General features: G+C 35.0%; 1 protein-coding gene and 1 pseudogene across 1 annotated transcript; both read right to left on the minus strand.

The window, feature by feature from the left end:
* Window positions 1-7,866: 7,866 nt before the first annotated feature.
* LOC101698127 (centromere protein H) lies at window positions 7,867-8,910 on the minus strand. The gene has a single exon (XM_013075781.3). It carries the CDS (start codon window positions 8,578-8,580, stop codon window positions 7,957-7,959), a length of 624 nt encoding a protein of 207 aa, XP_012931235.3. The 5' UTR covers window positions 8,581-8,910; the 3' UTR covers window positions 7,867-7,956.
* A 7,688-nt stretch (window positions 8,911-16,598) lies between these two features.
* LOC101697753 (swi5-dependent recombination DNA repair protein 1 homolog pseudogene) lies at window positions 16,599-17,311 on the minus strand (annotated as a pseudogene).
* Between the last annotated feature and the right edge of the window lie 54,778 nt (window positions 17,312-72,089).

The raw sequence follows: 72,089 nt of genomic DNA on the forward strand, positions 1-72,089 counted from the left end.
TTCTGTTCTTGATCTTTTTATTCATGTTATTTATTTTATTGAGTACATGGATATATTGTCTGAAATGTGAGATATTATATTTTAAAACTGTATTTACTCATAACTTAGAAATGATATTGATTTTTATCTTACCAAAGAGAGTAAATATATTTGCTGCTGTCAGGAAGCTAGTAACTAAAGCAATCTAGGTAAATCCAGCTGTAGTTTAGAAATGACTCCTGTATATTAAAATTTTAATTCAACTTGTAATCAATGATTCAAATATTCTTCAACACTTGTGAGATAGTAAGTGGTTGAGGTTATCCAATAATTCAATGCCATCCCTAAACAGAAGTAGAATTAATGACTTTACTTCTTGGTTCTGCACACTGGTCTCGGTTTCTATTGCTTTTAAAAATATGGTTCTTAAAAAACAAAAATTCAAAAACATTTGCTGTAGGAGTCAAATAGGATGCTTTTACAAGGTTTCATTCTCCCTGCTGGAAAGATATTTGCAGTACCATTGGTTCTCTGTGAGGTTCATTTAACACAGTGCAGCAAATCTCTTAATGTCCAGAAAAAAAGATATGCCAGCCCTAGGCATTTTCCTTCAACAGAAAGATTTATCACATTTTAGGATTTGCAATTTAATGGAGTAAAACTTCTACAATACCATTAACTGAGAACCAAGTCTACAACAAAATGGTTTTCTTAAAGAGTTCTTCACATGTTGACAAGCTTCATTACTTCAGAAATTTGAAATAAGATACTCAAAGAAGCAAACAAAAGACCACAGTGACACTAGGCATGCTACTACTCAATAAAATGAAAAGCAATGTTTAACTGAGGAATGACCTTGTTACCGAAGACCCATTCCTTTATTAAATGAGGAGTTCAGAGAATTATAAACATGCTAGGAGTCACATCCGTTTTGTCCATTTGGTGTCTCCTTCAGATGGCACAAAACAGAACAGATTCTCCACAAATTTCAATGACTGGCAGGGATGCCTTGTTACCTCCTATTTCTCAGCTCTTAGCCTTCTCAATTCAGACAGAATGGTGCCCATCTGATTTTTAGAGGCTTCCAGGAGAGTACACCATTGCTACCACTCAGAAACCTTTTCTATGTCTCCCCCCGGAGTCCAGCTGGGCTCCTTTATGCAATCTGTTCACCAGATGCCACTGCTTCCTGTTGCTCTGGCCAGAATTTCACTGGCTACTTTCCATTGCATCTTAGCCACCCCTTAATCAGTTCTAGAAGGGCAAAGGGTATTATAAATACCTTATGTAATCTCTACTGCAATATTTAAATGTATCAAATTGAAAAGCATGGAAAACAAAAAAATTTTTAAAAACACAAATCATCCATAAAATTGTTAAATTTCATCGAATGTATTTGGGCAAATCTTTTCCCAATGAATTTATAAGCAGATAAGAGAGAATTTTTAGACAGAAGATAGAATTTTTTGTAGAATGTCTGGGTTCTACTAAGATGAGCTTATTCTGCCTTTAAATTTGCTTACCAGGATTATTTTAAACATTTTCTTTCTTCTTTTAAGGTAAAAGGAATTAACGGTTTGCATACTAGATCTGAAATATAAATATAGGATCACTTTTAAGTTGATGTAACTTCTCATAACTATTGTTATGCTTTGAAAAATATAAGAATCTTTGTCTATGAAATTCTGTAAGGCGATTCTAAGGATTTCTAGGAATAAATAATGTATATGAAATCTCAAAAGAAAAAGGAATATTAATATCTGAGTTAAAGATTTTATATCTGAAGAATTTTATTTTTTACTTAGTAATGCAAACTCTTATATCCATAAAATGCTGAGATGTCAGAAAATTTTATTAGCATAAAATTACTAACTTTTATATATTTTAGTTACTATTTTAGAATAGAAGGTCTGTGAGTAGAGGGTCTCTTGTTCATTGATGTATGTCAAACTGCTAGGGAAATTCTGGACACATAGAACTGAAAAACAACATAATTCTCACCATGTTTTTTAATTTATTTCTCAAAAATGATGAATTGTTATTAAACCTCGATCAGATGGTTATCAGGCTCACAAAGGTGTTTTAAAGAGAAGACTCTGAGACATATATCTTAGTTGAGTTTTACATTTATAACAAAATGTAAAGCATTCTTCAAAGTTATTCTGCCAGTAGCATAGCATAAGGATATCTCAGATATAGGAATGCTGCTAAGCATGATTTATTAGTCAGCCTTTCTTCACTGTAACAAAATGCCTGAGAAAAACAACTTAGAGGAGGGAAGGTTTGTTTTGGTTTATAGTTTCAGAGGTCTCAGTCTTGATCAACTGCTTCCATTGTGGGCTTGAGAAGTAGAATGTCATGGTGGAAGGATGTGGTAGGGCAAACCTGCTTATCTCATAGCAACCTAGAAGCAGTGATATAGTCCACAAAGTCATACTTGCATAAACTGCCGCCTTCAGTCAGGCCCACTTACTGGACATCCTTGTCTTGTTCCTGATTTTAGTGTGAAGGATTTCAGTTTTTGACCATTTGGTATGATATTGGATGCTGGTTTTTCATAGATAGCTTCTATCAGATTGAGGTAGAGACCATCTATTCCAATTTTTTGAAGGGTTTTTATCATAAATGCATACTGGAGTTTGTCAAATACTTTTTGTGCACCTATTGAGATGATTATATGGTTTTTGTCCTTGGCTCTATTGATATAGGGCATTACATGGATTGATTTGCATATGTTGAACCATCCCTGTATCCCTGGGCTGAATCCCACTTGGCCAGGGTGTATGATCTCCTTGATGATCTTCTGCATTCTATTTGTCAGTACCTTATTAAGGATTTTTGCATCTATGTTCATTAGTGAGATTGGCCTACAGTTCTTTTTTTCAGTTAGGTCTTTCTCTACTTTGGGGATCAAGGTGATGCTTGCTTCCAGGAATGAATTTGGGAGTATTGCTTCCCTTTTAATTTCATTGAAGAGTTTAAACAATGGTGGCAGTAGTTCCTTTCTAAATGTTTTATAGAATTCAGCAGTGAAGCCATCAGGACCTGGGCTTTTCTTAGTTGGTAAGTTTTTAATTATGTTTTCAATTTCATTGGTTGATATTGGGTTGTTAAGAATTTTTAGGTCTTCTTCATTCAGCTTTGGTAATTCATATGTATCTAGGAATCTGTCCATTTCTTCAGTGTTTTCCATCTTATTGGCGTATAGGTTCTTGAAGTAGGTATTGATGATCCTCTGGATTTCTGCTGGGTCTGTTGTAATTTCACCCTTTTCATTCCTAATTGCATGGATTTGGACCTTTTCTTTCCTTTCTCTGATAAGGTTTGCTAAGGGTTTGTTAATTTTGTTTATTCTTTCAAAGAACCAACTCTTGGCTTCATTAATTTTTTTGTACTGTTCTCTTAGTCCCCATTGAATTCATTTCTGCTCTGATGTTTATAATTTCCTATTTTGCATGAGCTTTGGGTTTGTCGTGCTCTTTTTTTTCTAGAAGTTTGAGTTTCAGCATCAGGTTGTTTAATTGGGCTTTCTCTGTTTTCCTAATATGGGAATTCACTTCTATGAATTTACCTCATTAGACTGCTTTCATTATTTCCCATAGATTCTGATATGTTGTATTGTCATTGTCATTTAACTGAAGGAACTGTCTGATTTCTTCTTTTATTTCCTCTATGACCCATTGGTTATTCAGAAGTGCGTTGTTCAATTTGCATGTGTTTATGAAATTTTTGTGGTTTGTTTTGCTATGGATCTCCAATTTCATCACACTATGGCCTGATTATATGCAGGGGATAACTTCAATTTTTTTGCACTTACTTAATCATGTTCTATGAGTGAGTATGTGGTCTATTTTGGATTATGACCTATGTGCAACTGAAAAAAATGTGTATTCTCATTTTGCAGGGTGGAATACTCTGTAAACATCTGTTAAATTCATTTGTTGAAGAGTTCAATTGAGTTCTACTATTTCATTACTTATTTTTAGTCTAGTTGATCTATCTATTTGTGACAGTGGGGTATTGTGGTCCCCCACTACAATTGTATTACTGCATATATGACATTACATGTCCATTGGTATGTATTTGTTTTATATAGCTGGGTGCATTAGTGTTTGGTGCATATATATTTTATGTTTGTCATCTCTTCATCTTGGATTGTTCCCTTTATAAGGATGTAGTGTCCTTCTATGTTTCTCTTAATCCATGTTGGTTTGAAATCTAATTGGTCTGCAAAGAGGATAGGTACTCCTGCTTTTTTTCAGGTTCCCATTGCATGGAGTATTGTTTTCCACCCTTTTACTTTCAGTCTATGAGTTTCATTTTGAATTAAGTGTGTTTCTCATATGCAACGTATTGTTGGATTTTGCTTCTTGACCCATTCTGCCAGTCTCTTTCTTTTGATTGGTGAATTGAGTCCATTAACATTGATGCTTATAAGTGATGCACATTAACTTATCATTGTCATGATTTTTTCTTTTTGTTGGATTCTCCCCCTTTACATTTAATTTCTTGTTGCACCCGATGCATTCATTCTGCTGTGCTTCCTGGAGTTGTGATTCTCATTGTCTGTTCCTAGGATACTGTCTAAAAATTTTTGGAGTGCTGGTTTGTTATTCATGAAGTTCCTAAGGTGCTCTTTTTCATCAAAGTATCTTATTTTTCCATCAATTTTGAAAGACGGTTTTGCAGGGTACATCAATTGGGTTGGGGGCTCTTTTCCTTTAGGACTTGGAATACATCACTCCAAGCTCTCCTTGCCTTGAGGGTTTGCATTGAGAAGTCTGCTATGATTCTGATGGGCTTTCCTTTGTATGTGATTTGTTTCTTTTCTCTAACTGCTTGTAGAACTTTATTCTTCTGTTGGGTTTCTGGAATCTTGGCAATTATATGCCTATTTGTAGATTTTTTTTTTGATCAAGGCTATTTGGAGTCCTAAAGGCCTCACTTATCTGTATGTCAAGCTCTTTTCCCCTGCTTGGGAAGTTTTCTACCATTACTTCTGTGAACAGTTTTTTTATGTCTTCTGCACTCCTGTTTCTTCATCAACTCCAATCAGTCTTATATTATTCTTCTTTGCATTGTCTAGCAGCTGAGGGATCGATTTCTTGTGATCCCTTACAAGTTTGAAGCAGTTTTTCTTTTCCTGATCACTAATTGAAATCTTGTCTTCTATATTTGAAATTCTGTCCTCACATTGGCTCATTCTGCTGTATAGGCTTTAATGGAGTTTTTAATCTCCTGGAAATCGGTTTGGATCTGTTTTATGCATTCCATTTGTTTGCCTTGTTGGGATTCCATCATGTTCCTGAGCTCCTCTCTAGATTTATTAATCATGTCTTGCACTAGGAGCACAATCTCTGCTGTTATCTGAGAAATTGTTTCTGATTTCATTTTGTCCAGATCCTCTTTTTTTGCCAGTTCAGGGAGTCCAGATGGTTGAGTATCAGAGTGTTCCATCTCATTTCCCATTGAGGTTGCTGTAAGTGATCTGGAATTTTGGTTCTGAGACTTGTTTAAGTGTCTTCTCTTTTCGATGAAGTGGGCGCCTGGTGCCCAAGTGGCTCACCTCTCCTTAGATGGGAGCTGTGGAACAGCGGCCTGGCAGCCCCTACCTCTGGGCTGGGAGTGATAGAATGGCAGCCCAGAAGCCCCTTCCTCTGGGCTGGCAACAGTGGAATGGCCTATTCTATTTCTATTGTGCTGTTGGCATTTGGAGTTTTCTGTGCTTTATACAAGGGCCATCTGCATCCCAGATCTCTATCTGCAGGATCTCTACTAGCATCTTTTTTTTTTAGAAGAGACAATCAATATGCTTGCAGACACTGTGAAATGCTCCTAGGGAGTAGGGGAGGAAATGGGATTAAAATTGCTGACTGTTGAAAACCTTTCCTTTTGAATATTATAAATTAGGCTGTAGAAATTACTAAGAAAGTATGGTTTGATTTGTACAGAGAAAGGAAAAGAACCAATAAATTTATAAAAGATAATTCCAACTGCTATGTGAAAAATTAATCATGAAATGTCTGGTTTGAATCTTCAATGTCCATCAAAACCCACATGCTAAAGGCATAGTCTCATACTTGGAGCTATTCGCAGGTGGGGATTAGTGGGAGATCCTCTGGTCTTTTTGAGTGTGCCCTTCAAGGTGTTATTGGGATGCTGTGCCTTTCTTTTTCTTTTGTATCTGTAGTGGTTAATTTATGGGTTGTCAGCTTGAGTGGCATTGACCCTTCCACCTCACAGTGCAGATCCCTCAGTCTTGCAAAGCAGATCCTTCAGCCTCCTAATGAGGACTCATACAGGACATTGCTGTGGGTGGGTTATAGTCCTTCGTCTGGATCCTTTGGATCTCTGGGGTGTGGAGAGATCTTTTGCACTCTTCTATATTTGACTCTGTGAGCGGTCATTTTAGGCCAATTTGTAAATTTCTGTGTCCTGCATTAAATTGGATTCAGAGCATTGCAATCTTTTGTTAAGTACTGACTCCATTGCTTGGAGAGTAACTTTGCTCTACAAAACACTTCTGCTATGACATGCTGCCTTTTCACAGGCCCAAAGCAACAGAGCCAAGAAATTATGGAATAAAACCTCCAAAACTATGAGTCAAAGTAAACTTTTCCTCTTCTGAGTTGATTTTCTCAATATTTTGGTACAGTTACAGAAAGCAGATTAACACAAGGGAAAAAGAGTGGATACATATTTCATTTGTTTGGTTTTATAGTCGTCCAGGAGAAAGAACTGGCACATGGACTTGAATGGTGGTGACTTGCAGTGGTAGAGGTGATAACAGTGGAACTCCTGAGAGAAATAGCTGAGATGAGAATAGATTTTAGTTTCCATCAGCTGAAATGGTGACACTTTGTATTTGATCACCTAGAGAAAGTGTGGTGACAAGGCTTTACCTTGGCAAGAAAGAAACATTGACTAAGATATAAAGATATCACTTACTAAGAAGTGTAAGGTCCAAATGGGACTGGAAGAATTAAGAGATTGATATAAAATGCTAACTAGAAGTCCAAGCAAATAACTGAATATACAAGATTGGAATTCAGGTATCCATGGAAATGGAGATAAATTTGAGGATGTCATTTCAGATCATACCTGAATACAAATTTCAGTTTTCTGTGGCTGCTATAACAAAGTGCCTCAGAGATGTTTAACCAACAGAAGTTCATTGTTCAAAGATTATGGAGGCTAGACCTATGAAATCAAGATGTTGCAGGACTGACTATTTTTGAGGAGAAGAGGAAAAGGGGTGTCTTGTCTTTCAACTTCAGCTTCTCATGGTTTTCTGGCAATGTTAATGTTCCATGGCTGGTATAATCATAAAACCAGACTGCTTTCAACTTTATGTTGCATTCCCCTTTTTTGTCTATGCCTACATTCCTGTTTCTATGAGGACACCACACCAGTCATTTTGGACTAGTGGTTCATATTATTCCAATATGAACTCAACACAATATAATTCAACATATCTGCAATGACCATACAAATATTAACAAACATTTTTAAACAACTTTTTTATGATCATCACAATTTAACAGTTTGGATGCTTCTCTGTATTTTGATTGACAAATGCATAAATACACATAAGTATTACAAATAAAAGCCGGGACTGCCAGGAATATCCAAAAACAGTCCATATTCATCACAGTTTGGACCAGATAGCTTTTTTCTATGACTAAGATTTTCTCCCTTTTTTTTAGTCACTTTACTGTTATTAAAATGAGCAATTCTATGCTATAGTGTTAACTCAAGCTAAAAAAAGAATTATAGCATTAGGATAGTTCCAAAAACAGTGGAAATTCATTTCACCTGAAACTTGCTACTTAAATGACATATCAAAGACAAAAACCCAAAAATGCAAAATACAGTTCTCTGCTGGCCTTGAACTTGCAGTGATCCTCCTGCCTCAGCCTCCCAAGTGCTAGGATCACAGGTGTGTTCCACCACACCTGGCCCAAAACAGAATTCTTATTAGATCATGGTGAGATCCTTTTCAAGCTCCAGAAGAGTTTCTCTGAGGGCTGGATCCACTGCCCAGTTGACTTTACTCCCCAAAATGAGGTTCTGGAACACATGTTGAATAACTGTAGCAATCTGTATCTCCCTCTGTAGGCTTTGTTTCATGGTCTTTATCTTGTCTGAATTTTCCATACTGGCCAACTCCTCTTTCTGTTTGTTCTTCTCAGTTTGTATTTCTAAAAGCTTACTTTCTGAAGCTTGTTTTAATTGAAATCCCTTCTTTCTAATATCAAGTAGGTTTTCTTCTAATTTCCAAGATTCCTGCTGTAATTTCATTACTGATTTATTTAGCATTAATACTTCTTTCATGGTATCCATGAGCACACTGTTCCCAGTATTAATTTTTTCCAGGTCGTTTTTAAGTTCAGCTGAAAGTTGTATCTTGCTCAATGCAAGACTTTTAATTTCCAAGGCAATTTTTACCTCTTCAATTTTATTTTGCAGGTCTTCAACTTTAGCTTCAATTTGTTTTTCTTGTATGATTTGTTCTGGAGTTTTTTCTTCATTTGCATCAATTATTGACTTATATTCTAAGAGTTGTTTTGTTTGTGGTCTCAGCCTGAACAGCAACGCCATGCGGTCCTCCTTGCGTGCTTCCTGGGTGCCTGTGACCTGCAGCGGCCCGCCTGCCCCTCCGGGGTCTGAGAAAGCCACCCCTGGCGGGTCCTCTGTCTGCTGCTCAATCACCGTCTGGGCGGCTCCAAGAGATAACCAGGGACAGTCAGAGGTGGCTGGGAAGACGCCGCTTTTCCCTTCACAGAATCAAAGCCAGCCACTTTAAAACAATTTGTGTTTTTCACCCTTGCCCAGCCCTCCCTTCAACCCCTCCAGTCCTCCCTATTTACAAAGATTTTGTTCCTATTTTTCCACTTTCTCATATTAATTCCATTCCCTTCTATCCTTTCCCCTAGCCCTCCCACTTCCTTCCCCTTTGCCCCTTTTCTTCCTATTTCACATTACCTATTATACATTTTAGTCCTTATGTACACTTTCAGTTTCTCACACCAGAGAAACTATTCGGTATTTATACATGTGTGTCCTATTTATTTCACTTAAGAGTATCACCTTAATGTGCATCCACTTAGCTATAAATGTCTCTAATTTCTCATTTTTATGGCTGAGTAGTACTCCATTTTATTTTTTAAAAACCACATTTTCGTGATCCAGTCTCCAGTTGATGGGCATTTGGGCTGTTTCCAAGTTTTAGCTATCACAAACTGTGCTACTATGAACATGGGTGCACATATATCACTGTGGTATGATTCTTTTAATTCTTTGGGGAAGATACCCAGCAGTGGAATAGCAGGGTCAAGTGGGACTTCCAGTCCTAGTTCTTTGAGATATCTCCATACTGATTTCCACAGTAGTTGCACCAGTCTACACTCCTACCAGCAGTGGAGCAGGGTTCCTCTTTCCCCCAGCCCTGCCAGCATTTGTTATTGGTTGATTTCTTGATAGCAGCCATTCTTTCTGGAGAGAGGTGGAATCTCAGCATTGTTTTCATTTGTATCTCTTGAATGATGAGTGATGTTGAACATTTTTTCATGTATTTATTTGCTATTTCTACTTCTTTGTCTGAGAAATGTCTGTTCATTTCAGATGCCCATTTTCAGATTGGGTCTGTAAATTTGGGAGGTCTGATCTTTTTAAGTTCTTTATAGATTTGAGATAGCAGGCCTTTGTCTGAGGAAGAACAGGTGAAGATTTTTTCCCGCATTGTGGATTGTCTTTTCACACTGTTGCTGGTTTCTCTTGCTGTGCAGAAGCTTTTTAATAAGAAGAGATCCCACTTGTTGATTGTTTGTGCTAGTTCACAGGCAACTGAGGTTATGTTCATAAAATCTTTTCCTACACCTATGTCTTCAAGAGTTCTACCTAACCTCTGTTCCAACTGGTTCAGAGTTTCTATTTTAATATTTAGATCTTTAATCCATTTTGATTTTATTTTAGTGCATGGTGAGAGATACAGGTTTAGTTTTAATCTTTGGCAAGTTGAAGCCCAATTTTTCCAGCACCATTTATTTAAGAGGCTATCTTTTTTCCAATGAGGGTGTTTGACTCCTTTATCGAAGATGAGATGGCTGAGTGTGTCTGGCTTTGTTTCTGCATCTTCTACTCTGTTTCACTAGTCCTCAGGTATGTTTCTTTGCCAGTACCATGCTGTTTTTATCACAGTAGCTTTGTAGTATAGCTGCCATGTCTCTGTTGCCTAAAATTGCTTTTGCTATTCTGGGTCTATTCTTGTTCCAAATGAAATTTTGGATTGTTTTCTCAAGGTCCATGAAGTATGCTGCTGGGATCTCAATTGGAATTGCATTAAATCTATATAGGAGTTTTGGAAGTATGGCCATTTTCGCTATGTGAATCCTTCCTACCCAGGAGCAGGGGATGTCTGTCCAAGAGAGATTATGCAAAGGTGCACATTTACAATGATGAATGTCATTATATTGTATACCGAAAATGTACCAACGAGTAGAATGAATAATCGACAATGCAAAATAGAAAGAAAAGGTCCAAAGGGGTAGGGGTAGTGGGAGGGGCAGGGGAAAGGAAAGAAGGGAAAGGAAAAATGATGAGAAATGGAAAAAATGGAAATAAAGTCTCTGTAAATAGGGAAGGGTGGAGAGGGTGAAGGGAGGACTAGGAGTGAGGAAAAAATAAGAACCAAGATGCATTATGTAAAGGTACAATTCCCAATGAGAAATGTAATTGTGTTGTATACCTAAAATGTACCAATAAAAGAATTTAACAAACAAAAAAAAGAATTAAAAAAAATCAGATCCCCCCAAATTCAAAGACCCAATACAAAAATGGGCATCTGAAATGAACAGACATTTCCAGACAAGGAAGTGAAAGCAGCAAACAAATATATGAAAAAATGTTCAACATCACTCATCATTCAAGAGATGCATATGAAAACAACACTGAGATTCCACCTCACCTGAGAAAGTATGGCTGCTATCAAGAAATCAACAAATAACAAATGCTGGCATGGTTGTAGGGAGAAAGGAACCCTTCTCCATTGCTGCTGGGAGTGCAGACTGGTGCTACCACTGTGGAAGTCAATATCGAGATACTTCAAAGAACTAGGACTGGAAGTCCCATTTGATCCCAGTATTCCACTGCTGGAGATCTTCCCCAAAGAATTAAAGGAATCATACCACAGTGATATATGTGCACCCATGTTCATAGCAGCACAGTTTGTAATAGCTAAAGCTTGGAAGCAGCCCAAGTGCCCATCAACTGGAAACTGGATAAAGAAAATGTGATTTTTTTATAAAATGGAGTACTACTCAGCCATAAAGAATGAAAAACTAGTCATTTACAGCTAAATGAATGCATATCGAGGCCATACTCTTAAGTGAAATAAATAGGACACACATGTAAATATTGAATAGTTTCACTAGTGTGAGAAACTGATAGTGTAAACAAGGGTTAAAATGATTAAAATGAACAATTGATAATTTGAAATAGGAAAAAAGGTCCAAAGATGAAGGAGTGAAGGGAGGGGAAGGGGATAGGAAAAGAGGGAAAGGAAAAACTATGAGAAAAGAAAAAAAAATGGAAATGAAATCTATGTAAATAGGGAAGGGCAGAGGTGGTGAAGGGTGCACAGGTAATGGGGAAAAAAAAAAGAACCAAGATATATCATGTACAGGTACAAACACCCAATGATAAATGTAAACAAATTGTATACCTAAAATGTACCAGTAAAAGAACTAAAAAAACCCCCCAAAAAACAAAAAACAATTTCTGTCTCCATACAATTAACCATTGCTTTGGGGCTAGGGAAATTATTTGCAAATAAGGTTATATTCCGGGGTATTTTAAGATCTTTAACATATTAATTTGTAGGGGATAAAATTTAACCCATAGCAACATGCAATAATAATATAGATTGCTTTTCAGGTAATGGGATTGATAATAATAGAAAATATAACAAAGAATGGAGTGTTTGAGCACACTAAAATTTACAAACCAGTAATGTGAAGATCAGAAATAGACAAACCAGTAAAGGATGCTGTTGAAAAAATAAGCACAGCGTTGAATGAAAAACCACAGGGAGTTTTGGTCCAAAAATAAACCCTAGAAAGTGTTTCAGGTACAAAGAAATGATCAATTCTAAAACACACACTGAGAAGAAAGATATTGAGAATTGCCTATTGGCTTCACCAGGATTGAGGAATTTGGTGCATTAGATAAAAGTGTTTGAGATAAAAGTCTGATTGAAAAGAGTGTAGGAGAGAAAATGAGACATTCAACAAAGTAAATACAGAAAACCTTTCTTGAAGAGCTTTCTAAAACAGAAAAGCAGAGCTATCAGAATCTGTAGATAAAAAGATTTTCCTGAATAATATCTTTGAATATATATTAATTATATTCTAAACTTTGATAATTGTGTTTTTATTTTTGCTTCTTGCTTATTAAATATTTCATATTTCTCTATAATCACACAAATTTCTGTGTTGTCTGAAAGATAAATTTTAATTATATATTATCTGTTGTGATAATTGCACATACATTATAACATGAGTAGTTATTCATTAAATAATTAGCAAATAACTACAAATTATAGGTCCAAATTTTGTTATATATGAATTTTTATTTATTTAGCTAATATATATATAAGAACTATAGGTGAGGCAGCCAAGCTAAAAATGTAATAAGTTTTCTTCCCACATGTACAATTTTAAAAGTATATACAATGTGCAATTATAGCATTTAAAATTTATTCCAGAGCCCACATATTTACATTATTGTTTGAGATAGAATATGAAACCTCACTTTGTAAATGAGTTGATGCACCATACAAAGATAATAATGAATATTTGTGGCATAATTATAAAGCTTATTGAATAAAGCTACTATATAAATTTTAAAATGCACATTTAAAACCAATACGTATTTCTATAAAATTAGTAATAGGATTAGGGGGTACAGAAACTTAATAAACATGTCTTATAATGAAATGCACAAGTGAAAGCTGGTTTATATCTGCTGATTCCTAACATAACCTATCTAAAGTTATTTCCAAAATCATTAGAATTAAACATCTTTTTCTACAGCTCACACCCGTCTTCCTGAACATTAATGCAACTGAAAAAGTTACACTGTGATATTTTCTTCTTTAATTGAAACAAGATACATTTGGGACATCTTGATGCCAAGTTAATAAATCCTGAGAAAAGGATTTAACATAGGAAACATGGGTATAAAGTTGGAATGGACTGAACTGGCTCTACTCTAATGAACTGTGACATTTAATTCATAGTGGCAGAAATTACAGCTTAAATCCTGATTAATCAGAATGGAACTAAATTACAAATCACTAATCATGACTTTCTCATTCCCCAAAAGACTTAAAAATAATGCAAAGAAACTCACAGTAGGACATACTAGTTTTACATATATCACATGTTTTTGTTTAGCAGGGACAGGAAGGAAAGAGAAGAAAAATTAATCCTGGGTTAAATTTAAATCCCTATTCTTTCATAAGTGGCACTTGACTTTTCTAGATATGTATACATGTATGGAAGTATAAGTAATCAATGCTTTTAAAAAGACTCTATCTAAAAAAAGCTCTCCCTAGTTAAAGTTCATGCTGAGAAAACTATACAGCCTCCAGGAAACTATTGTTTCCCACCTATTTCTCCTTGTTCCCATTTATTGACTCAGCATGATGAGATTGCCAAAGCTACTAAGAGAAAAAGAGAAGGACAGCATCTCCAACACACAGGCACTGGTTTGGGAATGCCACACACCAGCAGCATTTGCTGAACAGCAGTTGACTATCTCCAGCAATAAGTGGCTGTCCTCATAGGTAGAAAAAACAGGCTATAAAGTTAAGTTTACTGCTCTTCTCCAAGTATGAAGGTGGCTCGGAGGCACCTCTGTTCTTAATTCAAGTCTCTTTCCCCAAATCACTGTCTCTCTCCTATAGTCCCATAAGAATTGTTAGTGATTTCCAATTTTCTGGGTTAACTAAGGACAAATCAATAAAACAAGAAAGTAGAGTTCCAAAATAGTCCCCCAAATCAGTGATGTTATTGTTTGCATCTAATGTGTCCCACAAAAGGCTCATGTGTTCAGAGGTAAGGCATTTTGAAGGTTGTTGTCTATATAATCACCAATGGATTAACCCAGCTATAAATTCATATTTGAATTTTTGTTATGGGATCTGGTTAGAGAAAGTGGGTCACTTGGGGCATGACCTGGAAAGGTGTGTTCTTGTTCTCAGTGCCTCCCGTTTCTCTCTGCTTCTTGGCTGTAATGGGATGAGCAGCCTTCCACCTCAATAACTTTCCACCATGCTACTTCTGCCTTGTAACCATCTCACCTTGGATAGAATCCTCTTAAACTGTAAGCCAATTAAACCTGTCCTTTATGTAGTAAGGGTAAGCAATTAAAAGGCAGCTAATATACGCGGTTAACTAATCTGAAGAAATGGAAGTAGAACAGACTGCCAACAGGGTCAAGAGAAATACCTGGGGCAATGCAAGATTTCTAAAACTGGGTTGCGAGAATTGTTCACAAGTCTATAAATTTACTAAAAGCATTGTATTATACCCCAACAATGGTTAGGTTTTATGGTATGTAAGTTAGGCTTTAAGAAAGCTATAAAAATATGTACTCCCAGGGTTGTCGAATTCTTTTGTTTGTTAAAATTACGTTTATCTTTACACATTAATTTGCTTAAAAACATTTACTGTATATTTAACAAGAAATAAAATATTCTGTTTGTTGGAACAAGTGGTACTAATATATAAACCTGGAATCAATTTTTTAAAAAAATACTGTAAACATTCTTCTTCATTTACAATTTATATGTATAAGTATTTGTTCAATGACCATTATTATGTTTCATTGGGAAACAATATTAACATATAGTCAGCTAAAGATTAAAATGTAGGCCCTTTTTATCATCCTGAATACCCTAATTATAAGCTTTCCTGATGTAATACCACTTTATAATAACTTTAGGCAAAATAGTTTTTCATTTTCACATTCATTCAAAATGAGTTTTCTCATTTACTACAATACTTATTACTTTGTCTTATAGCTGATCAGGTATCTATTTCTTCACTAGTCTACATGCTTTCTAGAGCAGGACTTATGTCTTGTCACAAAGAAATATAAAATTAGGTAATTAATCTTTTACATATAGTTATTTTTGATAAAAATATTAAAATATGGCTCATATATAATATGAATAAAATATAATAGATGCCAGATGCATTGGTAAAGAATAAATTTGTTTTCCTCCTGGGTAAATATTATGAAAACAAGAAAGAGAAAACTCTGGCAAAGAAATAATTTGTTTATTATATGCCCCATTACATTTTAAATCTAGTCATGCGAAAACTATATAAAAAGGTGATCATGTTGCAGCCTTACAGTGATAAAGTTATTGCTTACAGCGAAAGGCAAGAATGATCTTGTTTTCTTTGATGTCTCTTTTATCTGGCTCATATTCATATTTTTCTATACCCAAATAGCTACAAATATGTAACAGCTAGGAATAAATTTAACTAAATAGTTAAAAGATTTCTATAATGCAAGCTATAAATCATTTATGAGAGAAGATAAAGAGGGTTTAAAATTGGAAAGACAGTCATATTTGTGGATTAGAAAAATCAGCATTGTTTAAATGGCCATACCACTCGAAGCAATCGACACATTCAGTGCAATATTTAGCCAAATACTAATGACATTTTTAAAAAATATTTTGGACATAAGTTTAATTATCTGAGATCAGCAGATGACAAGATGTAATAAATGAATGGAAACAAGGTTCACCTCTCTCTTAGGAGAGAGGTGAGAACTTTTGGACCAGTTTAGGTTTAGACATTCACCAGATTGGACTAACACTGAAAATAAGACTTTTTGTCTTAAAAAGCAAAACAATATATTAAAACTGGTTCCCAGGACTGTCCAAATTAGTTTTTAAACATAGTTTAAATTTGTGTGTGCACGCTCAGGCACATTGGCACTTTCACTGCATCCCTCACCCATTGATTCATTCATTCATGTATTTGGGGATTGAACTCAGGGCCTTTGCATTGAGCTCCATCCATGGCTCGAAGGGCAGGGTCTTGCTAGGTTGCCAGGCTGAGCCCAAACTTTTCATCCTTCTTCATCAGTCTCCCAGGATGCCCAGATTACAGATAGGCAAGTGCCACCAAATCCAGCTTTTAACATGTCTGTTAATGTCAAATTCTCTTTGTTAAATCTATTCAAAATACTGTATGTCATTTTAGGACTTAATTTATATGTCTTTAGAGTACCCTAAATTGACAGTCAAGATACCTTACATCTAATGCAGTGATGGTGAACCTTTTAGAGCTTTCAAGGACACAAACAGCCCTCTGTGGCACACGTGCCATAGGCTCACCACCACTGCCCTAATGGCTAACATCTTTCCCTTAAAATGTCTAAGTGTCTTTTCATTAAGTTGTCATTCTCAAAGATTTACTGGAGAGGAGCCAAGGGTATGGCTCAGTGGTAAAAGCGCAGGGACTAGGTTTGATCTCCCAGTCAGTACTGAAAAAAAAGAAAAAGAGAAAGAAAAAATATTCTGAGAAAAAAGTTATTAATTAAGCATCTATAAATTCCTCTTCACTTCTGTGATAGTGTAACAATTTATCATCTAACCCATAGTGGTCTATCAAGTGAGTAAGGCTTAGTTTTTTGTTCTCTTCAGACATAGCTGACTGCAACTCATAAAACAACAGCTGGCTATAGCTTCTCCACTTCTTTATCAACAACTCTAACCGTGAGAGGTCATTCTTTGATCTATACATTTTGACTAGTTTTAGCCTCTGAAGGTCTTCCTTGTCCTGCACCTGCTTCACCAATATTATTCTTTCTTCCTTTAATCCTTGTTCAAGATTCTCATTCACAGAGTCTTTCTGAAGAGCATTGTATGACCTAGTATCAAGTGAATTAGATTCACATGCACTGATATTTTTTAGAGTATTTTTCAAGTATGAATTTTCTTCAGATTCACTATCTATGTGTTTAAAACTTTCTTGAAATTCCAAACAGTTTTCTTCTGTTGAAGATGCTGGTTTCTCAGAAAAGTTCTCATCATTTTCTTCACTCTCTATTTTAAGACGTTTTACTACACTGCAACAGGAATTAAATGAAAATCTTGTTTTCCATAATCTTTCTTTAAGTGTTGCACTCATGGCACTTTCCGTGAATTATTTGTATGGGGAGATGGTGGATTCTCATGGGCCTGTGGAGTGCTAGGTAAAATCACAGCCGAGTCTGATGGGCTTTCCATACTGGAAATGAAATCTTGGTTTACTTTCCTCCACAGAGTGCCGATGTCCCGTGCAAGCTGCCTCCCAGGCCAGAGAACCACCACTAATGACATTCTTTACAAAATTGTAAAACAACATTAAAATTTGTTTGGAAGTATAAAATCCTAAATAGCCAAAGTCATTTTGAACAAAAAGACTAAAAGAGAAGGAATTACACTATCTGACTTCAACATATTCTACAAAGTTGTAGTAATTAAAACAGCATGGAAAATCGTAAAAAGGAGACACATAGACCCATGAAACTGAAGAGCAACCCTAGAAGTAAACCCATACATCTGCAGCCAATTTATTTTCAACAAAGGTGTTAAGAACATACTTTGGAAAAAGGGCAGTCTTTTCAATGAAAGTACTACAAAGACTGGATATTCACATGCAGGGGAATGAAAATAGACCTCTGTCAATCCCCAGTTACATGAATCAATTTAAATGGATTAAGTGTTTAAACATAAGACTTGAAACTATAAAACTATTAAAAGAAAATATGAGAACCACAATGACATTGTAAAGAGCAATTTTTTAAAAGAAGATCCTAAAATGCTTAGGAAACAAAACCAAAATAAACAGAATGTGATTATATCAAACTAAAATACTAAGAAACAATCATCAAAGCAAAAAGACAACTTATAGAATGGGAAAGTGTTTGCAAACTATGCATCTGACAAAAAATTAACATCCAGAATATATAAGGATCTCCAAAATCTCAATAGCATATAACAAAATAACCCATTTTAAAAATGGACAATAGATCTAACTGTGTATTTCCAAAATGAAGAGATACAAATGTCCAATAAGTATATGAAAAAATACTTAATACTGCTAATCATTAGGGAAATGCAAATTAAAACCACAAGGGATACCACTTCATCCCAGTTTGTATGGCTATTATTAAGAAGACAACCTCCACCCCCCCAAAAGCCATCATCAACATGGAGCAAAGGAAACTCATGCACACTGTTGGGGCATAGTTAATCAGTATAGGGATTATACAAAACATAGTGAAGTTTCCTCAAAAAATTAAAAATATAACTACCATCAATCTAGCAATCCTGCTACTGTGTATATATCCAAAGAGAATGAAATTAGTATGTCAAGGAGATGTCTCCACCTCTATGTTTACTTCAGCACCATTAATAAAAGTCAAAAAATGGAAACAGTCTAAGTATTCCTTATGTGATGAATGGAAAAAGTAGCCAAGTATGGTGAGGCACCCTTGTAATCCCAGTACTATGTGAGGCTAAGCCATGTGAATCATTAAGTTTGAATTCAGTCTTGCCATCTTAGTGACTTAGCAAGACCCTGTCTTAAAATTTTAAAAAAAGGAAAAGGGTGGGGATATAGCTCAGTGTCAAGGCCTTGGGTTCAAACCCCATTATCACCAAAAAGAAGTATATGGTATATGTACACCCTGGAATACTAGTATTTATCTATAAAAAGAATGAAATTTTATCATTTTTCAACAATGTGGATAGAAGTGGAAGTCAGTATTTTAAGTAAACTAAGACAAGTAGAGAAAGACAAATAAGACCATATCTCATTCTTATGTGGAGTATTAAAAAACGAATTAATTTTATAGCAGTTGAGAGTAGAAGGGTGGTCACCAGAGCCTGTAAGAACAGGGCAGAAGAAGGGATGAGAAAAGCTGATCAGTGGGTACTAAGTTACAGTTAGAGCTGTGTAAATGCTCTGATCAGATGTTGCACAGTAGTAGGACAACTATAGATGACAAATATAGACAGTGTACTCCAAAAAGAAAAAAATAATTTTGAGTGTTTTTACAATAAAGAAATGATGAGTATTTGAGGAGGTGGATATGTGGGAACTGATTTGAGAATTACACAATGTATGCATATATCAAAACATCAGATAATACTCCATTAATATGTATAATTTTATGTTTTTATTAGTCAAAAATAAATTTAATTTAAAAATGGGGAAAGAAATGTACAATATGTTCCAAATTTAAATTAGGTAGGTTTCTGTTCTAAATAATTTAATCATTTACCTTTAATCTTTAATAACCTTGTAAAACTAGGCTTTATAAGATCGATTTTATAGATGAGTGAAGCTAAGAGGCAGAGAGGTTAAAGAACTTGCTCATACTACTACAGTTAAAAAGTAGTAGTATTTCTAATTGGGATTTAAGTCCACTTGATTTAACAGCAGCAATACAGTATCTCCTTCTATGAGAGACGGCTAAGGCTATTTTCAAGTTTCCATTTAGAATTATATGTTTTTCTGCAACCTTTATAATGATTTCCAAACAACTGTTAGAAACTGGAGGTGTTCAAAACAAACTGAATATAATGCTTGGTTCTCATGTACTGTTTAGTCTCTGGCTCAGATGTAGAGACCAGCCACGATGGATGTGGAGAGGATGAATGCATTCTTACCAACCTCTTCTAAATATCAGTCATATATGCTAATTGATAATAGCTTTCATTCAGTTCACTTATTCATTCACTCATTTACACACATGAAGAATATATTCACTGTGAATTCTATACCAAGCCACATGTTAGGTATTGCGAATACACTTGCATGGAAAACCAAATAAAGCAAAGCAAAATTCTCTTCTCTCCCGAGACGGTCAGGCCCTACCCAAAGCAAGGTGTCTGAAGAAAGCCTACCTGGTGATCTATACCGGGATTCTGTTCCCTTGATAGGAAGATTGGCTTAGAATATTTGTTTTAACAAAAGACATGATCAGATTTTAGTATTAGTCTGGCTTTTCCTTGTCAGAAGAGACCAGAAAAACCAACATCCTCACTAAACTATGTTAATCGAACCAAACATGTTAGATTTGATTCTCAGAAATGTCAGGAAATTAAATACCAGAGTTCCCACAGCAGCTCTCCAATAAAGCATCTTGCTTGTAAGAGGAGTCAAAGTGCAATTAAGAACAGTCCCTTTCCATTAACTTCTTTTCTTCCACTTCACCCCCGCCTCTCTTAGATTTCCACTCTCCTGTATTCTTCTGGAAATATCTAAAACTGAGCTAGGAGAAATTGTATGGACAATTAAAAGAATAATACTTGTCATGAGACCCATTTAATATTATAACTGCACATTTTTGTTACTAGACTTTTTTTGCAGGTCCATAAAGTTATTAAGAGTATATAAATCAAAGTAACGTTTGTTTCTGAGCCTTGAAAAGTATTTGTCCAATGCCCTTTATGTTCCCATCTCTGCTAATACAACCTCTAAATTTTAAGCTTATCTAACAAGAGCATTGGAATATTGGACTTCATAATTACAGATAGGATGCGCCATTCCCTAAAATCTTTAATAAGAATCAAAAATTCCATTACTGTAGTTCTTTGCCCTCAAACAGTATCGAAATCAACAATATATTTGTGACAGTAAGAATAAAAGAATAAAGGAAGTTCTTTTATTTTACTTTTTAGGCTTATTGAGTTATCATTTATATATACACTTTTTTAATGTACTCTTTTTGCCTGTACTCTTTTTGCCAGTTATGTGAATTTTACAAATGCAAAAAGTATGCAACCTTCATCATGATTAAGACAGAGATGAATTTCATCATCTCCCATCACATATGGATCTTTGTAAGATTTACAACATACATTTTTAATTATTTGGGATTTACCTTTGAATATTATTATATTCCCTCACATACAGTTAAAAACTCTTATAACCATTTAATCTCAATTCTTTTACATCTTTTGTGGCATTGTTACCATTCATTTTACTTTTCTACATGCCATACAACTTTGGCTTTAAACAGTTTGATCTCAAAAGAATAGTCTTTCGTATTTACCTTCATCTTAACCACTTCCAGGGACAGACATATTTTTGGGTTTATCCCAATTTCTATTTGATATATTTAATGTACCATAACAACTCCATTTGGCATTTCTAATAGTGTAGTCTATTGTTAATGAAATCTATCTGATTTTGTTTATCTAAACATATTTCTATTTCTCCATTATTTTTGAAAAATGTTTTACAAAATATAAAATTTTGAATTGGTGGAGTTTTCTTTGGAAATGAGGTTTTCCTAAGTTGTGCCCATTTTGAGGCTGGACTTGAACACTGGGCTCTAGTGACCCTAGCACATCAACCTCCCAAGTATCTAGGAATGTAGGTATGCACCACTACATCTGGGGCAGTTGTTAGATTTTTGATATTTCATACTTGACCTCTGGCTCCCATAATTTTTAAGATTGCTTTAATATTTTTATTGTTACTTATATATAATGTATCTTTTCTGACTGCTTTCAAGGTTGTCCTTTAACTTTAGATTTTAGCAATTTGAATATAATGTGTCCAGGTGTGCGTGTGCATGTGTTTGTGTATTTACTCTCCTATGTTTTTTTTTAACTTTTGGACCTGGGTTTTATATCTACATAAGTTTCTTAAAGTATTAATTGTTCTCCCTTCAGAAATTACTTCTGCTCCAGTTTTTCTTCTTGGATTACAATTACATGTACATTATATCATTTGGTACTCTCTGCTTTGGTGATCTATGGTTGTTATTTTTCTTGACTTTTTCAATTTTACTTTCACTCTATCAATCATTAGGATCTTCTTTGTTTTTTCTAAGCAAAGAAAAACTGTCTGCATCTCCTCCACTAACAGTATGTCTGTTTTCTTTTTCTATTCTCAATCTATAATCATTCTTTGCCTTTGCTCTGTGGCTACCTAATTTCCTGCCTCTTCCAAAGTGGATGAAGAATTTAGGTTCACAGTAGATTTGGAAAAGGTTCTGACATTGTCTTTTCCTCATAATATCTCTCTTCCTTTAAATCTGAACCATCAACCACAGAATGCATTTTGGTCTATTTTTATGCACCTACTTTTTCTCACCAGAGCTTGTTGCGTTCTGTGAAGAACTTGCAAATGGGTGTAAATTTCTCTTGTTTTTGTATAATTTTTTGTTTTAAAATTAATTTTACTGGTACATTTTAGGTATACAATATAATGGCATTCATCATTGGAAATTTGCACATTTATATAATCTCTCTTGGTTCTTATTATTTCCCATTCCCTGCCCTCACTTCAGCAACTCCATGCCTCCCTATTTACAAAGACTTGGTTTCCATTTTTTCATTTTTTCATATTAATTTCATTCCCTTCATTGCTTTCCCCTCCCCATCCCCCTTCCCCTTCCCCTTTGCACCTTTTCTTCCTATTTCACATAATCTATTATACCTTTAGTTCTTGTTTACACTTTCAGTTTCTCACATTAGAGACACTATTTGGAATTTACACGTGTGTCCTATTTAAGTCACTTAAGAGTATCACCTCAATGTGCATCCATTTAGCTATAAAGGTCTCTATTTTCTAAATTTTATGGGTGAGTAGCACTCCATTTTATTAAAAAAAACCCACACATTTTCTTTATCCAGTCTCCAGTTGAAGGGCAATTGGGCTTCTTCCAAGTTTTAGCTATTACAAATTGTGCTGCTATGAACATGGGTGCACATATATCAAGGTGGTGTGATTCTTTTAATTCTTTGGGGAAGATATCCAGCAGGGGAATAGATGGGTCAAACGGGACTTCCAGTCCTAGTTCTTTGAGGTATCTCCACACTGATTTCCACAGTGGTTGCACCAGTCTACACTCCCACCAGCAATGGAGGAGGGTTCTTCTTTCCCCATAGCCCCAACAGCATTTGTTATTGGTTGATTTCATGATAGCAGCAATTCTTTCTGGAGTGAGGTGAAATCTTAGTATTGTATTCATTTGCATCTCTTGAATGACCAGTGGAGTTGAACATTTTTTCATATGTTTATATGCTGTTTCTACTTCTTTGTCTGAGAAATGTCTGTTCATTTCAGATGCCCATTTTCAGATTGGGTCTTTAAATTTGGGAGGTCTGATCTTTTTAAGTTCTTTATAGATTCAAGATAGTAGGCCTTTGTCTGAAGAACAGCAGGTGAAAATTTTTTTCCCACATTGTGGGTTGTCTCTTCACATTGCTGGTGGTTTTTCTTGCTGTGCAGAAGCTTTTTAATAAGAAGAGATCCCTCTTGTGGATTGTTTGTGCTAGTTCACAGGCAACTGAGGCTTTGTTCATAAAATCTTGTCATACACCACTGTCTTCAAGAGTTCTTCCTAACCTCTCTTCCAGTTGTTTCAGCATTTCTATCTTAATGTTTAGATCTTTAATACAATTGGATTTTAGTTTAGTGCATGGCGAGTGATATAAGTCTAGTTTTAATGTTTGGCAAGTTGAAACCCAATTTTTCCAGCACCATTTATTAAAGAGGCTATCTTTCCTCCAGTGAGGGAGTTTGAATCCTTTATCGAAGATGAGATGGCTGAGTGTGTCTGGAGTTGTTTCAGCATCTTCTAATCTGTTCCACTGGTCCTCAGGTCTGTTTCTTTACCAGTACCATGCTATTCTTATCACAGTAGCTTTGTAGTATAGTTTCAAGTTGGGGGTTGTAATACCCCCTGCCATGTCTCTGTTGCCTAAAATTGCTTTTGCTATTCTAGGTCTCTTCTTGTTCCAAATGAAATTTTGGATTGTTTTCTCAAGGTCCATGAAATATGCTGCTGGAATTTCAATTGGGGTTGCATTGAATCTATTTAGCAGTTTTGGAAGTGTGTTGATTTTCCTACCTAGGAGTAAGGGATGTCTTTCCTTTTTCTGATACCATCTTCAATCTCTTTTCAGAGTGCTGTAGTTTTCAGAGAAGAGGTCTTTGATTTCTTTTGTTAGGTAGATTCCTAGGTATTTCAGGTTTTTTGGATACAATTGTGAAAGGAATTGTTTGCCCTATTTCTCTCTCAGTGAGTCTGTTGTTTGTGTAGAGGAAAGCTATTGATTTTTGTGTGTTGACCTTGTATCCAGCTACTTTACTGAATTTGGTTATTAAGTCTAGAAGACTTTTGGTGGGGTTCTTAGGTTTTTCTATATAGAGTGTCATGTCTTCTGCAAATAATGACAGTTTGACTTCTTCACTTCCTGTCTTTATTCCTTTTATTACTTTCTCTTGTTTAATAGCTGTGGCTATTGTTTCCAAAACTATATTGAACAAGAGTGGTGATAGTGGACATCCTTTCCTTGTTACTGATTTTAGTGTGAAGGATTTCTTTTTTTGACCATTTCCTGTGATATTGGCTGTTGGTTTTTCATAGATGGCTTTTATTAGATGGAGACAAAGCCCATCTATTCAAATTTGGTAGGGTTTTCTTTTATCATAAATGCGTGTTGGATTTTGTGAAATGTTTTTTCTGCATCTATTGAGATGATCATATGAATTTTGTCCTTGGCTCTATTGATATAGTGTATTACATTTATTGATTTGCCCATGTTGAACCATCCCTGCATCCCTGAGATGAATTCCACTTGGTCAGGGTGTATGATCTTCTTGTAGATCTTCTGCATTCTATTTGCCAGTATTTTATTAAGGATTTTTGTTTCTATGTTCATTAGTGAGATTGGTCTATAGTTCTCTTTTTCGGTTGGGTCTTTCTGTGCTTTGGCAGATCAAGGTGTCCTTGCTTCCAGGAATGAATTTGGGAGTATTGCTTCTATTTCAATTTTACTGAAGTGTTTAAACAGTAGTGGCAATAGTTCCTCTTTAAATGTCTTGTAAAATTCAATAGCAAAGCCATCAGGACCTGGGCTTTTCTTAGTTGGTAAATTTTTAATGTTTTCAATTTAATTGATGAATATTGTGTTCTTTAGAATTTTTAGGTCTTCCTCATTCAACTTTGATAATTTATGCATGTGTAGGAATCTGTCCATTTCTTCTGTGTTTTCCATCTTATTGGCATATAGGTTCTTGAAGTAGTTATTGATGATCCTCTGGATTTCTGCTGGGTCGGTTGTAATTTCATTCTTTTCATTCCTAATTTCATGGATTTGGGCCTTTTCTTTCCTTTTTCTGATAAGGTTGGCTAAGGGTTTGTCAATTTTGTTTCTTCTTTCAAAGAATCGTTTGCTTCATTGATTTTTCTGTATCATTCTCTTAGTTTGCATTGCACTGATTTCTGCTCTGATCTTTGTAATTTCCTGCCTTCTACGAGCTTTGGCTTTGCCTTGTCCTTCTTTTTCTAGAAGCTTGAGGTTCAGCATCAGGTTGCTTAATTGAACTCACTCTGTTTTCCTAATATGAGTATTCACTGCTATGAATTTCCCTAAGACTGCTTTCATTGTGTTCCATAGATTCTGATATGTTTTATTGGCATTGTCATTTAACTGTAGGAACTGTTTGATTTCATTTTTAATTTCCTCTGTGACCCATTGGTCATTCAGAAGTTTGTTCTTCAATTTGCATATGTTTATGAAATTTTTGTGGTTTCTTTTGCTATTGATCTACAATTTCATCACACTATGGTCTAATAATATACAGGGGATAACTTCAATTCCTTGGCACTTACTTAATCATGTTCTATGAGTGCGTATATGGTCTATTTTGGATTACGACCTATGTGCAGCTGAGAAGAATGTATATTCTGATTTTTGGGGTGGAAGACTCTGTAAACATCTGTTAAATTCATTTGTTCAAGAGTTTGATTGTGTTCTAGTATTTTGTTGTTCATTTTATTTTCTAGTTGATTTATCTATTTGTGATAGTGGGATATTGAGGTCCCCCACTGCTATTGTATTAGTGCTTATGTGATTTATTATGTCCATTAGTATTTGTTTTATATAGTTGGGTGCACTAGTGTTTGGTGCACATATATTTATGATTGTCATCTCTTCCTTTTGGATTGTTCCTTTTACAAATATGTAGTGTCCTTTGTCTCTCTTAACCAGGGTTGGTTTGAAATCCACTTGATCTGGAAAGAGGATAAGTAGTCTTGCCTTATGCCGGGTTCCTGTCACATGGAGTATTGTTTTCCACCCTTTAACTTTCAGTCTATGAGTTTCTTTCTGAGATAAATATGTTTCTTGTATGCAGCACATTGTTGGATCTTGCTTCTTGAGCTATTCTGCTAGTCTATTTCTTTTGATTGGTGAATTGAAACCATTAACATTGATGGTTATAACTGATACGTATTGACTTATCTTTGTCCCGACATTTTCATTTGTTGGATTCTCCTGCTTTGTGTTTAATTTCTTTTCATTCCCAATGGATTCATTCTGCTGGGCTTCCTGGGGTTGTGATCCTTATTGTCTTTTTCTAGGATATTGTCTAAAATTTTTTGGAGTGCTGGTTTGGTATTCATGAAGTTCCTAAGGTGCTCTTTGTCATGAAAGTATCTTATTTCTCCATCAGTTTTGAAAGATAGTTTTGCAGGGTACAACAATCTGGGTTGGAGGGTGTTTTCCTTTAGGGATTGAAATATGTTGCTCCATGCCTTCTTGGTTTGTGTTAACAGGTCTGCTCTGATCCTGATAGGCTTTCTATTGTATGTGATTTTTTTCTTTTGTCTAACTGCTTGTAGAATATTGTTTTTCTGTTGGGTTTCTGGAATATTATCTATTATATGCCTATGTGTAGATTTTTTTTTTTTATCAAGGCTAGTTGGTGTCCTATATGCCTCACTTATCTGTATGTTAGGGTCTTTTCCCCTGCTTGGGAAGTTTTCTGCCATCACTTCTGTGAAAAATTCTTTTTATGTCATCTGCACTCTCTCTTGTGTTTTCATTGAATCTCATCAATCTTATGTTATCCTTCTTTGCATCATCTAGCAGCTGCTGGATTGATTTCTCATGGTCCCTTACTATTTTAAATAAATTTTTCTTTTCTTGGTCACTATTGGCAAAGTTTTCTTCTGTATCCGAAATTCAGTCCTTACTATGGTTCATGCTGCTGCGTAGACTTTCAATGGAGCTTTTCATCTCCTGGCAATCTGTTTCCATCTGTTTTATGGATTCCATTTGTTTCCTATGTTTGGATTCTATCATGTTCCTCAGCTCCTCTACTTTTTTATCTATGTCCTCTCTAGGTTTATTAACCATGTCTTGAACTATGGGCACAATCTCTGCTTTTATCTGAGAAATTATTTTTGATTCCATTATATCCACATTCTCTTTTGTTGCCATTTCAGGGAGTCCAGGTGGTTGATATCAGATTGTTCCATCTTGTTGCCCTTTGGGATTGCTTTAGGTGATCTGGAAATCTGTTTTTGAGGCTTATTTACACGTCTTCTTATTTCAACATTTGCATGGGGATATGTGCTGCTGCTACAGTAGCCTGAAAGGTTTACCTCCTCTGTGCTTTGTGCAGCTCTGCTCCTCAATGCTTGGGTGGTGGTATGGTGCCCCAGAATGTTCACCTCTGCACTGGGGGCAGCTCTGCTCCTCCCCACTTAGGGTGGTGGTACAGTGGCCTAGAATCATTTTTTTATAATTTCACAGCCGATTTAATTCATTCACAACTTTGCCAGAATTCTCATTACCTTTCTCTCATGTTCTAGCTGAGGTGAATTGGTCTTTGTATTCACCTGTCCTTTCACGCAAGTGTTTCCTAAGATTTCAGGAGGGACGTTAGCCTTGACACTTTGAGTTTTTGATTACTACCAAACCAGGCATGATTTTCTAGGGGGTTTTTTGGTCAAAATTTTGGAAGTAATAGCTTTTCTAATTATCAAAAACTTAGGTAAAAGGGAGTATATAATACTGTCTCTTCAAATTGTGTCTAAATACTATATTATTAGGGTTAATAATGTGCCTAAATTTATAACTATAAAAGTTTTTAAGAACCACATAGCTTTGGAATTTTTCAGGATCTGAATCCAGTCAAATGTCATTTAGCATCTATAAAGATTGTTCTGTTCTGTCAAACATACAGAATATGAAAAAAAATGCAGGAGCGCACAAAGCTGAAATTCATTAAATATTTAAATATTTTGAGAATCCAGAGAGTTTAATAAATTCAAATACTCTAGTAGCCTGGGGGCTTGGTAAACTTTCATGACCAGAGAACAAACCTGTTTTATAGAGTTTTCAAAATCCCCTAAGTTATCTCTCTTTATTTTTTTGAGTTATAAAGTTCCTGTTACAGGATGTAATGATAATTTGGCATGGTTTTTTAAGTTGGATAAAAGGAATTTAGTCATAGTCATTATAAAAAATTTCACTTAATAAGTAATTCACATTACATGAAAGGAAGTTGTTCTGTTCTCACAGAGTTTTGACATTCATTAACCCTAGGAAAGCTCAAAATTCCATAGAGAACTCTTTAGGAAAACCAAACCCATACTCTTAATGGATACTTTAATAAAAAATAATACCAAGTACTTTTTTGAGATTTTATTTACCTGTGATGTTTAAACCATTTCAGTTTGCTAGCACAGTGGGGAGCTTTTTGATATCAATTTAAAGTTACTATCAAATAATTTATTGAGATTTGTTATTTTAAGTAATAATCTTATTAAGTTGAAATACACTATTGAGCATTTAATAGAACTAGTTACTCATACTTCTGAGTCTAATTTTAGAGGGCTAAAAGAATTAGGAAAGTATTTGGGAAATTTTATTACTCATACTATTGAAGTACTTTAAAATTCAATGGACTATATTTAATTTATATATGAGATTTAATTGTTAATGGCATACAATTAATTAATTTTTTTCATGGGAACAAATTTAATCAATGTCCTCTTAAAAGTGTTAGAATTGAAACAGGCAGGTTGGCACTTGCCTGTAATCCCAGGAATCTAGCAGTCTAAAGCAGATTGCAAATTCCATCTCAACCTGGCCAACTTAGCAATTTATCAAGACCCTGTCACAAAATTAAAAAGAAAGTTTAAAAAGATCTGAGGATATAGCTCAATGTGAAGACCCTTGGTTCAATCACTGCTATTGTCAAAAAGTGTTAGATTTTTTAAAATATAAAATGGAGTACTACTCAGCCATAAAGAATGAGAGACTAGAGACATTAATAGCTAAATGGACGCACATTGAGGTCATACTCTTAGGTGAAATAAATAGGACACACATGTGTAAATACCAAATAGTTTCTCTAGTGTGAGAAACTGAAAGTGTAAATAAGGACTAAAAGGTATTATAGATAATATGAAATAGGAAGAAAAGGGGCAAAGGGGAAGGGGAACTGTGAGGAGTAGGGGAAAGGAAAGAAGGGAAAGGAAAAGGAGAAAAAAATGGAAACATCTTTGTAAATGGGCAGGATGGAGGGGTTGAAGGGAGGGCAGGGGAATGGGGAAAACAAAAGAAGAAAGACATATCATGTAAAGGTACAAATCCCAATGATGAATGTCATCATACTGTATACCTCAAATGTACCAAAAAACTTAGTGAAAAAAAAAAAAAAGAAAGAAAGAAAGGTAAACCCGAATCACTTGTAGGAAAATAGTTGCAGTTTGAGACCATATTTTTAAGTGAAATAAATCAGTCCCGCGAGCTTAACTATCATATGGTTTGTCTTACATGAGAAACCCAAAATATAATGAGCAAAGTAAAGCATGACAACAACAACAAAAGGAATTAAATTTGATCAGCATGGTACATATAGAACATACTAGAGAAAATACTACACTATGTATGTTTAAGGTATTACCTTAATGATGTAATTTGATGACCAGGAAAGCACAGCTAATATGTGAGTGTGAAAATGTTTATTCCAGGAAAAATAGATAAGGGTACCCCCTATTCTCTACTCAGTTTTTCTGTAGCCTAAAACTTCTTTAAGTAAAGTATGATGATTTAAAAATAATAAAAAGTTGAAAAATCTAAAAAGGTGTTAAAAATAGGCTAGTGTGTAAATATAATAGCAAGATTTAGAAGCATAATAAAATTGTTAAAGAATGTGAGTTTTTTAATGTTAGTCAAATAAATTATATATTAATTGTTAAGCAAAATAATGTAGAATAATTTTCTAGGTACAGATATACATTAAGTCTTTAGCTACTAAAATTTTCCATGTCTCAGTTTTAGAAGGAAAGACACAGTGATTTGAATTTATCATGAATTTGGGAGAATTAGATATTAGTGGAAACAATTAATATAAATGTTGTAGTAATTGATGATAAAAGGAAGATGTTAAAGTCACACAGCATTCTTGTTTTAAATGCCTGGCATTCTTCTATTTCTTTGCTTTTAATGAATGAATGAAAGTTAGGACCTAAGTATTTCACTGTGTATTCCAGTGAATATAACTGAGCTAGTTTTAGGTATAGATGATTTGAACAATGTTCCTTTTGTTTTTGTTCACATTATTAAATTTGTTTTTAGATTCATTTTTCTACTAGCTGCAATTAACATGAAGCAAGTTAAATATCTGACTAAGAAAACATCATATTATAGAAAGTTGCAGGTTCTTTAGAGTTGAAACTGAGTTTTATCCTCTAATTGCCCTTTGCCAGAGGCAGGACATTGGAAATTAGTTAACTTCTCTAAACCTCAGCTTCTTCACTGAAAAAGGTGGTTTTAATCCTTATCTCAGAAATATGTTGGAAAAAGAAATTCAGAGAACACATAAAACATGTTCAGTAGATAGTATTTAACTCAGTAGTAACATTTGTGGCTATTAATTTTGGGATTATGTATATTTTGATAGGAGATTTATTTGTACTTGGTAGGTGTTGCCCTGGTTAAATTCCTTAATCTCTTTGTGTTTAAATTTTCCCAATGACAAATTGATATAAAAATTATTGTATGGCTAAAATTAGTTACTACATATAAAAGTTTATTATTGGATCTGAGTATTGTTAAAATAATGTATTTTTGGAGGTCCCGAGTCACGCGGAAGACACCGAATCACCCTGTTGCAGACAGGCAACCACTTGGTTCCACACTACAAAGACACAGAGGACACCAGACAACCAGACCAAGGTACTGAGTCCTGCTGCTAACGGCCCAGAAGTAGGGGGTTCTGAGCCACCATCCCACTGCTTATGGTCCAGAGGAAGGGGCTTCCTGGTCACCATCCCTCCCACTGCTCCCAGCCCAGAGGAAAGGGCTTTTGGGCAACCTTCTGACCCACTGCTCCTGGTTCAGAGGAAGGGGCTTCCTGGCCACCATCCCTCCTGCTGCTCCCAGCCCACAGGAAAGGGCTTTTGGGTCACCATACCTACCGTGAATCCTGACCCCTCTCCCACGTCTCCCAGCTGAGAGGAGGTAATGCGTGCAGGTGCTAACAGCCCCCCACCCCAGTTGAAATGAGAAAACATGTAAATAAGTCTCAAAACCAGACTTCCAGATCACCTACAGCAACCCCAAAGGGAAATGAGATGGAACACTCTGATGCTCAACCACCTGGACCCACTGAACTGGTAACAAGAGGGGATCTGCAAAAAATGAAATCAGAAATAATTTCTCACATAACAGGAGAAATTGTGCCCCTAGTGCAAGACATGATTAATAAATCTAGAGAGGAGCTGAGGAACATGATGGAATCCCAACACAAGAAACAAATGGAATCCATAAAAAAGATGCAAAAAGATTTCCAGGACATGAAAAACTCCACTGAAAGTCTACACAGCAGGATGAGCCAATGTGAGGACAGAATTTCAGATATAGAAGATAAGATTGCAATTAGTGACCAGGAAAAGAAAAATTGCTTCAAAATTATAAGGGAACCTGAGAAATCAATCCAGCAGCTGCTAGATGATGCAAAGAAAAATAACATGAGACTGATTGGGCTCAATGAAGAAACAGGAGAGAGTGCAGATGACATAAAAAATCTCTTCACAGAAATAATGGCAGAAAACTTCCCAAGCAGGGGAAAAGAGCTTGACCTGCAGATAAGTGAGGCATATAGGACTCCAAATAGCCTTGATCAAAAAAAATCTACATATAGGCATATAATTGTTAAGATTCCAGAAACACAACAGAAGAACAAAGTTCTCCAAGCAGTCAGAGAAAAGAAACAAATCACATACAAAGGAAAGCCCATCAGAATCACAGCAGACTTCGCAACACAAACCATCAAGGCAAGAAGAACTTGGAGTGACATATTCAAAGGCCTAAAAGAAAACAGCCTCCAACCCAGATTGATGTACCCTGCAAAACTATCTTTCAAAATGGATGGAGAAATAAGATACTTTCATGACAAAGAGCACCTTAGGAACTTCATGAATACCAAATCAGCACTCCTAAGAATTTTACACAATATCCTAGGAACAGACATTGAGGATCACAACCCCAGGAAGCAAAACAGAATGAACCCGTCTGGCATGACAAGAAATTAAATGTAAAGGGGGAGAACCCAACAAAAAGAAAAAGTCATGGCCATGACAAGTAAATACATTTCAGTTATAACCATCAATGTTAATGGTCTCAATTCACCAATCAAAAGAAATAGACTGGCAGAATGGGTCAAGAAGCAAAATCCAACAATATGTTGCATGCAAGAAAAACACTTCATTCAAACGGAAACTCATAGACTGAAAGTTAAAGGGTGGAAAACAATACTCCATGTGACAGGAACCCGAAAAACAATAAGAGTAGTTATCCTCTTTGCAGATCAAGTAGATTTCAAACCAACACTGATTAAGAGAGACAAAGAAGGACACTACATCCTTGTAAAGGGAAGAATTCAAGAGGAAGAGATGACAATCATCAGTATCTATGCACCAAACATTAGTGCTCCCGACTATAAAAAACAAATACTAACGGACATGAAAAGTCATATATGCACTAATACAATTGTAGTGGGGGACCTCAGCACCCCACTGTCACAAATAGATAGATCAACTAGACTAAAAATAAGTAATGAAATGTTAGAACTCAATCGAACTCTTGAACAAATGAACTTAACAGATGTTGACAGAGTCTTCCACCCCATAAAATCAGAATACACATTCTTCTCAGCTGCACATGGGTCATTCTCAAAAATAGGCCACATACTCACACATAGAACATGTTTAAGGAAGTGCAAAGGAATTGAAGTTATCCCCTGTATATTATCAGACCATAGTGCAATGAAATTGGAGATCCATGGCAAAAGAAACTCAAAAAATTTCATAAACACGTGGAAATTGAACAACACACTTCTGAATAACCAATGGGTCACAGAGAAAATTAAAGAAGAAATCGGACAGTTCCTTCAATTAAATGACAATGACAATACAAAATATTGGAATCTGTGGGACACAATGAAAGCAGTCTTATAAGGGAAATTCATAGCAGTGAATATGCATATTAGGAAAACAGAAGGAGCCCAATTAAACAACCTGATGCTGAACCTCAAGCTTCTAGAAAAAGACGAGCAGGACAACCCCAAAGCTCATGCAAGAGAGGAAATTATAAAGATCAGAGGAGAAATCAATGCAATGGAGACTAAGAGAACAATACAAAAAATCAATGAAGCCAAGAGTTGGTTCTTCAAAAGAATCAACAAAATTGATGAACTCTTAGCCAACCTTGTCAGAAAAAGGAAAGAAAAAGCCCAAATCCATGCAATTATGCATGAAAAGGGTGAAATGACAACAGACCCAGCAGAAATCCAGAAGATCATCAATACCTACTTCCAGAACCTATACACCAATAAGATGGACAACACAGAAGAAATGGACAGATTCCTAGATACATATGAATTACCAAAGCTGAACGAAGAAGACCTAAAAATTCTTAACAACCCAATATCAACCAATGAAATTGAAAATGTCATTAAAAACTTATCAACTAAGCAAAGCCCAGGCCCTGATGGCTTCACTGCTGAATTCTGCAAGACATTTAGAGAGAAATTGCTGCCACTATGTTTAAACTCTTCAATGAAATTGAAAGGGAAGCAATACTCCCAAATTCATTCCTGGAAGCAAGCATCACCTTGATCCCCAAAGCAGAGAAAGACCCAACTGAAAAAGAGAACTATAGGCCAATCTCACTAATGAACATAGATGCAAAAATCCTTAATAAGATAATGGCAAACAGAATGCAGAAGATCATCAAGAAGATCAGACACCCTGATCAAGTGAGATTCATCCCAGGGATGCAGGGATGGTTCAATATACAAAAATCAATCAACGTAATATACTATATCAATAGAGCCAAGGACAAAAACCATAAGATTATCTCCATAGATGCAGAAAAAGCATTTCACAAAATCCAACATGCATTTATGATAAAACCCTACAAAAAATTGGAATAGATGGTCTCTACCTCAAACTGACAGAAGCTATCTATGAAAAACCAACAGCCAATATCATACTAAATGGTCAAAAGCTGAAATCCTTCACACTAAAATCAGGAACAAGACAAGGATGTCCACTATCACCATTCTTGTTCAATATAGTTCTGGAAACATTAGCCAAGGCAATTAGATAAGAGAAAGAAATAAAAGGAATAAAGATAGGTAATGAAGGAGTCAAATTGTCATTATTTGCAGATGACATGATACTCTATATAGAAGACCCCAAGAACTCCACCAAAAGTCTTCTAGACTTAATAACCAAATTCAGTCAAGTAGCTGGTTACAAGGTCAACACACAAAAATCAATAGCTTTCCTCTACACAAATGACAGACTCACTGAGAGAGAAATAGGGCAAATAATTCCTTTCACAATAGCATCCAAAAAACTGACATACCTAGGAATCATCCTAAGGAAAGAAATCAAAGACCTCTTCTCTGAAAACTATGGCACTCTGAAAAGAGAGATTGAAGATGATATCAGAAAATGGACAGACATCCCCTGCTCCTGGGTAGGAAGGATTAATATAGTGAAAATGGCCATCCTTCCAAAACTGCTATATAGATTTAGTGCAATTCCAATTGAGATCCCAGCAGCATTCTTCATGGACCTTGAGAAAACAATCCAAAAATTCATTTGGAACAAGAGGAGACCCAGAATAGCAAAAGCTATTCCAGGTAACAGAGACATGGCAGGGGGTATCACAATCCCCAACCTGCAACTCTAGTGCAAAGCTACTGTGATTAAAAAGCCAGCATGATACTGGCAAAGAAACAGATCTGAGGACCAGTGGAACAGATTAAAAGATGCAGAAACAATGCCAGACACACTCAGCCATCTTATCTTCGATAAAGGGACCAAACACCCTCACTGGAGGAAAGATAGCCTGTTTAATAAATGGTGCTGGAAAAATAGGGCTTCAACTTGCCAAAGATTAAAACTAGACCTATAACTCTCAACATGCGCTAAACTAAAATCAAATTGGATTAAAGATCTACATATTAAAATAAAAACTCTGAACCAGTTGGAACAGAGCTTAGGTAGAACCCTTGAAGACATCGGTATAGGAAAAGATTTTATGAACAAAGCCTCAGTTGCCCATGAACTAGCACAAACAATCAACAAGTGGGATCTCTTCTTATTAAAAGTCTTCTGCACAGCAAGAGAAACCACCAGCAGTGTGAAGAGACAATCCACAATGTGGGAAAAAATCTTCACCTGCTCTTCCTCAGACAAAGGTCTACTATCTCTAATCTATAAAGAACTCAAAAAGATCAGACCTCCCAAATTTAAAGACCCAATCCAAAAATGGGCATCTGAAATGAACAGACATTTCTCACACAAAGAAGTAGAAATAGCAAATAAATACATGAAAAAATGTTCACCATCACTGGTCATTCGAGAGTTGCAAATGAAAACAACTCTGAGATTCCACTTCACTCCAGAAAGAATGGCTGCTATCATGAAATCAACCAATAACCAATGCTGGTGGGGCTGTGGGGAAAGAGGAATCCGGTGGGAGTGTAGACTGGTGCAAGCACTGTGGAAATCAGTATGGAGATGCCTCAAAGAACTAGGACTGGAAGTCCCATTTGACCCCACTCTTCCACCGCTGGGGATCTTCCCCAAAGAATTAAAAGAGTCATACCACAGTGATATATGTGTGCCCATGTTCATAGCAGCACAGTTTGTAATAGATAAAACTTGGAAACAGCCCAAATGCCCATCAACTGGGGACTGGATAAAGAAAATGTGGTTTTTTAATAAAATAGAGTACTACTCAGCCATAAAAAATGAGAAATTAGAGACATTTATAGCTAAGTGGATGCACATTAAGGTGATAATCTTAAGTGAAATAAATAGGACACATATGTGTAAATACTGAATAGTTTCTCTGGTGTGAGAAACTGAAAGTGTAAATAAGGACTAAATGTATAATAGGTAATGTGAAATAGGAAGAAAAGGGGCAAAGGGGAAGGAAGTGGGATGGCTAGGGGAAAGGATAGAAGGGAATGGGATTAATATGAGAAAATGGAAAAATAGGAACAAAATCTTTGTAAATAGGGAGGAATGGAGGGGTTGAAGGGAGGGCTGGGCAAGGGTGAAAAATAAGATCCAAGAGAGACTATGTAAAGGTGCAAATTTCCACAGATGAATGTCATTATATTGTATACCGAAAATGTACCAATGAGTAGAATGAATAATCGATAATGTAAAATAGGAAGAAAAGGTCCAAAGTGGTAGGGGTAGTGGGAGGAGCAGGGGAAAGGAAAGAAGGGAAAGGAAAAATGATGAGAAATGGAAAAAATGGAAATAAAGTCTTTGTAAATAGGTAAGGGTGGAGGGCGTGAAGGGAGGGCTAGGAATGGGGAAAAAATAAGAACCAAGATGCATTATGTGAAGATACAATTCCCAATGAGAAATGTAATTGTGTTGTATACCTACAATGTATGAATAAAAGAATTTAATTAAAAAAATGTATTTTCTTACTGATTAATATTATTGTTATATTTAGTGTAGAAATTTACAGATTTTTAAAGCCTTTACTCTTAAATATATTATGAACCCTTAGCATATCAATCTACTTCTGATGAATTATCAGGATGAACTCTTGTAATAATCAATCCCTAAATTTATTAATGTTACTAATAATACAAGTTCAATTTGGACATATGCTACAGCAATGGGCTCTTTGTTAGATTAGGGACCCAGGCTGATGGAAATATTACTGTTTGAAACATGAGTTTCTTTGTCAAGGGAAAGTGAATCTATGAATCTAAAATAGTTCACTTCTGCATGTTAAAAATTATATTCCACTGGCTAGACAAAATGACACATCCATAACTAACTTCAAATGAGTAGGGCAGTGCACACTTAGCATGGAGTAGAAAACTTGTAGACAATATTCATGACTACCATAGATAGTTGCAGATACACCATATAACTTTCATGTCATGTCATGCATTAAAGAGATGAATTTCTAAAAGTTTGTGTCATCAATAAAGCTATCAAAATGCTGAACATATTAGTTTTTGTTTGTCATTAGCACAGAGCACTTACACAAAATTATAAATATTAAAGTTTAAAATGATCATTATGCAAAAATATAAATATTAAAGCTTGAAATGCTCATTATCAGTAGTATAATTACAGATAAAGAAAAATTACCTAGTAGTCCAACCCATGTAATAATAATCAATTTAATAATTTGAAACCCATCCTTGCAGACTTAAGGCTTATTCCTGTAAATATGTTTATATGTGTACATGTCTGTGTATGATTTGAAAATAAATGAGTTCATAATGTCTAAATCTGTTTTCTTCACTTCAATAAGTAATATTATAGAAAGAGCAATTTTTCCTTTCAATAATCACATTTTTACAATATCATGCACATATTCTACATAGGCTGTTTATTTTAGATCTCATTTAGATCTTATTTTTAGATCTCATATAGAACTCCACAGTAAAAATCTTGGTATCTAAATTTTTCAAATAATCATAATTATTCTATTAATTCAAATTTATGTATATATACTTTCTGGATAAAAGAAATACATGTTAAGCAAAAGCATAATTTTTTGTCACTTCCTAATCTTGACTAATTTTCTCCATTTGCTCATGAGATTGATGTAGGAAGTTCAAAAGTACAGATAAATATTTTATCATTAAATTTTGATTTAAATTTCTTATTTTCAAAGCAATTATCAGATTTACTGCTTCATCATCCTTAAATTAGGTCAAGGATGGGGAAGAGATGTTGAAAACAGAAGCAAGAATTTTCCTAGAGGAGGTTAACTCAATCTACTATGCATTGAAAGAGGAAAAACATGACTGAAGGCTATTCCTTCTTTAACCTTGTCAGTTATCTCAATATTTCAATTATGCACAATTAGAGCAAAGTGTAGCTTAAGAGCACAGGACAGAATTGCGAGAGTTGCTTATTCTAATAGACTAAATTACTATCCAGCAAGGTAGCTTGTCTATTTCATTAAAATCAAATACCTGGTGGCTCAGGAAAAATGAAAGTAAAGATATGAAGAATACACAGTCCTATCATCCCCGTATGAAACCAATGTAATTCTTCACATTTCTGGCAAATCCTGCCTTGCATAAAGAGGAAGCCCTTTTTTTTTTTTTACTGCTTAAATGTAAATAATGCAGCAAGAAACAATGATTGAGAATGAAAATGAACTCAAGATTGTAGTGTGCTGGTATCACAGAGTCACAGCTTGACACACCTTTCTGAATATTTTTGGTTGATTTTAACACTGGTAATTGAAATGAAATTTTGCTTGATTGTGACACAAAGAGTGGGGAGTCTGGGCTGGAAATATGGGAAGGAAATCTAGGTGACACTAGCATAAAAATGTCCAATTCTTTCTAAAGTACTCTGAGCTAAATGTTCAAGTTTGCACATAGTTGATTGAATTTTGACAAGAATGAAAGCTTCTCAGCTCACATACCACAAATGAAATCTAAGTCAGGCACATGGTTAATTCTAATCACTGACTCTTTAGCCAGAACTGAAAATTTCTTTCTTCTTAACTCTATAATTTTATGTGATTTCTTGTGCTTAGTCATATATTCCCCCTTTCCCAAAGTTTGCTGACAGGATGGAAAATACATGAAATAAAAGGTTATACTAAGGTTTCAGAAACTGTAGATGGTACAGGTGTGACTGTGGATGGCATTTCTTAGTACTAGGGCTGAAAGTAAACAGGTTAAATTTGAAGGGACCTAGTAATACAAATTTATGTGAAATACCTGTAAAGGGAACTATTTAATATTTAATGTAATGCCTAAACCTAAGAAGGGAGGTATTGGAAAATACATGGAATTAAAATATGTTTGAAGGAGAATGAAAGACCATAGAGCTGGACTTTAGATTTCATATATGAATTTCTATTATTTGTAGAGACTTTGAAATTTCGTGCAGAAACCCAAAATATAAATAAAGAGCAAAATAAAAGATAATAGGAAGTAAGGAGGTAGATGTTTCTCAAATAGGAAGGGGATCAAGAAATGGAGAGAGAGGGAGGAAGAGGAGGGAAAGGGGATAAAAAAGCAATTAAAATGTATATATACCTGCATCAACTCCATGCAAGGAATTTAAACATTATGTACTACAACATGTACTAATAAAAGAATTCTACGGCTAACACTTCTTTCTTAAACTGTAATCCTAGCACTCTGGGGGGGCTGAAGCAGGAATAGCACAAGTTTGAGGCCAGCCTGTGCAACTGAACAACTTGTTGAGACTGTCTCAAAATTTAAAAATAAAAATAAAAAAGGGTCTGGGATGTAGCTCAATCAGAAGACTCTGGGTTCAATCCTCAGTACCATCAAAAAAGAAAAAAATCAGTTTTTATATGTCAGCTGAGTTCTAAATATACAATTTACAGGTGGCCTAGGAAGGATCCAAATTATTTTTTACTCCTATGATGCAAAAATATATCTACACACATAGTTCCAGGAGATTGGCTGATAACATGCTTTTTTGTCCTTCTTAAATAAACTTCACACCGGGCCAGGGATTTAGCTCAGTGATTTCGCCTCCTGCTGCGCAAGCACAAGGACCGTAGTTCGATCCCCCGTACCCCCGCCCCCCCCAAAAAAAACCCCAAAACTGCATACCAATGAGAGGACAATGTATAAAGAGGGAATATCATTAAAGCATGGATAGGAAAGAAACAATGATATCAGTAAAACACGTGTTTCAGAAAATAGCAAATGGGATTGTAGTGATTTATAAATATAGAGAACTAAAAACCATAAAAAGGAAACAACAACATAACTAACACAGGAAACATCTAGAGCTGAAGCAGAGATCTCCTAGGAAGCAGAACCTTGACTAGTTTGTGAACTTGGAGTTCTCATATGTATTATACAAATGTTAAGAAAGAGAACTGTGGTAGAAATCAATGTTATTAATCAATGCATTTTAGGCCAGTAGCAGAATCATTCAACCTCATCAATGCTTTGTCTCTAATGTCCAGCATGTAACCCAAGTATTTATCTCAAGATTAAAATTGAATTATTATAACCTAAAGAAATTAAATTATGCTTCCAGGTAAGAAAAGATAGAGTTTTTAATTGGTTTGATCACACTTCAATGAAATGGCTTTGGGGATGGAAAGGGAAGAATTTACAAGCTTTAATATCTGTTCTGTGTGATCATAAAATAAAGTATATAGTCCTCATAACTTCCAATATTTATGTAGTCCCAAATAATCCAAGTGAGAGAACTTGCAGGAAAATAACTTTCCACAGCATCAGAAAGTGATAGCATACAAGGTATCTATTGTAATCAGATCAGCTTCTTTGATAATTTGTACAACATACATTTAATCTGGTACTAACAGGTTCTGAAAGCATTAGCAAGTTTCATTAACACATGGCTCAGAGGTCCACAGTGATTCTCTCTGCTTCACTGTCTTCTCTTAATCTGTAATTTATGTCCGCACAGACTTCTCTGTGATTAGGTGTCTGAAAAAGTAGAATGAGTTTGGTTTATAGGTAGTTGGACATATAATATTGGCAATGCCTGAAGATGGATGACCACAGCATTTTACTCTCAACCTACACTGACCATGAGGGAGAATTATGAAAGGAAAATTCTCCCAGTCAGCTGAATTTCAGAAAGTATCCTGAGTGTTCATTTTGTCTGAGGAAAGATGACCAGAGGCATGTATATGGAGCAATCCACAGGCAGTGGAGGTTTTTGGCTGGATGGCCATAGACTTGGAGATCTCTGTGTTTCACAATCACACCTTTCAAAAGATTCACTGTGGAACAAGTACTGAATGATCAAAGGGGAAGGATGATTTCTTTGGTGAATGTCAGTTGTTTCCGTTTTCAACTGCACATGGACCCATGAACAGAAGAACCAAGGGATGAACTACAGATGGAATGCAGGAACCCAAAAGCATGGATCCCTCACATCATGTTTGATCTAGTATTAAATCTGCTGGATATCCAACTTGACCAGAGAAGAGACTGAAGTGACTGAAGCCGACCCATTCATTTACTACCACGCTTTCAGGACAGCTACCAGCCACAGTGTTTACAGAGTGATGAGTTTACAGAACTCATCTCCCCTAGTAGGTTCTTGTGAGAGTCATACATGTTCTGAATATAAATATACTTTCCTGCCCACAGTGTCTGGACCAGCACTATTCAAAGAAGGTTTAAAAAAAGTCCTTGATTTGTCACCATGGAATCTGTACAATATTGACAATATCAGCTTATGTGAAGAAGGTACAAGAATGGGAATGACCCACTGAGGTTCATTGGCCTTAACATGTGCAACCTCCCATGGAAGCTGATGACTTGAAGAATAATGAGAAATTTTTTTAAAAGTATAATTAAAAGATCTGATTTAAACACCTAAAGCACAAGGGGGCAGATACCCATGGAGTTTGATGATGGCCTTGAAAACGAAATATAGGTTTTGAACAGATAGCCAGCCATTTTATGTGTCCCTATGAGGTAGAACATATTGCTCTAGAAGCCAAAGCATCTAAGTAGAATTAGCCCCATTCACCATGATACCCAGAGACTACATTCCTGCATACATGCCACCACTTTCTGCTTTCTAAGGTGTGTTTGCTTCAGAGTACACAATAGTGGTGTCATTGAAAATTAAATTTATGTGTACCAACTGATCACTTCACATTTGTTGGGACAGAAAAAAAAGGTATTGTCTATAGACAAGATGATTGTCATGATAAAATATAGTTGCTCTTATATTTGGGGGGGGGCTACTGAGAAGATGTGTACAACTAAGGAGAATCATTGGAGTGTTCCATGCCTGTTGATAACTATAGGTCAGCAGTTAGAGAAAACACAACTTTTTGGATGAGGAGATTAGACTATTAGGATTATTGTCCAGTGAAGAATCAAGTTAAAAATATGTCACAGAGTAGAGGATAATGAATATTCATTTCTACATCTTGTCCTTGTAGCTTTCCCCTTTCTATAACTCTCTTCATTTTAATTTTTTTCTTCATTTTAATTTTTAAATTTTGTCCCACCACCACCTTGAAAAAAATCAATGCTTAAATGGAGGGGATCAGAGGCCTAAGTGAATCAAAGCAGTGCAGTTTACTGTACCAGAGCTGTCAGTGTTATCACCTGTGTTCTAGGAGCATCTCTCCACCAAGAACTAACAGAAGTTCATCACAAACATCCAGAACCTTTACTTGTCATATGTATTAGTTCTGAAGCTCATATGTAACACTGGCTTCCAGAGCTTCTCCTTTAAGATTAAATTCCTGTTGCCACAGTGTAGCTTCATAATACACACATTATTGGCTGCTTTTCCTTCCTTGATTTACTTTCCCCACTCTACTTTTCTTCCCTTTTCAAATGGACTGATTATACTTAAAGTACTTTCACAGCATCTACCTCTAGGGGTACCCAAATGAAGATATCTCTTAATCCTTATTTTGGTGGGTAGGTATCCTTTTCCATTTATTTCATCCTTAAATTAGATGAATCTGTCACTTGGCTATTTACAGACTGCCAAGGGAACCCACCCCAAGACTTCTCTGACTGAATGTCCTCCTCCAAACTGCAATCTCTGATGAATGTTCATTGTTATCAATGGTTTACCAGACATGCAGACTACAATTTCCACCTGCAAGATTATAGCCAGAGAATTAGTGAGAAGAAATGAGAAGCTGAGGAGTGACAGGAGTATACAACTATTTCTCATCCTGAAAAGCCCTTCACTCTCTTCTTTGATAAAATACTTCTACTCCTTTTAAGATCAGCTCAGCTTTTTCCTCCCCAATGAAATTATTCATTAAATTTATAGAATCTTCTGGTTCTGAGTCATTATATATTCCTTGTGTCACTCAATTTATCAGAACATAGAGAAAACAGAGAATTTATAAAGTAATGGCTGTTTCCTCAAATTGTATATATTATGCTCTTCTGGAGAGCAAGGGACAAGGTAAGAATTTCTCTGTATATTTCCAAATGTTCTTAGCATATTAATTGGACATTTAAAACTTCTCTTTAGTCACTGTTGAAAGGGAACACTTTGATGAAGTTTTAATCAATGACTATGTATAAGCTCTCATGCTAACAAAGTTTAGAATAGTAACCAATGGTCTTTTTTGGCTCAATTTTATTCTTGGACCTTCTGAAGCTGAAGGAAAATAATGCCAGCTCTTCACAACCTCCATTCCCCTCTGCTTTATGGCCTCTTTCTGGTTGTCCTGAACTACCCCCCTTGCAGGGTCACTCTGAGGCTAACTGCAGAAATGTGCTTTAGAATTCTATGAACACCTGGGGTGAGGGCAAGGCGATGATGGTGATTACTTAACTTCAGAGTATTACTGATATTAAAACCTATATATCTGGTGCCATGCTAGAGAATAATAACTAAAAATTCAATTGATAGCACCATCTTAGCAGCAATTAAACCTCAAAAAGCACAATGTGAAAATTTTCATTTTGAAGCCAATTGTATTTGTCATCGTCAATCTCTGTCAATTCCACACATGAATGACCTATTCTTAGTTATTACACACCATAGGGATGTTCTGGTCCCAGGGAAGAGAGTCTATTGGTGTACTGTAGTGAATAAATCAAGCGTTAATGTGTGACTATGGCTCAGCTTTGCAGGAATACTGAATGCCACAAATGGAGGAACATTTTGAAAAAGCAGTACAAGAAATTATCAATGGCTAAAAGCAACAACTGGTGCAAAAAATCAGTAGTTTTCATGTGCTTTTAAATGTATCTTATTTATTGTAAGATGTTTTAGACTGTGTGATAAGTTGTGGTTCAGTCACTTTTAATTTGGAGAGAAACACAGAAACAACTCAAAATAAAGAAATTTTTACTTCTTGTCTTTCTGAGGCCTTGTCCTGTAGCCATTTACTCAGTAGAGCAGGATTCTGATATCTCACCTGCCTGTTAACAGATATAGGCTTGCCCTTGGCACTGAGAACATTAGTTATGAATTTTGCAGAATTTCTTAATGTTTAAGACAGTCATAAATACTTAAAAATATGTATCTCCTATCATGTATTTCCATTTCAAAATCACTTCATTAATGCTCAGCAGAGTTGAAACTTGCCAGAGTTGCCTTGTTTTGGCTATCTAATATCACTTTTTTAATGTTATGTTTTTGTACTAATTAAGGAAAGCACAAAACCAGGTATTCTTAAATAAGGATTTGGGGATAAAGCTTACCTTACAGATTTTCTTTCAGATCAATTAAAAATAGGGACATAATAAGGTGGCATTACTTAAAAATGATGATGTATTTTCCTCTCTGCCAACAAAATGAAACTTTATTATTAATGTTAACCACTGTTTGGTATATTCAGTTTCTCTTTTTGACAGATTATCTCACAGAATTCTTTGGTATACCAAATATTCCTAGTGTAGAATTTTACAATGTGACTTGCTTTACAGAAAGTTATTGAGAATAAAGTCTGAATGTACACCATTACATATATATGTCTCAGGTCTAAGAATTGTTTTTCCCTAATCCTCCTAAAGTTTTTATTTTGTTCTGGCTCTGCCAGATTTTCTATTTATTTGAATAAAATCCTTATCTCCTTTCCTCTGACAGTTTTCTACAATAAGTGCATTTTCTCAGGTGGCATGCATTTATTGTTATAAGTTTTAAAACTGTAGATTTCTTGTTTTTTTTAAAAGATTACAAGCTCCTTTATGTCACAGGCTATTTTGAATACATATATTTTCAAAATTTTTATATACAGAAGTACTCAAAGCACACGGCTGTTGCTTTTTATATCTAATTATATGAAGTATATGTAGAGCAAAGAACATGTCTGTTCATTTGTAATATACTACTATAACTGAGATAGGTTTATTTTTTCAAATATAGTTTATATTTAGATGCTAAGATTAACATCATAAAACTCTGCAGAGATAAAAGTCTAGGAATAATAGTGTATATTTTGGCACCTATCTGATGGCTAGGAGCCTTTTTCTTTTTTGGAAGCTACCTGGAAAAATGATATTTTTCTTATAAGTTTTCTGTTACTTACCTACTTCTAATTTTCTTTAGTAAAAGATTTTAGCCTTTGTATCTTACTCCTTACTGTATTTGATTTAATGATTAACAATAGGGATCTTATCTTTTTGGGTTGGAGACAAAAAGAGAACAGTATTTGTTTATACATATTTTAAAATAGTTATTTTATTGATGGTATAAACCATTTTACCTCAGAAAATAGTAAAACTAATAAAGTATGATAGTTTTTGAGAAATAAAAGGGATATGATCGTTTTAAAATATATTCTGTGTTCTCATCCCTTAACTGGAAAAGAAATCTCCTCAAATATCTTGTTACACAATCAGTTTTTTCTCCAGTCTTTCCTCCTCAAATTGAGTCTCTTAAAACCATTTGTTATCATGTAAAAATCACAAAATCAACAATTTTTACTCTGTGAATTCCAGATAACCAACTTAACTCTGCAGTCTGGTTCCATTAAGAATTCCAGTCTATGTTTTCACTCTGTGGCAATTTTCCATGATAAAACTGTAGATCTTTTCCTTCCAGGAATATTGCCACACCCATACTTATATCTCAAGAGACTAATACTTTTTAATCTGTCCTATATAATTTGATGTACCTAAATTCCATAATACTATACTGGTTCCCTTTCTTTTCTTTCTTTCTTTCTTTCTTTCTTTCTTTCTTTCTTTCTTTCTTTCTTTTCTTTTCTTTTCTTTTCTTTTCTTTTTCTTTCTTTCTTTCTTTCTCTCTTTCTTTCTTTCTTTCTTTTCTTTTCTTTTTCTTTCTTTCTTTCTCTCTCTTTCTTTCTTTCATTCTTAATTTCTTTCTCTCTTTTTTCTTTCTTTCTTTCTCTCTCTCTTTTTTTCTTTCTTTCCTCATTCCCTTTCTTTTTTTGTGTACCTTTCTGAATATTGCCATATTTTCATCAAGACAGTTGACCTGGAAGACACAGAATCTCTGAAACCTTACACTGTCTTCCCATGAGATTTTCCTATGTCTTCTTTACATAAATACAGTCACGACTCTGTGCTCCTGTAAAATGGTTTGCTTACCTGTCTCACAGGAAATATATTGCTTCAAAATTATCTGCTTTGGTATCTGTCCCTAATTCCTAAATGTAAATTCTTCAGTATTAAGGACTGGATTTATTGATTGCTATACTTTTAGCAGTTAGCAAAGAGTCATTACATATAAATTTTGTGGAACTGAATTATACATGTTAACCTTGGTTTCACATAGAATAATAATAGTTAATGATATAAAGAGACACTTTAAAAGATGGGAGATACTATAAACATATATTGCTGTAGTATGACACTTTTAATTCTTTTGAGCTATCACAATCCCCAACTTGAAACTATACTACAAAGCCACTGTTATAAAAAAAAAAAGTGTGGTACTGGCAAAGAGACAGACCCAAGGATCGGTGGAATAGATTAGAAGATACAGAAACAATTACAGACATACTCAGTCACCTCACCTTTGACAAAAGAGCCAACCACCCTCATTGGAGGAAAGATAGCCTATTTAATAAACAGTGTTGGGAAAAATGGACTCCAAACTGCCAAAGATTGAAACTAGACCCATATCTATTGGAACTAAGATTGAAGTGGATTAAAGATCTGAATATTAAAACAGAAACACTAAACTTGCTAGAAGATAAGTTAGGTAGAACTCTTGAAGACATTGGCATAGGAAAAGACTTTATGAACAAAACCTCAGTAGCATGGGAACTAGCACAAAGAATCAACAACTGGGATTTCATATTATTAAAAAGCTTCTGCACTGGAAAAGAAGCCACAAACAGAGCTAAGAGATAACCTACAGTATGGGAAAAAAATTTTAGTAGACAAAGGACTAGTATCTAGAATATATAAAGAACTGAAAAAAGTCAGGCCTCCCAAATTTAAAGACACAGTTCAAAAATGGGCATCTGAAATGAACAGACATTTCTCAGACAAAGAAGTAAAAGCAGCAAATAAACCTATAAAAAATGTCCAACATCACTCGTCATTCAATAGATGCAGATGAAAACAACACTGAGATTCCACCTCACCCCAGAAAGAATGGCTGCTATCAAGAAATCAACCAATAATAAATGCTAGCAGAGATGTAGGGAGAAAGGAACCCTTCTTCATTTTTGGTGGGTGTGCAGACTGGTGCAACCACTGTGGAAATCAGTATGGAGCTGCCTCAAAGAGCTAGGACTAGAGGTCCCATTTGACCAGTTATTCCCCTCTTGAGAATCTCCCCAGAAGAATTAAAAGTATCATACCACAGCAATATATGTACACCAATGTTTATCGTGGCACAGTTTGTAATAGCTAAAGCTTGGAAACAGCCCAAGTGCCCATCAACTGGAAACTGGATAAGGAAGATGTGGGTTTTTTTTTTATAAAATGGAGCGCTACTCAGCCATAAAGAACAAGAAACTAGAGACATTTATAGCTAAATGGATGCATATTGAGGCCATCCTTTTAAGTGAAATAAATAGGACACACATGTGTAAATACCAAATAGTTCCTCCAGTGTGAGAAATTGAAAGTGTAAACAAGGATTAAAATGATTAAAATTAATAATTGATAATTTGAAATAGGAAGAAAACTTCCAAAGGGGTAGGGGAATTGGGAGGGTAAGGGGAAAGGAAAGAAGGGAAAGGAAAAGGAAAAAATGGAAACAAAGTCTTTCTAATTAGGGAAGGGTGGAGGTGGTGAAGGAAGCATGGGGAATGGGGAAAAATAAATACCAAGATACATCATGTACAGGTACAAGCACCCATTGATAAATGTAAATGTATTGTGTACCTAAAATGTACCAATAAAAGAATTTAAGCCAAAAAATAAAAATAGGGAAGGGTGGAGGGATTGAAAGGAGGGCAGAGGAGTGGGTAAAAAATAAGAACCAAGTTATTTTACGTAAAGGGGCAAATTCCCAATAATGAATGTCACCATATTGTATACCTAAAATGTACCAATAAAATTAATGAATTAAAATAAAAGATAGGAGATGCTACAAAATTGCAGCCATTTGAAGTGCTATTACAACTCAAGTGTTGTCATGAATATTTAAAGAGAAGTATAACTGAAATCTATACTGTTTTGTAAGGAATACTGTAACTATGTTTGCCTTTCAATTCACTGTTAATTATGGTCCACATTGTTTAAATGAACCAATGAGGACATCATTTATCTTCAAAAATATACACATATGGATTTGGGGTTAAAATTATTTAAACATACCAAAATATATTTAGCTTTTATGCCTGGAGCATAGATCAGCAAAATTTTTGGTTGTCTAAATATATTCATTATTACAACAGTCCAGGCTTAATGCTTGGAGGTATGCAGTAGACATCCATTTTTCTTTTCAGCTTTCCTTATGCTCTTTTGAAATCCTGATAGATATTATGGCATTGATTATAGTGCAGCAAGGATTATCTGACCAAGCTGCCAAAGGTACTGCACATTAAATTAAAATATCAAATGAACTCACCTTTGTAGAAAGATAGAAATAATGCTATGGAAATCTTCAAAATTAAAGAAAATCCTAAGTCTGTAGAATTACTGTGTAATATTTAATTGTGTTATGCAATTATTTCTATAATAAGGGAGATGAATACAGTGAGTTTTATATATTAATTTTTCATTCTCAAATCTGCACAAATTTGAAATATTTGATAGTTATGACAATATAAAGTCTAAAATGTATTGAATCAATATTTTTAATGTACTTCATTTTCTGAATACATTCACATGTATTCTTCATTTTAGAAATTTGATTTTGATTTGATAACTTTTAATTTAGATACCACTTTTCAGGATCAAATGATCATGGAAGAAAACCGAAAGTATTTGAGCTGTCAGAATTAAACCTTTTTGCAACTTAGAAACAACAGTAAAAATATTTTCCACTGTAGGCCAAATTGAGAGAAGAGGGGCTAGATTTACCCTCTGATATGAAACAGGTTAGTACTGGATAGAACACAGGAGAAAAAAAAATATATATATATATATAAGACTTTGGGTATAAGGTCTTAAGTAAAATTAGAGAGGAGAACAGTTTGAAATATAGTGATAAAACTATAATGAATATAAAAAACATAAAAATGAAAACTTAAAGTCCAAGATAGGTTTGTACAGTAAGAAAATGTCTATAATTCTGACTCTTTCATTTGAAATGCATCCTAATGTTTTGAAGAAGTCCTCAGAAAAGCAGTGAGGCAGAACAAAATGATTTACTCTTCCCTGCACATAACTTGTGTGGGATGGTCTGGCTTTCTGTTGTCTGGTATTAATATTATTTATTCTTTCTTTTTGCAATGTCCTTTTCCTTTAATATTATACAGCTAGGCATGACTTGCTGACACTCTTTAAAATGATAACATCATGAAGGACTGAATCAATGAATGGCAGTGGTAGAATTTCCCATCATGGTTCTGGATGCTCTTCAATCTAAGACAGAGTTTTAAGTGAATTAATGATGCTGTCAAGACATACAGTGCTCTGTGAGTCTAAAGCAAACTCAAAACATTTGTTGACATCATTTACTTTCCTTAATGGCATTGGCATATCTCCTGCTGGTAAGGCATGCAACCATAGAAAACTACTAGCTTAGAAACTATCAAAGTCCCTGTAACTGTAGTCATTTTTTTACTCACAAGTGACACAGATAATGTGAATCTTGCTCTTGAAGAGTCATGGAAAGTCTTTCAGGGTTTGTTTAGATCTAAAAGGCAAAGAAAAAAATCCAAATATTTCATCCTTTCTTTTATCATCTTTCTAATATACTTTTATTGGCTAATAATTATTATAATCTAAGCTATAATGCTTATAGTAGTTTAATTGCCTATATCTTTGTAAATAATTCATAGAAATTTCATCTTCATTATATAAATTCTTCACAAATGTAATAGGCTTCATTTCCTACTTATATTCTAAAAGTAGTGATGCTTTGGGGGATTATTTTAAAACTACAGGCTCACAGAAACTATACTATAGTAAGAAATGCCATGCAAACACACACATGTACACACACATACCCACACAGATCTACAAACGCATTGTCACATTGGGTGGTTTCAGAAACCACACGCCCAATTTTACTTAAATCACTTCTTCCTTTTTATTAGAAAGTTCAAAGTTTCAGATGGTCTTTTCTATTTCTTTCACCAACAATACATCATTTTAAACACTAGAGCAACTGATTTACAAACCCCACGAGATATTTACATTTAATAGGTAGATAAAATAACCTGTCTGCCTTTCTGTTTTGATCACATTAGGTGTGATAGGTTCTATGTAAAGGCAAGAAAGCATGACACAAAGACTCTTTATTACTTGCTTTTCCATATAATATCATAGGGACCCAGTGTAAACGCTTCATGGAAATATCAGCAACGAAAACTGACAGACACCACAGTGACTTATATAAAAAAGCAACTTGAGCACAGATGAACTGTTCTTGAATGTAGAAGACTGATTTCAGTTCAGGGCAGTCAGGATGGGAATTGTATCTGTGATAATAATGGCACAAGGCAGACAGAGCTATTTTTAAAAGAACTGCCTGGAGGCCAGGGGGTTATTCCCCAGGGAAGAAAGAATTTATCGCATTTCTCTCTTCCCTTCTGTGTGGGGAGCTCTGACTTTCCCAGCCCTGGAAACAGAAATGTAAAACCTAGGCTGATTAGTAAAATATACCACAGAGAATTTCAAGAAAAATACTGCATAGAGCACCATTTGTAAATCTATGGTTAACATCTGAGCAGCTGTGTGTGGCAAAAAGAAAACAGAATACATAGAGAGGGAAGTATCACTAATTATCCTCCATCTATTGCTGTGTTACCAGTTATTGTCTCTGAACAATGCTTGTCCCTAACAACTATCCAAGTCATAGATAATTCTTAACAGAGTGGAAAACACATTCACAAAAGAGTGCATGAACACATGTGTGTTCACAACACCGAAATTCAAAATATAAATTCTTGCTCATTCACATCTCTATACTCTTGACATTTGGATTATAATCCGATTCATTCATTTGCAAGCATGTGTTTGTCCCTTGGTTAATATTCCTCAAAAGTAAAATGCATATCACCAAAACAAAGCAAAACAAAACAAAAGTACTTTAGACCCAGTGAGACTACTCTTCTCCCCAAAATATCTTGTAGTCTAGTTAGATTGTAAATAATCTCTTTCTCTTCTCAAAGCTCACATCAGATAGCAAGAAACACGTGTGAACAGAGAAGAGCATGGTTAGGGATCTGGGGGAACTTCAAAAACAATACATTTTCTGACTATCTCAAAGGACTCAAGAAACCTCTCATTCAATAGAGTGGTGTCCTTTGCTTGGTGTTATTTTTCCACTTGTTTATAAATAAGTCACTGCTGTTAAAATGCTTAATCTCAGAGAAAAGGAGGTTGAAATAGAGTTACTAAAACTAGTATAAGAGTTAAAAGCAAAAGTTAACAATGTCTTACAGAAAAAAATGAGGCATTTTAAAGTCAGGCGTTAAACAGAGTTGCTAGACTTAGAATGAGAGGTCATCACAACCTCATTCTACATCTTTTGCAGTTCAACTTACTATACTGCATTTTACTACATTTAATAAACAAAGAGATTTGTTACATTCAAATGGAATATTTAATAATATAAAATTTTCCTTGTTTTAAGTTTCAATGTTAAAATACAATGTTAACACATATCAAACAAATAGTGTTTTGCTTTACAAGTCAATATTATCTACTCGCTAGTGTTCTTGTAGGTCATTTAGGTCATTATTTCCTTTCCAAATAAACTTCTTGAAAGAATGACTCCAATTCCACCAGCTAATTGCTCCTTCTGCATTCTTTAATCTACTACAATTGAGCTTCTGTGTCCCAAACTACAATCCAATGATTACTTTCTGACATAAAATTGATATTTTTACATCCTTATGTATAAACCCACAACTGCCACTTTATCCAGGAATGTTCTCATTCAACTCCACCTGCCATCTCATGGGAAAACACTATCAATCACTTGAGTGTCTATCTTCTATTCCTTTTAGTGTCCATTCATCTGTATCTATACATGATGCAAGTAGGTTAAACCACGTTCCACACCTGGCCTATTAATTACTTAATTTATTCAGAGTTCCTTTCCATGTTGGAATATCACTGTAAGGAGAGATAGTACACTTTCAAAAAGTTACAGATCACACCAAGTCACTACCGAAATCATTTGACAAGCTTTCTTACCAACAACAAAAGGGAATTCACACCCATAGTCTTTCATCTTAACTGTACTTCTTTGTTATTGACTGTCACCTGTTAAAAAATATCTATTTCAAACATTATTAGTAAAGTTAATCATGTTTTCATATATTTACTGGCTATGTATACATTGCTTTTTACTATTTAATCTTTGTTCTTTTTTCTCATATCATGGTTTGCCAATCATATTAGGTTATAGGAGATGTTAACTTAAAATTTTATGTTTTTCAAATTTTCCATTATGTTGTTGATTTTTAAATTTTTCAATGGTAAATTGTATTATACATGAATATTTAAAAAATAACCATACCAAAAATCTTTCCTTTTATGGTATTTGGATTATATGATCTGTTTCTGAAAATCATGAGATATTATTTTACATTTTATTCTGCTATACTCTTAGAATTTTAATCTATCAGGACATTATTTTATTCATATGTATGTATGTATGTATGGCATCATAATATTTTTCTAATGGAGAGGTAATATCCTAAGCTATTTTTAGGCTGTTTATAATCATTTAATAATTTTTATTTTTAATTATAAAAATTAGAGTTTTTCATAACTCTACTCATGGATGGTCTCTTCTTTTGCACTGACCTCTTGCCTATGTCTTATCAATACTTCATTATTTTAATTTTTAAATAATTCATTCACACTAATAATATATTTTAATGATTTATTTTTATAATAAATTCAGTTTAATAACTGGCATAGGTTATATTCATCTACAATATTATTTATTTTCCAATATGTCTTGGTTATTTTAATGCTTTTGTCTTCAACTTAATCATTTAGTGATCATAACAATGTGGCATGAAAATCACCATTTATACATTAAGGCACAGTTTGGAAAAAGATTAGTTTAAATCTATTGCTATGATTTCATCTTATTTAAATTAACAAGAATTTCTCAAAAGTTTACATGCACTAAACACACTTTCCCTTGTGTTGTATAATTTTTACACTTGTTTTGTCAATGTTTTGATCAGTTAGTAGGTAGAAAATGGACCACACACCGGGCTTTTATCTAACTCACTCTGTTGATTCCCTCCGTGCATTAGGTATTACTGACCACGTCTTGCAGGACCCTAAAGCCTCCTTGATTTTCTCTTAAGTCTCTGACTTTGTTCTTCATTTTCTTTTCAAGTACTTACTCAATTTACTCAGAATCCTACTCTGATATCTCTGCCAAGAACAGGATCCTATTCATCTATTGAACATCTTTACTAAAGTAACATCTCAAGTTTAACATGTCAATGCAGTAATTATAGTCTTCTCAAGAGATACACCACTTTAAGCCTGTTCCAGCTCTTCTGTTCCTTCAGTGTTTCAGTGAACCATATCAGAAAACTTCCGCTCAATCCTCTCTGAAATACATTGTCTCTCTGCACAGTTTACACTGAGCAACTTCTTTAATTTAACTCATTTAAATTAACTCATCACTGTCCTAAATATTGTTTGGCTGAACAAAATACTTTCCCCTAATGACAAAGTATGAGTCTTTTAAAATACATATCTGTTCATGGAATTTCTCTTTCTTTATATATTTAAAAATCCTTAGCTTCCACCCACATATACTGAAGTATAAATTTCTTGATTTTGAATTCAAAAATCTCCAACATTTTTGATCTTTGGTTGTGTATGCAGGTTTATTTGGTGCTCTGTCCATTTTCTGCCCCAATATTCTAGATACAGAAATAAGTTGTAGATTCTCAAATATGCATAACTGTATGTATATCTGCACCATTTGCTTATGAAGTCCTCCTGTTGAAATATGCTTTCTCTCGCAAGATTACTTCCTATGCGCATTCCAAGGTTTAATAGCCGGCCAGTCTTCCATCACCCAATCCTCTGTCTGAGCTAGGTGCACCTCTGTTAAAAACCCCTCTTTGGTGGATCAGTAAATTCTTTCTCATAGTATAACTGTCAGGTTATTTTACTTTCTCCTCTTAAGTTCTGTGCTCTTTGAAACTAGAACTGAAGCTTTTATCTCAGTTCTAAAGCACCTGTCACAGTTTCTATCACAGGAATGATATTTAGTAAGTAACTAAGGAATAAATAAGTGGATAATATAGAGTGGAAGTGGCCAATATAGTTGGATGTAAGTCTACCCAATAAGAAAACCACAATAAGACATGGAAGTATGTCTGGAATATATAATCTGCTATCAACATCAATGTGGGGTGCTTACACTCTGCTTATACCCCTGGAATGTTGTCTCAGATCATCAAAAAAAACCTGTTGCAAATCTTTAAGACTACAAAAAATCAAGAGGAAATGTTACTTGCCTTCAGACATAGGGGAATTCACACTCCAGGTGTGTAAGGGTAGAAAGCCAGGCTGTTTTTCCAAGGTTAATGTCTGAGTGTTTTTAGAAGCTATTGTGACCAATGTGGACCTAAAAGAGAATATGCTTTCTCATTGAATAACTGAACAAAAATATTCCTTAAGATATAAGCTGAGCTTCTATTTTCAAATTATCTCTCTCAGCTCAATGTGTCAACAAGGAATGTCAATTAAATACTCAAGAGGTATTGGGCATGAAAAATGCATAAGATCTATGGAATAAACTGAAGAAAAATGCAAACAATAAATTCATGTCTATAACGTCTACAAAAAATTTTTGTTAGTTGTAGTATGTGGAATGTTCTTTTGTATTAATTTTTGTTGTTACTTTTTTTTGTACCTGAGCTTGAACCCAGGGCCTTTGCACAAAGATACATCCCCAGCCTTGTTTTTAATATTTTATTTGAGACATTTGAGACAGGGTCTTGCTAAATTGCCTGAGCTGGGGTCTAACTTACAGTCCTCTTGCTTAAGCTTCCCAAGTTGCTAGGATTACAAATGTGTGTCTTCTCCATACTATTTTTAAAGTATAACACTAATTTTTTCATTGTATCACTTACTTGAACTTTGTATTCATTGTCAATTATTTTATCTGCCTATTTGCTGAAAGAAGAAAGAAAGAATATGTTTGCTTATTTATTCTGAGAAAGTTCTGGAAAAATTTGTTTCTATTTTCTTTTTGCTTAAATGATTTCCCAACCTGCTTCTTCTCTAATATGGTTTCTGCACTTGATGTCTTTTACTTTCAGCAATGTTTAAGAGAGTTTCACTCAAAGATACTAATTTTTCATTCTCCTCTTTCTCCCCCTCTTTTTTTTTTTCAGTTTCTGTCTTTTTATTTGGTGGAAATATTCACTTGTCTAGGTCATATGGGGTCCTCAAACAAGATCTACAGACTTTTCCGGAAGTCAATAAGATTCCAAATCTGATGCTCCAGCCAGGAGACTCACAGTCTTATAAATGGGGCCTTTGGAATTCTATGCTCTAGGTCTGCTGCCCCAGTAAGCGGGATGAAGGAGTAAGTTTTCTGTGGGTCTGCAGCTTCATCTTAGCTTTGGGAGTTAAGTCAAATAACTGAAATAAATTGAAATGAAGCTGTGACATTTCCTGCCAGAATAGTTGTTCTGTCAGCTTCCAATCTCAAAATCGTATTGGCTACCTGTTTAGGGCTTAAAAGCTCATGTAGTTCTTCTATTTGAGTTTTCCCTAAATACTGCTTAGCTTATCTCACCTATCTGCATTTGATAGCAATAAACAGCTCATCATCTTCCACTTTGGTTTTTGCATAAATGAATAAACACTCAATAATCATGACCAGATTTTATAAATGGATAAAGGAGGCTTCTGGGAGGATTTTTCAAGCCATCAGTTTAAACTATTTAAAAGCCAACAGATTTGGCAGACTAGAATGTCAGTCTGCCATCCCAAGGGATTCACACACCTGAAGAAATTCATAAATGTGAAACAGAAGCCCAGAAAAGCATGCAGTTCAACAACAAAGACTGTCACTATCTCCCCAAACCCAAATAAGTGAAGGAAGTTGACTTTCTATACTCTGATACAACATAAAGCAAATGGCACTGCAGAATGGAGAATGATAGGGAAAAGCATTCTTTAGTATCATTATTATTTTGTTTGTTTGAGCTCATGATCTCATACATTGAGTTTTTATGGAAGAAAAGTAAAATGTGTTAAGAAATGATGGGGATGGTGATAAAAATCAGAAAATTCAATGGTTATAGAATTGGTTTTTGAATGAGGTTGTTCCCCTATCTCCCAATTCTATTTAAAATGAGATTCCAAGGGATAAGTGACTCTGGCAGTCAGAAAACTTAATCATGTTTGGCTTCTTATTTCTCAGTATTGTCCCCCAATTTTGCAGAATTAGCTAACTGAACAAGCTCTGCACTGGTAGTTTATAGGTGATCTGAACTATTTGTGTTGAAAATGAAACCAACAAATCCCGAAAGATTTTACATTTTGTTTCAGGGACAGGATAGGAAAGACTAATTGCAGTGTTGATATAAAATGTTGAAAGTGTATTTCTTAGAAGTTCATAGTGATCTCTGTCAGACTTCTATGTGAACAAAGGATGCAAAATTTCCATACAGATTTTACTATTAATAGAACAAATGAAACTTGTATTTTAAATTCTCCTTTAGTTTAACTTTTTTTTTTCTTCACTTGATCTTAGCCAAAAGGCTGAGAAGCAATGTTTTTTTTTTCTTAAACAGAGTTGGTTGTTTGTCTCCAAGGATTGAAAAAACAAGCCAATGATCTTTTTCCACTGTATCCTTGAAAAGGTGTTCAATAGTGTTTAACTTGCTAGCATGCTACTAATTAAAATTAACTCTTTAGGGAGTGTAGAAAATTATTCTTAAATCATAGAGGTGCTACCACATATTAGGATTTGCTTATTTATTTAGGTCTTAAATTTCTATGAGACACCACTCTTGCAAAATGTCAGTGTATTGATTGTCTTCCAAAAATGATACCATCCCCTTTTATTAGACCATGTCTAGGAGGCAATGAAAATTTATCTTATCTGATGTGACATTCAGACAACAGTCTAGAAACCTAGGAGGTAAAAAATCCAAGCTCTATTTAAAGTAATGTTTTGTGACCTTAATCATCACTTACATCAGTTCTGTGGCTGCAGAAGTATTTACTGGCCTAAACTTTTGCTGTAGTTAGTAAAATCATTGAGATTCAATTAAGATTACATATCATATCATATTCCTATACTATTTGGTGTAGGGTCTTTTAACCACTGGACAATAAATAAATGTTAGTTTATATTAGTTGTGGAAAGCTCAAGTAGAAAGAACAATGCTAATAGCCATTATTAAAAAATAATGAATGGTTAATTAGTGAGCATGATTTAAGTGATCAGAGTGATAGTCATTGGTTTTAGAAGGCTAATTTAACATTCAGGGCCTCTTTGAAAATGCTGACTGTGGCAATGCAGAGGGATGCCATAAAGAGAGATTGAAGTGTACCCACTAAATTTGAGAGGGTAGAATTAAACCCACTAAATCTATGACAGAGCTTTGACTTCTGTTAATGTTTATATCTAGATGTCCTCTCAAGGCCTCATGCACTCATGGGTGGGCTCTTTGATGCTGGTGAGTTTATAGCTAAATCTGATGTTGGGAAATGAAGGTTGATGGGAAGAGAAAGGTCACTGAGAAGTGGTCTTTAATGGTCTATTTCCCTCCAACTCCTTTGATCTCTCACTCTGCCTCCAGCTGGTTACCATGAAGTCTTTTTCCTCTGGCATGTCTCTCTGTCATGCCACCCTGCTTGGAATCAGTCAACTATGACTGAAACCTGAGCCAACTCTCCTTAGAGTTGCAGGTGTTGATTATTGGAACTCAGTGATGAGGAAAGTGAACGAGAGCCTTCCACCCATATCCTCAATCCGATACACCTAAACTTTAAAACCAGATGCCAAATCAATAGAGGAAATAATTTTTTTCTACCAATTACTCCTTCTTTGTTTACTTATTTTACTCTTTCCTTCCTTCTGGATAATATAAGAGTATGAACAATATAGATTATAGACTCCCATAATGGGTTGCATTGTGTCTCCTCAAAATTCATATGCTAAAATTTTAACCTATAGTATTTCAGAATACTGCTTTATTTGGAAATATCATGAGTGCAGATGTAATTGACTGAGATTATGCTTCTTAAAGTAGTCCAGTATGAAGGGCGTCTCTATAGAAAAAGGAAATCTGGACACAGACATACATGTAGGAAGAATGTTTCTAATCCAGCAGAGGTTAAGGGAAAAACATGAAATACATTTCTTTCACATAACTCTAAGAAGAATGCAACCATGCCAACATCTAGACCTTAGATTTCTAGTATATGGAAATTTGAGAAATAACTTTCTCTTGTTTAAGTCAGTCAGTTTATGGTATTATTATGACAGCTTTACAAAACCAGTAAAACTCCTTATCTGTAGACTTTTCAGGACACGTTTCCCAAACTGACCCAATCATTAGAATAATCTGTGTAGCATTAAAAAATATTGATTCTGATACAGTTAAGACTGGGGATGGGTTTGGCAATCTTTCTAAAGCAAATTAACAAAGAAAACTAAACAAAATCACTGGCCTGTATTTCAGTTGCAGATTTGGATTTGAGAAATATCACTAGAAATTAGAAGTGTACAAATAATTTTTCTAATATTAAAACAGAAAAAAAGAGAAAGATGGGAGCTTTTTTTATTCTAGTGTTTATTTAGTGAACATAAAATTATTTTTTACTACCTCCATGACTCAGTGCTTTCTTCTGCAAAATGAGGAGTTTGCCCACATTGTAAGAGGCAGAAATTTGTAGTCAAATTTGTTCTTGCTAATATTTGGCCCCCACTAGGATCAATAATAAGATCATTGCAACATTTTATCCATCACCATTTGTCCTGTTATTGGTAACATCTTCCATTTCCATGTGGAAGTGAAGTGCCCCCAAAACAGAGTCTAAATTGAAGACTTGTATGTAGGTAGCTTATTGGAGACCAAGAAAAAGAATGTCTAAAGGAAGTTGAGGCATCATGGAACTATAAAAGACTCATGTATTACTCAGCCATAAAGAATGAGAAATGAGACATTTACAGCTAAATGGATGCACGTTGAGGTGGTACTCTTAAGTGAAATAAATAGGACACACGTGAGTAAATACTGAATAGTTTCTCTAGTGTGAGAAACTGAAAGTGTAAATAAAGACTAAAAGGTATAAAAGATAATGTGAAATAGGAAGTAAAGGTGCAAAGGGGAAGGGGCAGTGGGAGGGGTAGGGGAAAAGAAAGAAGGGAATGGAATTAATATGAGAAAAAGAAAAAGTGAAAATAAAGTCATTGTAGATAGGGAGGGGTGGAGGGTTTGCAGGGAGGGCAGGGGAAGGGGGAAAAAATAAGAACCAAGATGGATTATGTAAAGGTGCGAATTTCCAATGATGAATGTCATTATATTGTATACCTTAAATGTACCAATATAATTTTTTAAAAAGACTCATTTAATCCCACCTTTGACACTGGAGCAAGATTATGCCTTCAGTTATATCCTAAATGGATTATTAATTCAGTGATATCCTAAAGGGTGGTGAAGGATTTGGACTTTGGATCTTCACAAGACCAGTTGGTGAAAGTTGGTCATTTGCAGAAACTTTGTGGAATCCATCTGAAGGAGTGTTCTTCAGTAAAGAGCAATTTATAAAATGAAAATAGGCGGAGGGAGTCAGTGAGCAACAGTTTTGGCAGCTCATGAAAGAGGGCCTCAGTCCTAAACATGAGTGGTCCCTCGGAAGCTCACCACAGTGTCTAATACAGTTCACCTCTAATAGCTTTTGATTCTATATTTTTAATTCTTTTATTGGTACATTTTAGGTATACAACACAATTACATTTCTCATTGGGAACTTGTACCTTTACATGATGCATCTTGGTTCTTATTTTTTTCCCATTCCTAGCCCTCCCTTCACGCCCTCCACAGTTCCCTATTTACAAAGACTTTATTTCCATTTTTTCCATTTCACAGCATTTTTCCTTTCCCTTCTTTCCTTTCCCCTGCCCCTCCCACTACTCCTACCCCTTTGGACCTTTTCTTCCTATTTTGCATTATCGATTATTCATTCTAATCATTGGTACATTTTAGGTATACAATATAATGACATTCATCGTTGGAAATTTGCACCTTTACATAATCTCTCTTGGTTCTTATTTTTCACCCTTGCCCAGCCCTCCCTTCAACCCCACCATTTCTCTCTATTTACAAGAATTTTGTTCCTATTTTTCAATTTTCTCATATTAATTCCATACCTTTCTTTCCTTCCCCCTACCCATCCCATTTCCTTCCCCATTGCCCCTTTTCTTCCTATTTCACATTACCTATTATGCATTTTAGTCCTTATTTACACTTTCAGTTTCTCACACCAGAGAAACTATTTGGTATTTATACATTTGTGTCCTGTTTATGTCACTTAAGAGTATCACTTCAATGTGCATCTATTTAGCTATAAATGTCTCTAATTTCTCATTTTTTATGGCTGAGTAGTACTCCATTTTATAAAAAAAACCACATTTTCTTTATCCAGTCTCCAATTGATGGGCATTTGGGCTGTTTCCAAGTTTTAGCTATCACAAACTGTGCTGCTATGAACTTGGGTGCACATATATCACTGTGGTATGATTCTTTTAATTCTTTGGGGAAGATCCCTAGCAGTGGAATAGCAGGGTCAAATGGGACTACCAGTCCTAGTTCTTTGAGGGATCTCCATACTGATTTCCACAGTGCTTGCACCAGTCTACACTTCCACCAGCAGTGGAGCAGTGTTCCTCTTTCCCCACAGCCCCACCAGCATTTGTTATTCCTTATTTCATGATAGCAGCCATTCGTTCTGGTGTGAGGTGGAATCTCAGCATTGTTTTCATTTGCATCTCTCAAATGACCAGTGATGTTGAACATTTTTTCATGTATTTATTTGCTATTTCTACTTCCTTGTCTGAGAAATGTCTGTTCATTTCAGATGCCCATTTTTGGATTGGGTCTTTAAATTTGGGAGGTCTGATCTTTTTAAGTTCTTTATAGATTTGAGATAGTAGACCTTTGTCTGAGGAAGAGCAGGTGAAGATTTTTTCCCACATTGTGGGTTGTCTCTTCACACTGCTGGTGGTTTCCCTTGCTGCGCAGAAGCTTTTCAATAAGAAGAGATCTCACTTGTTGATTGCTTGTGCTAGTTCACGGGCAACGGAGGATTTGTTCATAAAATCTTTTCCTACACCAATGTCTGTCTTCAAGAGTTCTACCTAACCTCTGTTCCAACTGGTTCAGAGTTTCTATTTTAATATTTAGATCTTTAATCCATTTTGATTTTAGTTGAGTGCATGGTGAGAGATATAGTTCTAGTTTTAATCTTTGGCAGAATTGAAACCTAATTTTTTCAGTGTCATTTATTAAAGAGGCTATCTTTCCTCCAGTGAGGGTGTTTGACCCCTTTATCGAAGATAAGATGGCTGAGTGTGTCTGTCACTGTTTCTGCATCTTCTAATCTGTTCCACTGGTCCTCAGGTCTATTTCTTTGCCAGTACCATGCTGTTTTTATCACAGTAGCTTTGAAGTACAGTTGCACATTGGGGATTGTGACACCCCCTGCCATGTCTCTGTTACCTAGATTTGCTTTTGCTATTCGGGGTCTCTTCTTGTTCCAAATGAAGTTTTGGATTGTTTTCTCAAGGTCCATGAAGTATGCTTCTGGGATCTCAATTGGAATTGCATTGAACCTATATAGCAGTTTTGGAAGGATGGCCATTTTCACTATATTAATCCTTCCTACCCAGGAGCAGGGGATGTCTGTCCATTTTCTGATATCATCTTCAATCTCTCTTTTCAGAGTGCCATAGTTTTCAGAGAAGAGGTCTTTGATTTCTTTCATTAGGTTGATTCCTAGGTATTTCAGTTTTTTGGATGCTATTGTGAAAGGAATTATTTGTCCTATTTCTCTCTCAGTGAGTCTGTTATTCGTGTAGAGGAAAGCTATTGATTTTTGTGTGTTGATCTTGTAACTAGGTATTTGACTGAATTTGGTTATTAAGTCTAGAAGAGTTTTGGTGGAGTACTTGGGATCTTCTATATAGAGTATCATGTCATCTGAAAATGATGACAATTTGACTTCTTCATTACCTATCTTTATTCCTTTTATTTCTTTCGCCTGTCTAATTGCCATGGCTAATGCTTTCAAAACTATATTGAACAGGAGTGGTGATAGTGGACATCCTTGTCTTGTTCCTGATTTTAGTGTGAAGGATTTCAATTTTTGACCATTTAGTATGATATTGGCTGTTGGTTTTTCATAGATGGCTTTTTTTAGTTTGAGGTAGAGACCATCTATTCCAATTTTTTGTAGGGTTTTTATCATAAATGCATGTTGGATTTTGTCAAATGCTTTTTCTTTGTTTATGGAGAGAATCATATGGTTTTTGTCCTTGGCTCTATTGATATAGTGTATTACATTGATTGATTTTCATATATTGAACCATCCCTGCATCCCTGGGATGAATCCCACTTGATCAGGGTGTATGATTTTCTTGATGATCTTCTGCATTCTGTTTGCCATTATCTTATTAAGGATTTTTGCATCTGTGTTCATTAGTGAGATTGGCCTATATTTCTCTTTTTCAGTTGGGTCTTTCTCTGCTTTGGGGATCAAGGTGATGCTTGCTTCCAGGAATGAATTTGGGAGTATTGCTTCCCTTTCAATTTCACTGAAGAGTTTAAACAGTAGTGGCAGCAGTTCCTCTCTAAATGTCTTGTAGAATTCAGCAGTGAAGCCATCAGGGCCCGGGCTTTTCTTAGTTAATAAGTTTTTCATGACATTTTCAATTTCATTGGTTGATATTGGGTTGTTCAGAATTTTTAGGTCTTCTTCATTCAACTTTGGTAATTGACATGTATCTAGGAATCTGTCCATTTCTTCTGTGTTGTCCATCTTATTGGCATATAGGTTCTGGAAGTAGGTATTGATGATTCTCTCGATTTCTGCTGGGTCTGTTGTAATTTCACCCTTTTCATTCCCAATTGCATGGATTTGGGCTTTTTCTTTCCTTTTTCTGATAAGGTTGCCTAAGGGTTTGTCAATTTTGTTGTTTCTTTCAAAGAACCAACTCTTGGCTTGATCGATTTTTTGTATTGTTCTCTTAGTCTCTATTGCGTTGATTTCTCATCTGATCTTTAATATCTTCTCTTTTATGAGTTTTGGTGTTGTCCTGCTCTTCTTTTTCTAGAAGCTTGAAGTTCAGCATCAGGTTGTTTAATTGGGCTCATTCTATTTTCCTAATATGTGTATTCACTGCTATGAATTTCCCTCATAAGACTGCTTTCATTGTGTCCCACAGATTCCGATATGTTGTATTGTCATTGTCATTGAATTGAAGGAACTGTCTGATTTCTTCTTTAATTTCCTCTATGACCCATTGGTTTTTCAGAAGTGTGTTGTTCAATTTCCACATGTTTATGAAATTTTTTGAGTTTCTTTTGCTATGGATCTCCAATTTCATGTCACTGTGATCTGATAATATACAGGGCATAACTTCAATTCCTTTGCACTTACTTAAACATGTTCTGTGTGTGAGTTTGTGGCCTATTTTGGAGAATAACCCATGTGCAGCTGCGAAGAATGTGTATTCTGATTTTGTGGGGTGGAAGACTCTGTAAACATCTGTTAAGTTCATTTGTTCAAGAGTTCAGTTGAGTTCTAGCATTTAGTTACTTATTTTTTGTCTAGTTGATCAATCTTTTTGTGACAGTGGGGTATTGAGGTCCCCAACTACAATTGCATTAGTGTATGTATGACTTTTCATGTCTATTAGTTTTTGTTTTATGTAGTTGGGCACACTAGTGTTTGGGGCATAGATATTTACGATTATAGTGTCTTCCTCTTGAATTGTTCCCTTTACAAGGATGTTGTATCCTTCTTCATCTCTCTTAATCAGTGTTGGTTTGAAATCTACTTGATTTGCCAAGAGGATAGCTACTCCTGCTTTTTGGGGGGTTCTTGTCGCATGGAGTATTGTTTTCCACCCTTTAACTTTCAGTCTATGAGTTTCCTTTTGAATGAAGTGTGTTTCTTGTATGCAGCATATTGTTGGATTTTGCTTCTTGACCCATTCTGCCAATCTATTTCTTTTGATTGGTGAATTGAGACCATTAACATTGATGGTTATAACTGAAACATATTGACTTGTCATTGCCATGACTTTTTCTTTTTGTTGGGTTCTCCCCCTTTACATTTAATTTCTTGTCATGCCAGATGGGTTCATTCTGTTTTGCTTCCTGGGGTTGTGATCCTCAATGTCTGTTCCTGGGATATTGTGTAAAATTCTTAGGAGTGCTGATTTGGTATTCATGAAGTTCCTAAGGTGCTCTTTGTCATGAAAGTATCTGATTTCTCCATCAATTTTGAAAGTTTTGCAGGCTGCATCAATCTGGGTTGGAGGCTGTTTTCTTTTAGGGCTTGGAATATTTCACTCCAAGCTCTTCTTGCCTTGATGGTTTGTGTTGAGACATCTGCTGTGATTCTGATGGGCTTTCCTTTGTATGTGATTTGTTTCATTTCTCTAACTGCTTGTAGAACTTTGTTCTTCTGTTGAGTTTTTGGAATCTTAGCAATTATATATCTAATGTAGATTTTTTTTAATCAAGGCTATTTGGAGTCCTATATGCCTCAGTTATCTGTATGTCAAGTTCTTTTCCCCTGCTTGGGAAGTTTTCTGCCATTACTTCTGTGAACAGTTTTTTTTATGTCATCTGCACTCTCTCCTCTTTCTTCATTGACTCCGATCAGTCTTATGTTATTCTTCTTTGCATTGTCTAGCAGCTGCTGGATAGATTTCTCATGTTCCTTTATAATTTTGAACCAATTTTTTTTTCCTGGTCATTAATTGCAATCTTATCTTTTATATATGAAATTCTGTCCTCACATTGGCTCATCTGCTGTGATTTCATCTCCTGGAAATCTATTTGTATCTGTTTTATGGATTCCATTTGTTTCCTATGTTGGGATTCCATCATGTTCCTCAGCTCTTCTCTATATTTATTAATCATGTCTTGCACTAGGAGCACAATTTCTACTGTTATCTGAGAAATCATTTCTGATTTCATTTTTTCCAGATCCTCTTTTGTTGCCAGTTCAGTGGGTCCAGGTGGTTTTGTATCAGCTTGTTCCATCTCATTTCCCTTTGAGGTTGCTGTAGGTGATCTGGAAGTCTGGTTTTGAGACTTATTTATGTGTTTTCTCATTTCAACTGGGTGCAGGGGGGTGCTCTTGGCGACCGTGTGGCTCACCTCTTCTTAGATGGGAGAGGTGGGCCAGGAGCCCAGAACAGCCATAGGGATGGTGGCCCGAAAGCCCCTTCCTCTGGACCAGGAGCAGTGGGATAGTGGCTCAAAAGTCCCTATCTCTGGGCAGGAATTCTTTAAATGCTGAGAACTTGATTAGCTCCAGTACAGTGGTCTGGTGGTCCAGTGTCCTCTGTGTCTTTGTAGTGTGAAACCAGGTGGCTGTGCAGAGTAGAGGCCAAAGGCAAAGGAGTGGGGGGTGGGGGGTGGTCCAGTGGATTGCTGCTGGGGTGCGGGCTGATTTGGTGTTTTCAGCACAACTGACGACCTTGGGACTGTGTCTGTAGACCTGCCTGTCTGCAGCAGGCTGATTCAGTGTTTTCCATGGGACTGGTGACCTTGGGACCACGTCTGCAGAACCGCCTGTCTGCAGTGGCCTGATCAATTCTATTTGGTTTTAATAGTCACCCTACCTGAAAACATCTCCAGGATTATGCTTGGTCTCCATTTTTTGGCAATTTGGAAAGTTGAATGAACTCTAATCCTTAAGAGTTGGAGCTTACAGTCTGATACTTGTTATCTCCTCCCCCAGTCAGTCTCCTGCTATTGTAAATTCTCTTAATCCTCAGCATGACCTTGGCTAGTTTATGTGTCTCACCTGGTATATTGAGTCTGCCATCAAAACTTGCTCAGGCCCTGGCTGCTGAGTGCTGGCATTTACCAAAATTATTGAATTAATATAACTACCTTAAACTAGGCTCAGAAATTGGTAATGAATATAAAAATTAAGATCCTTTAATTTCATATTCCATATAATTTAAGTAAAATAATCTATTAGGCAACACTATCACAACATAAGCTAAAAATCTCATCACTTTTTAATTTAGTTCCTCATATCACTGGTGATTTTAATAGCCTAAAAGAAAATTCTAACTAAAATATATAAAATATAAAAATAAAGGACCTTAATTTTGATATTTATTACCAGTTTCTTGTGTGTGCATGTGGGGAGGTGCATCTGGTTTGCCATGTATTACTTGTCCTACATTTGAGAGGTATATTTTATCTTATACAAAGCCTTGGAGGACAGCTCTACATGATTGGTTTATCACATTATCATGTGGGGCTCAGCTTGTTTCCAAATCTAAGAACAAAACATAATATTAACTGTTATAGTGAATAAGAAATAAGGCCCCTAGTGAAAATGAAACATCTTAGTGTATGCTAAATTAATAATTTCTCTCAAGGCTGCTTTCAGCCAGCATTTTACTAATCTTAAATTTCAAACCAATGATGAATCTAGATCTTTACTCTTATGTGTCAGGCTACAGTTTCCCTTTTATGAGACAAAATTGCTTTTGTGTGTTATATTTCTTTATGCAAATTTGAAATAAACTAGGATCTAAAAATTTATCAAAGTTCATTCTCACAACTATTTGTTTAACAGTTTTATGTTGTAAATAACTTGTTTATAAAATGGTTACACTGAAAAACATATTTTCTCATGTGGTCAATGCCACCATTATAGATAAAATGTCAGATGCTATTTTTAAGATAGGAAACTTTTTTGGTGAATTATGTAAGTGAAATTTTATTGTAATCAAATTCTAGTTTGGTGACATTATGTTTCCCAGGAAAATTCATTTTGAATTTCCAGTTGCATTGCATAAAACACATATGCCAGCTTTCCATTATTTCTTTTCTTTATTTCCTTACCCTCTTCCTTAAAATTCACCTCTTTCCTTTCTTCCTCAAATGTTAATTTACTATGAATTATGTCCCAGGACTTGTGAAGGCTCTGGGAGTACAGAAGTAAGATAAACTACAGTTCCTTCACAGAGTTCATAGTGGGAAAATTAGAAAATAAATACAAGAATGCAAGCTTATGTACATACCAACATGAATAACTATAATCCAGTACAATAAATAACATAGCAAGGATTATCAAAAAGAGGGAAACCTTAATCCTGAAACCTTATAAAAAAGAAAATGTTCCAATAATCTTATAAGAATAAAAATTTTTAAATAGAAAAACAATTTTCTTACTATTACCAAAATTTATCCCTGAGTGAGATCAAGCTTCTGAGACAAAAGACCAAGAGGGAGTATATTAAGTCATAATCCTAAAGTTCCTGCACATGATCATACTAACAAAAAAGTGTCACTGTAGTGATTTTTATGGGAACAACAACATCAGGACAAGAATGTAGGTATGCATTTGTCACACATATGTGGGCCAGTAGAAATCGGGTAACAGTTATTAAGTTGCATTATAAAATTAAAGGTATATGATTTATTAAATTTGTGATGACTTCATGAGCTGTCTATAAGAGTGTTTCTAAAACATTTGGTTTGCCATCCTTTTTGGTGGCCTTAGCAGTATAGATGGCCCTCCTCAGTGTAGCTTTACAGTATCTCATTCATTGAGTGCCTGAAGAGAAAAGCTGAAAGGAGAGAGAATTTGCCTTTTTCCTGCCTGGGTGGGACATCTCATCTCTGTCTCTCAGACTGATGTTTATGTCCTGAGTTCTGTTGTTCTCAGGCCTTCAGACACAGTTTGTATTGTACCACTGGCTTCCCTGGGTCTCCAGCTTACACACCTTGAGATTTGTCAATCTCTGTGATCACTGGAGGCAATTTTCATGATAAATTTGGTTTAATATATATTTCTATTCTATTGGTTTGGTTTATTTGGAGAACTAATTCAGGAGGGTAGATAAAACTGAAGGTGAGAATATGAGTTAGAATTCATGACAGAGTTGTAGATAAGATGTTGTAAAAGAGTCTAGCACTTATGAAGACTTAGAGGGAAACATGTAGGATTTAGTGAATTTTAGTAAGAATAAAGTTGAGTCATGACTTAGTTCTCCATTCTAACTTGTAAACCTGAATAGATAATAAAACTACTGTTCAATATATGGATCTCACAAAATGAGCAAAAGACACATGGAGATCCATTAAATTTGTAGTATGGGCAGAGAAGTATGATTTATATATTTACATTTCTTCTCTCTTTTTTGTTATGGAAAGTTCATTTTTTCCTCAGTTGCTTTAGTTATGTCAGCATAACAGTATAACCTTGTTTATTTTCCTTTGTGTAACTGTTGTCACTTTGAAAGAGTGATATAAAAGGTGTTTAGCATGCCTTTGCTATACTCAGCATGCTATTTTGTGCAAATAGACCTACATACCTTTGGGTAAAGATTTTAATATGAGCCACCCTGAAGTTATCCATAAATGGACAATGACACATTTTTCAGGAACTTGTCACCTATTTTCCTTCTATTTTCTCACTATCATCAAGTATAGCACCTCTGACTTTAAAGTATTTTACAAATTGTAACTCACTTATCTTCACACTCTTCCTGTGAAACACAATTGTGACGAGAAAACGTGCTATCTTTTGAGAGGCAGGTGAGGAGACAGAAAAATAGAGACAACTGCATATCTCTTCGGTATGGATCAGAGGGACAAATTATGGCAGAACTCTTCATTCCAATTTTCATTATTTCAGAACACAGCTTCTCTACCCAAGTTTAATACCCTGCAATCCTTCCTTCACAACCAAGGTACATAAATCTCCTCAACTTCATCAATTAAAACAACCCTAGTACTTCTTAATGCAGAGGAGAAATTTTAAATGCCACATTCCAGCATTCTTTTTTACTCCATCTCAAATAAAGCAAAGGAAGGCACTCTTTTTCTGAAATTTTCAAGTGTATTCAATTCCTTTTATAGCACAAAGTTTATGAAATAGGGTGTTTTTTTTGAGGAAAACCATTGTGAGCTAAGATTTCTAAAGTAAACTATAAAATTATTGGTGACATAATAATAACATGAGTGTTTTGAATTTCTCTCATTTGTGAAAAGGAGAGTGATATCTCTGATTAGCTTTGAATCCAAGACTGTATTTTTTTTTTTTTTTTTTTTTTTTTTTTTGGTCCCGGGGATTGAACTCGGGACCTTGCGCTTACAAAGCAGGCACTGGAGCCACTGAGCTAAATCCCCGGCCCTTACTATATCATTCTTAATGTTTTCATTCCAAGAACTGCTGCTGTTTACAGTATTGATTGGCTCAGATACAATATAATTTTTTCAGTTTATGTGCATCAGGGAAGGGTTAATTAAACAGGGTTCAGATTTTTGTATAGTTACTGAACTTGATTGTGCTGATGCACAATCATGAATGACTTTCCAAATAGAAATTGTGTTCCAAGTTAAAGCATTGAACCTCAGAGAGCAGGAACTGGATTGTAGCTGGGAAGCTGTTGGAACTGAACTAAACATAAGAGTGAAACTGTTATAATCACAGACAACAGTCCATATTAACACAAAATGTGAACCTAGGTTGGTCTATGTAACCAGACATTCCTGTCTCAAGGAATTTTTCAATTTTGATTCAAGTTCTAACTCTTTTTAACTGTGTAGCTTTGGGTATCATTTGCCCATCATGATAATGATGTAATGGTCCAGATTGCATCACTATAATGAGATACTTGAGGCTGGATAACTTTATGAAGAAAGATGTTTATTTAATTCACAGTTGTGGAGTCTTAAGGGCCCACTTTTGCGGATAACTTTTTTGATTTCAAAGACCTTAGGTGGTACAGGGCATTACATGGCAAGAGAAAAGGAGTGTTCATCTGTCTTGGTTTCCTTCCATCATTTAGAAAGTCACAACTATACCATCATGATGTCCTTTTTAACTCTAACCACAAAGTCATTTTATTGTATGCAATTTTTAAAAGATCAAATAAGATGTGGGGAGGACACAAAACAGGTATAAACTATACCAAATGGACCAATTATTTTGCAAATAAATAAAGATAATACACTGAAAGAGTTCATAAAAAATTAAGAACCTATGTAAGTTTAGAAAACACTATCTTGATCAGATAATGTAATGCTAAAGACAAAATGCACACAAATTTTAAAATGAGAAAATACTTTCTGACATGTGTATGAGTTAGCAGTTTTGAAAAGCGGGTATATTTGAGTGAAATAATTAAGTAAATGTATGGTAGAAATTACAGCCAGAATTCTTGCTGTTCAAAATATATTATATAAGAAAGCTATAATGAATTGTTAGTATTTGACAAGAAATGAACACATCATCATTAACTCATTTCTAATTGGTAGGTAGCTAGATAAATAAATACATATAAAATAGATATATAGATATGTATGTGTGTATGTGTGTGTATTACTACACATAGGTGTATTTCACCAGCTTTGTCAAATAAGAAAGCCTAGAAGCAAGGAGACATCTATAACAATGCATATATCATACTCCCTAGGCTTGGTTTCTAAGTCTCATTGGCTATAAAAACAATTTTGATGAGGTGATTGTTCAAGAGGTAGGGCAAGAAATATTAGCAAATGAACATGAAGCGTCAAAATACTAGATTGTAGGGGTATGCTTAAATAAGTAAATAAATAAAATAAATAAATAAGGAGGGAGTATGTCAGAGGAAACCAATTTGAAAGACCTCCTTATGCCCCAGATCAAAATAAAAAATAGTAAAAATTATCTACCAAAAATTAATAAATCATTCGTGAAAATATAAATGACCACCAAGACACAGGTTTTTCTTTTAGAGAAGTCCATTTACTACAGAAGGAACAGGAAAATAGAAATGCATCTTTAGAATGCCAGAGTAATAATTATTTCCAGTGGGAAACACTGATGTATGTAAATTAGTAAGCCAAAGTTTGAGGAGGAACAGGTTACTCATATATTCTTTAATAATTTATTCACTATAAATAGAAAAATAGTATATTTTCAGAGAAGAAATGGGCAAAAGTAACTTTATTACAATGACTAAGGTCAACTTTATCAGGAATAAGATATTTACATCATATACATCCTAACATACTCTATTGAGGAAGGTACATCACTTCTAAGGAATTCTTGTAAAAAAATGAATATTCAACTTCAGTGATAACCCTGAGAAAAAAATCAAATGAACCTAAATCGAAGGAAATGCCACAAATTAATTTGCCAGTATACTTCAAAGGTATGGAAAAGTCATCAAAGAAAATAAAGGCTTATAAAATTTTCATAGATTGGAGAAGATTTAGGAAACATGATAATGAAATACAATGCCAAATTCTAGATGGGACCCGGGAAGACAATTATAAAACCATTTGTGAAATAATCTGTACAATATGTCCATAGTAATGTTAGGAGCATTATACCAATCAAAATTATTTTTTAAAACTATACTATGTTATGTAATAGTTTTCATTTAGGAAACACTAAATAAAGGAATATACGGAAATTCCATTGAAATTTTTC

The sequence above is a fragment of the Heterocephalus glaber genome, unplaced genomic scaffold, assembly GCF_053883595.1.
Source record: "Heterocephalus glaber isolate CG9 unplaced genomic scaffold, H.glaber_assembly_v1.0 deba00001472, whole genome shotgun sequence".
Lineage (NCBI taxonomy): Eukaryota > Metazoa > Chordata > Mammalia > Rodentia > Bathyergidae > Heterocephalus > Heterocephalus glaber.

Coding starts and splice junctions, on each gene's coding strand:
- LOC101698127 (XM_013075781.3), bottom strand. CDS start 8,580: ATGGCGTTGCTGTTCAGGCTGAGACCACAAACAAAACAACTCTTAGAA.